Source organism: Malania oleifera, chromosome 7, assembly GCF_029873635.1.
Source record: "Malania oleifera isolate guangnan ecotype guangnan chromosome 7, ASM2987363v1, whole genome shotgun sequence".
In the NCBI taxonomy this organism is placed as follows: domain Eukaryota; kingdom Viridiplantae; phylum Streptophyta; class Magnoliopsida; order Santalales; family Ximeniaceae; genus Malania; species Malania oleifera.
In genome coordinates this window covers 110,219,467-110,284,694 of record NC_080423.1, presented here as the reverse complement: position 1 = coordinate 110,284,694, position 65,228 = coordinate 110,219,467, and the positions used below count along the sequence as shown (strand labels likewise).

Below are 65,228 nucleotides of genomic sequence, written 5' to 3'. Positions count from 1 at the left end.
GTTAATGTGTCAACCCAATACTTTTCTGCTTTCCTCTGTTTGGGAAGGCATATTTTTTAGCTTTAATTTGGGGCCTCAACTTTCAAAAGTTGAATTTGATGACAGTGCCAATTCAGTGCATTGGTTCATTATTCCAAGCTTCTTCAGTACTCAAACCAGACCTCTCACTTGCACTCATCCTCCCTTAATTTGTGTGTGTATATATATGTATATTAATTAGTTATTGAGTATAAAAATACTGAACAACAAAATGAAACTAGACGAACTTTTATGTTATTTTTTGCATCAATATTTTTATTGGAAAGAACATTATTTGATGATTGGACGACATTTGTGTTATTTTATCGAGTTTCCTCCATGTCATAAATTTTGTACATTGGCGGTCACTAGTCATGCTCTATGTTTGTTGAGATGACATTTGTCGTCTGATGATTAGGTGACATTCGTGTTAGGCAGAGTGTAAGTCACACTCATGACCTTTATTCAATACATGTTTTTTACTTTATGTCATAAATTTTATACATTGGCAATCACTAGTCATGCTCTATGCTTGTTGAGATGACCTCTGTCGTCTTATGATTAGGTGACATTCGTGTTGTCACACTCATGACCTTTATCCAATACACGTTTTTTCTTCATGTCATAAATTTTATACATTGGCGATCACTAGTCATGCTCTATGCTTGTTGAGATGACCTCTATCGTCTAATGATTAGGTGACATTCGTGTTAGGCTGAGTGTAAGTCACACTCATGATATTTATTCAATACGTGTTTTTCCTTCATGTCATAAATTTTGTACATTGGCGATCACTAGTCATGCTTTAATCTTGTATAGCTAACCTCTATCGTCTGAAAATTAGGTGACATTCGTGTCAAGAAGAGTGTAAGCCACACTCATGGCCTTTATTCGAACACATTGACTTCTTATGCACCATGTGACTGATTGTTCAACCTTCACGTTACATTTCTTTTTCATTTTTTTTTTTTTTGGGAGGGGGAGGGAGGATTGCACAAAGATTGAACAAATGGGTGCTAATATTTTAGCCAACTAGTAGAGTTTAGTTTATAGAGGAGCAAGGTCTAACATGAAAGACACGAGCCAATTAGTAAGGCAAATGATGCTTGTCAATATATATACACTCACACATAGATAGTACAATGCACTAGCAAGTCATCCTTCGCTTCCAAACAAGACTTCTTTTTTTTTTACTAAAAGAGGGCGGCACCTCTATTTATTTATTAATATACCCTCACTTTTGACGGAAGAATACCGTGGTTACAAGATAAAACAAAAGGGAGAGTACATAAAAATCCTCTAAAAAAAAACCAACCCCAACAACCAATCAAATTAGGACAACAAAACTAAATATAACTAACAAAGAAGATAAAAATATAAACACAACCAAAATCAAAATAAAATACATCAAACGAAACTTTAGAGTTGATCTAATGACGAATGGAAACGAGACCCTATCTATCCATCCAAACAAGACTTCTTCTTCATATAGGACTTCCCCTTCCTAATTCGTCAATATACATGTCCACATTGATAACAGGTTTGCAATATTGAGAGTTTATTTGTCTTTAAAGTTTCGTTAACAAGATAGAAGCAGTGCAACATGAATGATAAGAGTTGTATATGATGAAGTCAACCAAGGATAATTTTTCTAAAAAAAACTTATTATGGACACCTTACAAAACCATTTATGTATATCTAAGGGCTTGAATTTGGGATTCGAAAGTCACCATTACCTATTAAAACTTCACTCTTGATCTTCATGGACGACCACCCATCTTCAATATCGAAACTCACCAATAAACTTAGTATTTATAACCAAATGACGAACATATACAACATTACAATGTTAAAATTGCCCTAACATGTAATTTATAATAATATTAATTAGTATTCTTCGCCCACCTTGCCATAATATTAATTATCTCTTTCATACCATTTTGTTTGTCATCTCATGATCATGGACTTGGATTCTTTTCAACCTCAGAGTGGCATATATTCTTATGATGAGAAGATGAAGATATTGATTCTCTATGTCATGTTCTTTCCACTACCCTCCATGAATGGGTGTCAAATACAGTTGAACATAAAAAATTGAACATAGACAACAAGAAAAAAAAAATTTTTCTTTTTTTGGGGGACAAATAGATGCAATAACAAAAATTGAACACAATTTTTTTTAATCATTTTAAAAATATTATTTTAAATTATCGTTCAAAAAAGCAAAGCTTGCAATTTTATTCATTATATAAAAAAATATTTTTACAATACATAGGCCACTTACTTCATAACCATATGAAATGTCAAAGAACCAATTCATTGAAAAAATTAATTCGGTAGATGCAGGTTTTAGAAATAGTTTAAAATTATTTCTAATAACCTTTTACGAAAAGGTATATTGGGCTTGGAGAAAGCATAGTAATGTTAAACCTTATACTGAAATTTTAATTGTTTATTATTAATTAAAAGAATGAAAAAATAAGCATCAAAAATTAAATCTTTTGTCACAAGATCTCAGATATCATGATATTAAAGAATTGATTCATCTTAAAGTTTAAGTTGATATAGATTGTTAATGAATAATGTTTATTACGACGCTATTGGGCAAAGCTGATGCATTATAATATATAATTACTTATAGCATATTTTAATCATGTTCTAACATATTTGAAATATATTTTGATGAATTTTATTTTTTAATTATTAGAATAATATTTTTAGAAGAAAAAAAAAACTAATATATTAGTACATGGATTGGTTGGGTTTTGCAAGGGTTAGTGGGAGAAGAGACCCAATTAATTAATAAAAGTTGATTCATTAACAATTGGCTGACAATATTGAATTCCCACTAATGCTACAATCCAACAAGCTAGTAGATCATGCTTTAAAGCATCAAAATATTTAAAACAATATTCCCAAACTTTTTCCTTTTTTTTTTTAAATAAATAAATTTCATGAGAATATATTCTATTATTGGCTTTGAGAGCATGCAATATTTTAGTTGAAGACTTGTAAAATATTGCTATAAATAGCATTGTGGGTGATCCCTCCATTCATCACAACATATCACAAAATAAAATCGAATGCTTATGGATTGACACCGAGCTATGAAGAGTGGTCTTGCATATAGATAAGAGTCGAGTTGGTAGCCAAGGATGATTTGCTAAATATCATCTATATACGTTGTGCAGATGTTCTTAACTTGATACTTACGAGCGAATCATCCTTGGCTAACTTGGTTGGCTCTTATTATTTATGTTAGACCTATTATATCTCTTCCATAAATGAAGTTCAAAAATATCAAGTCTTCTGAATATTTCGATGAGGTAAGAAAACAGGTCATGTATGAAGAGAAATGTCTAGTATGTGCTTAATGCATCCATATTATGTTAATTTATAGGGAGGGTTTGCATTTCATGTTAAACTTTTTTTTTGGTAAATTAAATATTACTATCTACCTTAAATTAATGCCATTTAATGTTAACATTCGTTTCAAAATTAGCCTCAACTAATGATAAAGTGTCACGGTCCTATATTGAATGTGTACTAGAGAGATCTTAGATTTACAAGGATAGTTTGGATTTAAATTATGTGAGGTGTCTTTTATAGGACAAACTCATAAGACTAGTAGGTCAAAGCAGACAATTCTTCACCAGAGTTGGATCCAAGACCGTTACATTTATTATCAGAGTCATCCTGAAGGTACTATCTATTAGGGTTATCCTACATCGGGTGTGAAAGGGGCTGGTGGTTAGTTATTAAGTGTGAGGAAAGTCTCGCCCCATGAGCTAACTTTTGAGGTTGAGAAGACCCAAGACCACCCAATACAGGTATTAGAGCTTGGTTCACCAACATTCTCTCTAGTGTGTCGTACTAGGGGAGACCTCGATGGTTGCCTTGCTGAAAGAGACCTCAATATGTGAGGGAGAGATTGTTAGGGTTATCCCACATCGGTTGTGGAAGGGGCTGATGGTTAGTTATTAAGTGTGAGGGAAAGTCTCACCCCATGAGCTAACTTTTGGGGTTGAGAAGGCCCAAGACCACCCAACACTATCATGTGGATTGGTCGTACAAAAAGGTTTAAGCTACTCTGACGAGGGTGTCAAAAATTGGACAGGTGAACATGTCATAGTTTCATATCAAATGTGTATTAGGAAGATCTTAGGTTTATAAGAATAGTTTAGACTTCAATTATGTGAGATGTCTTTTATAAGACAAATTTGTGAGAACAGTAAACTAAAGCGGATAATACCTCACCGTAGTTACAATATGCAACTTACTTGAAAGAGAGAATTAATTCTCTGAGTAAACAATAATTTGAATAGTTAGACTTTTTCTCCTTTCTAATATGTAAAATATAGTTGGAGGTTAATTGGCCGTCCAATTTGATTTTTATAAAGGGAACGATCTTATATAGATTGAGTTTTATTTTTGGTCGTGAAAGGAAATGAGAAAAAAAAGTAAATATATAATAAATTAATAAATAAATATTTAATTTTATACTTCATTAATATTTAATTTTTTTTAATTTTAATTATATTTATTCAAAATTTTATTTTTGTTAATATTTAATATAAAGAAAAATTTTAATTGAAATATTTTTGAACCAAATGGAACATTAATTATTAACAATAAAAGGTTGTAACCAATTAAATTTCATACATTTGTCATGTTCTTTATGTCCACATGTTCATGAGTTATAATTTTAATTCGAAGTGCAGCTTTTGGATGATATTAATTTTAAAGTATCACTTTACTAACTTATTCAATAATTCAAAATTTTATTTTAATTTTGAACTCTTAGAGAGAAAATAATATTCAACTAAATTTTTAGTTATTTTGTTTATAAAATACAATTTCATTTTTCACTTACAACTTATAATGAAATTATTTTCAATTAAAAGAGTCTTTAGTCTTAGATTTTATTCAAAGAGAACTTGACTGTTTTTGTTAGCCGAAAAGGTAATTTTAATTTTGCTATTAATACTTGCTCACAAAGTTTAAGAAAAGTTCCGACTTCTTTTTAAAAAGTAACTTTATGATACTTTAAGAGAAATTAGGCTTAAAAACTTAATTTCGTACATATTAGGAAAAAGGAAAATGTTGAGGAGTACAGGCTCGAGTCATTATGGGCCCACGTGACTGAAGAGATTGAATATATATATATAGCAAGTAGGGCCCACAGTACTGCAACCGATCTCCTCTTGCCTATGGGGGTCGTGATGGTCGCCGACTCGTGATGTTCAACGTCACTCTTAGGAAAAAGAAAATTTTTTTATTATGTGGTAATTTATATTGTCAATCCTGAGTAATTTTGCCATGAAATTTTTTAAGCATTTAAGTCTCTTCGTCAATTTATGTTTGCATATATTTACAAGAAATTTATTAAGATTAATCGAAATAATATTTTAGTTAAAGTTTTGTTCACCAAATTAATCGATCATTATCAATTGAATAAGTTTTTTAATTCTTGGTATAAAAATTAAACTAGTTTAGTTTGATTGATATATAAAAATAGTTTAATTAAAAATTTTGATTAATTTAATTAACATAAAAAATATTTAATATTATCCACCAAATGCTTCCTCCTAATTTCTTGGACCACGAAGATTAAAAGTTTAATTTCCAATATTCTATTTCTAATCAAAATGACAAATTTAAAACCTAATACAAGTAATCAACGAATTAATTAAATAATTTTATTTAACTATTTATTTGGTGAAGTGGGATTCACTAGGAAATTAAAAGAGATTTTTTTTTTTAATTGGCTCATCAACAAATCCGTTGACCATACAATGCAATTATGCAAGAACTAAGAAGCATTGAAGTGTCAACATCGCAAGTTCATAAGTCTTAGCTTCTCACTGATTGAGAGCTAGTCAAACGAAAGAGAGTGATTGCCTATTATTTAAAATTACATATCTTAAAATCATTTAATCATTTGATTCAGGAATAGGAATAATTAATTGTTTAATAATTTTGACAAAAGTTAATTATTTGAGTCGTAAATTACATATATTATTTTTTACGTCATTTTAAAGTTTTTATTGTGTAGATTTTGATGCAAACAAATGAAAATAAAATAAAATAAATAGAACAAGCTTTTAAATAGTGCTTCAAGAATTAGAAGCCTAAGAAAAAGGATGTATTATTTTTTTTGAAGAAAATATTAGATACATTACTACGGGTACCCTTAATATACATACGAATAGAATATAATTAACCAATCAAATATTATTAAAAATAAAATTTTTTTAATTAAAAATTAGGAAAAAAATGATAAGTATTGATCGCACCTGATCTTCGCTTTAGTAGAATGTGTTAGTCAAATGCAACTAAGAAGAAAAATAAGCTTGGGAGACCCTCGATAGTCTCCTAGGGCTTTTTTCGACACTCTAAGTTAGGATTGAGAGAGCACGAAAAAATGATGAATTAGGTAGAAAGTACATGATCGGGGGATTGTGAGATTATGAGCTTGTAGCTTGTTACTCGTCTATGTCCCTCTTGAAGTCATTTTTATAATAACAAAGACACTTGCGGCATTCAATGCCACATACCCTTAATTTCATGGATGTTACGAGAGTTAACGTTCCATACTTAGGGCCTAAGAATCACAAGCCTTTATTGCCCCATTTAATTATCTTAAGTTATGCACTGATAGATTCCTAAATGGTTTCCTTATTGCAAATATTTTACGTATCGATAGTAATAATTTTTAAATTAAAATTTTATTTTTTATTTTCTTTCTCATTTGCTTGACAAGAAAATATGACATAGTGAATTCTTTTAAAATTTTCTTTTCTTTTCTTAATATTTTTCAAGTTTTAAAGGGAACCTTGATCATTTATAAGATTTATTTTCTTTTATTTTCCTTGTTTTTAGGCACTCGAAGGGACAATCAATGCTTAAACTATTTCCTAATTCGTTTTTTTAACAATATTAGTAGTGTGTCTTTGTATAGTGCATTAAATGCTTGAAAATTTAATTTTAGAAAATAGAAAAGGGAAAAATGAAGAAATTCAGCACTTTTACTATTTTTTTTTTTAAGTTATAAAGAAAGACTAGGTAAAAATTCTCATGTGATTTTACAAGGGTTTTTAAAATTATTATTTAAAATAAAGTGCTATCAGTTGTAAAACGTGCAAGAACGTGTTTCGAATGAAATTTCCGTCAAAAGCGAATAAAAAAATTTAAAAATTTCAATTATGAAGAATTTTTAAAAAATTAATTTTTAATAAATCAAAGGTTAAGACTTAGAAAGTCTTCATAAAATTGAATATGCATGTGTGAGTATTTAATCATTTAATCGCTGTCAAATGTGAATTGAATATGCTATTCAAAACAATTTCAAAACAAAACATATTGATTTTTGAACAAAAAAGTGAGACAATTTCATATGTATTTTTTGTCATACTATTTCAAAACCAAATCCTTAAAAATTGTTGTAATATGTGGTTTATATCATATGTGCACAGAGAAAGCAGGGTGAAGAAAATGAGAAAGTTGGCTTGAAGAAAATCGTCCTCGGTTTAATGAAATTGTTGACGGTTTTGTTTGACATCAGTTTTTTGAGTTTGAAACTTATCGTTCTATTGGTTGGGACAATTAATGGGTTGGGGGTGCGGGAGCACCGCGGTATATGGTACAAGGGTATTTGGGATATTTTTTAATACCTTTGTATAGTTAGAGTTAGTATAAATATATATATATATATATATATATATATATATATGATGTAACCTTACTTTCTATAATAATGAAATTTAGCTGTCGCTCGCTCTTGTAAATGTTGGCATGCTATCGAATTACATTAAATTCGTGTGTTTTTGTTGCTCGATCTCTTTGTTTTTCAGTATTATTCATCACAATTGTCGTACATTTTTGAACAAAAATTATAATTAAAGAAAATTTTAAATTAGAAGTAAATTAGTAAACTAATAAATTCTTTTTAGGTCATTTCTTTTCATGATTATAGAATATCGTGAAGCACATGATTGTGAATTGTAATTACTTATTTTACTTATTGCGAATTTTATTTTTTTTCAAAATTTAGTTAAATTTGCCTTTCTTAAATTTCAATCACCCTTGATAGAATTTTAGACTCCAAAACAAAGGTAAAAATATTCAAATCAATTTGAATTTTAACGACAAGATTAAGGTTAATTTGACTTTTTTAATGAACAAAAAGAAATTCTTGGAATTGAAATTACACAACCAAATCAATTTGGGTTTCTACAAAAATTGTGGTAGAAAAAAATTACAATTTAATTCAAATATTTTATATGATCAAGATAAATATGTTATTTTAATATATATTACAAAAAAATTAATTTGGTGATGCTATTATTATAAAAAAAAAATTAATGTCACACTAATTTTACATTTTAAAATTTTAAATTATTACTTTTAGAAAGGTTTTTTTAGAAAACTAAACCTTGGATTTTTTAAAATCTAAAAAAAGTAGATTCAAACCAATTTCAAAGTTTCCTCAAAACCTTAACAAAAAAAAACTTTGATTCTCTAAAATCTTGAAAATATATTCAAACCATTTTGAATCTTAACAACAAAATTAAGGTACAATTTGACTTATCTAACAAACAAAAAGAAATTTTGAAAATTAAATTAATGAAACAAACTTATTTGGGTTATTATAAAAATTATTGGCTCACTCTTTTTATTAATGAAAAAAATAAGGGAAATTAAAATATTTGGTAAAAATGTTATAATTTAATTAAACTACTTAAAATGATCAAAATAGATACATCTTCTTAATATATGCAATAAATAATTTGATAATATTTTTTTTTTATAAAATCTAATGATACCCAGAAAAGAGAATAACCCTTGGGTAGAAACTAACTTATAACTTTTTAAATTTTAAATTCTTAACTTCTAAAAAGCTTCCTAGAAAAACTAAAACTGCGTTTTTAAAATCTCAAAAATTATTTAACCAGGACAATCTTATCACTATACTAGTATTTAATACCCAAAAAAGAGAATAACCCTAAGGTAGAAACTAACTTGTAGCTTTTTAAATTTTAAATTCTTAACTTTTAAAAAGTTTCCTAAAAAAACAAAAATTGAGTTTTTTAAAATCTCAAAAATTATTTAACCAGAACAATCTTATCACTATACTAAAACACTAACCTCTCTTAAGATTTAACAAGTAGACGGTAAGAGTTCGCGAGTCAGCGGAGACTGTGGATGGTAATGGAGATGTGTCATAGGAGTTGGGTTGACCGAACATCCAACTGATGTATAGAAGTCGTGCCCTGCCCGCATCCGGACTTTACCCTGATCAGCGAGACCTGGGGACGAAAGACGTTGATCCGTAATTTTGGTGCCGCACCAGGGGGTCTGAAGGGCTCATTGGTGGTTGAAGTTCCTATGTAAATAAATAAATAAATAACTAAATAAATATATATATAGACAGAAACATCTCTCAAAGTTTTAAAAAAAGTTACAAATTTTCTTTAAGATTTCAAATATACCATAGATCTATTTTGAAATTTATCGAAAAAGACATAAACCTCCCCTAAGAAAACTTATATATATATAAATACAAATGCAGGTTTGCGTCTTTTTGACAAATGTCGGAAAGGTTTTTAAAATTCCTAAAAACTTAAGCAAGTGCCTAAAATTTCTTACACTTTAGGAGAGGTCAATTATCTTTTACCCTAATATTTATTTATTAATTATATCTCAAAAAAATAAGGATAAAAGATATTGACATTTCCTTAAGTTTAACGAAAAACAGACACCTTTTTTGAGATTTTAAAAATCTCAGATACTTCCTCTGAGATTTCAAGAATTTTAGAAATCTCTTTTGAGGTTTGACAAAAAAACACAAGCTTCCTCTTATATTTTGCTAAAAGACAAGTTTTTTTAAGAAAACGTTTGTATCTTTTTGTCAAATCTCATGAAAAATTTATGATATTTTTGAAATTTCGAGGGAGATTAATGAAAATTTTAAAACTTAAGAATTTCTTTTTTTTTTTTTATCAAATTTTAAGGGATGTCAGTATCTTTGGCCCAAAAAATTGTTAATCATATTTAATATTCAAATCATATTTTGTGATCTATGGGTTTGCTAGAAAAAGAAATATATTTTTTTTAGCTCGATTATACATTAATAAAAAATCCAACGGTGGTCTGTGAACAATCCACATTCCCGATATCGTCACGGGCAGCGCACTTTACATTCTCCCTTTTCACTGCGTTGGCTTGTTCGCAGCAAACAATGAAGAATGATGTGTCCGTGACATAAAGATGTGCAGTACTGACCTGTGATGTTAGCAGTATTTATTAATATTTTTAATTAATTATTATTGGACCAGAAGTCGAGGAGAGAAGGAGACGTAGCCCGCTTTGAAGTTTCCATGGACCAGGTGACCTATCTGGCTTATAAAAGTTCCTCATTATTATAATTATTATGGGCCCGGCCCACTTGTTAACATCGGCAGGCCCATTAAGCGGGCCTACTTCTCCGAATCACGCGCATCTCCAGCGCGTGCAAACCCAACCCTAGCCACAAAAATGGAAATTCAAGACTCGTGTGGTATTAAAAATAATTTTACATAATTAAAATAATAAAATTATAAATAATATATATTTTAAAACTATTTTAGCTTTATTGTTATTTTTTGTAATTTGTGTATATATTTTAAAATTATATTTAAATTTATATACTTATTTAATTTTAAAATACGTAAAATAAATAATTTAATAAAAAGTTATTTTTAAATATTAAAATTTTTAATTAAAATTTTAAAAAATAATTAAAATTTATAAAATTTATTTTTTAAGTTTTTGATAAATAGTTAAAAATAACAACACAAATAGAAAATTGTTAATATAAAAAAGTACATTTTTATCATCTGTTTCTTCGCGGGGAAGTCACGGGCCAAAAAAAAAACACAACCATAATTAGACTTCTTCCGACTCAGTGCTCACCTTCTTCTTCTTCTTCTTCTTCTCGCCATTTCCTCTGCAACTCTCTCTCCATCTCTATCCTTCGTTGAAACTGTGGTAGTCTACTGGGAGTAGCCGCCGTGGGTTTACCGGAAAACGACCAAATGTGTAGGTTCTAAACTGTCACCATCTCTCTCTCTCTCTCTCTCTCTGTAGAGCGTAGACTCTTAAGACCTAGTCTGTCTCTTCTACTTTTCTTCTTCGTCTCTTCTCCGTAGAAACTGTGATCGTCGGGGAGAGTAGCGGACATGAAAATACCTGAAAATCACTAAGTGGGTATGTTGGGTAGGCTTTAAAGTGTGAATCTCTCGCTCTCTGAGTACCCACCATGGAAAGACCAGAGGATGACCAAGTGGAGGTCGTGAAGAAGCTGATCTCGTCTCTCTCGGAAGAAATACCTTGCGTGCAGAACTTCAAGGGGAAATGGTCTGTTATCAAAGCAAAGCTCGCCGATCTCCAATCACAATGTTGCGATTTCTCCGATTTTCCGGGCTTCTTTTCTTGTGCTTTGTCCGCGGAGCTTCTCAATTCGCTCTCGCAAACGCTCACCGACGCCGTTTCGCTCGCTGGGAAGTGCCGGGACCCAACCTTGACGGAAGGGAAACTGAAGACACAGAGCGAAGTCGACGCGATCTCGGCGAAGCTCGATCGACATATTAGAGATGGGGAGGTCTTGATTAGGAGCGGCGTGCTTCAGGACGGCCTCTTTCCCGGCCCCGGTGAGTCGATGAGTTCGAAGCGCGAGGCCGTACGGGTTGAGTCGAGGAGTTTGATAACTCGGCTGCAGATAGGGAATCAGGAATCGAAGAAATCGGCAATGGACTCGCTGCTGAGGTTAATTCAGGAGGACGATAAGCACGTTATGATCGCCGTCGCTCAGGGTGTGGTGCCCGTCCTGGTTCGATTGCTCGATTCAAACCATCTTCTCGATTCGGAGATGAAGGAGAAGACGATTTCAGCGATTTCTAGGGTTTCGATGGTGGAAAGCAGCAAAAATGTTTTGTTAGCGGAGGGGGTTTTCCTCCTGAACCATCTTCTCCGAGTTCTCGAATCGGGAAGTGGAATTTCAAAGGAGAAAGCTTGTTTAACCCTCCAGTCTCTCACCTTCTCGAAGGAGAACGCGAGATTGGTCGGGTCCAGGGGCGGGATTTCATCTCTGTTAGAGATTTGCGAGTCCGGAACGCCTTCTTCGCAAGCCCTGGCTGCTGGTGTTCTGAGAAATCTTGCTAATTTTAAAGAATGCAAGGAGAATTTCATGGAGGAGAGTGCGATTCCAGTCCTTATTAGGGTTTCTTCTTCTGGCACTGTATTAGCCCAGGAAAATGCAATTGGGTGTTTGTGCAATTTGGTATCAGATGATGTGAACTTGAAACTTTTGGTTGCTAGGGAGGGAGGGATTGAGTGTTTGAAGACTTTCTGGGATGGGGCACTGGTGGTTCGGAGTCTCGAAGTGGCGGTGGAGATGGCGGAGACCTTGGCTTCGTGCCGGTCAGTGGCCGAAGCTCTTGTTTCTGATGGGTTTGTGAGCAGGCTTGTGGGGGTTTTGAATTGTGGGGTGTTGGGAGTGAGAATAGCCGCTGCTCATGCAGTTAATGAGCTCGGGTTTAGCCCGAAAATGAGGAAGGAGATGGGGGAATGCGGGTGTGTTTCTGCTCTGATTGGAATGTTGGAGGGTAAAGCCTTTGAAGAGAAGGAAGCTGCTGTGAAGGCATTGTCAAATCTGTTGTCATGTGCAGAAAATAAGAAGATTTTTAGGAAGGATGAAAGAGGGATGGTGAGTGTGGTTCAGCTTTTGGATCCAATGCAGAGTTTGGATAAGAAGTACCCTGTTTCTGTTTTAGCCTTGCTTGTGCATTCAAAGAAGTGCAGGAAACAGATGGTTGCTGCTGGAGCTTGTGGGTACTTGAAGAAACTCGTGGAGATGGATGTCGAAGGTGCCAGGAAGCTTTTGGAGAGCCTGGGCCGGAGTAAAGTATGGGGTGTTTTTTCTAGATCACAAAAATAATATGGAAAAGGAACTTGGGGATGATGATGATCCCTTCATCTGTATGTACCATAGTTGTGTTCCTGTTTTTATTCTTGGCTTCTTTTTAATGTTCATAGTTTTCATTTCAATTTGTCCTAGAAAAGTAAAAAGTTTCTAGCCTGATTGCTGATGAAATCTTCTTTGTAGAGATCAAATTCTGGTTTGGTGACCTAACTGGTTAGAGTTCATGTTTTTGTCCCCAAAATTTAATAAATTAATAATGATTGATTCCTTTTGTGTTCATTTCTCTTTTACTTCACTTCTCAAGTGTGTTGAGTTGATTTGATCTTCACTTCATCATTTTCTGTTTCTTTGAACAATTTTTACATATTGTTAATGCCAAATTCATAAATTTTGCTGGAACAAGATTCATGAGTATCATTTGTGTTGATTGTGAGCTTGCTTATTGCAGGGGCATGGAGACTAGTGACCTTTGTTAGTAGAGTTAAGATGCTAAAAAAAAGAACCAAAAATGAGATTAGGGACTTGAAAATCTGATTCCTTTTCTTACTGTTTCTCAATTTAGAGCAACTTAGACATCGAGAATTTTTAACTCCCGGTAATGTGTTCAACTTCTGCCCTGCTCTGCTAATCCAATCTAATCCACAGTCACTAATTGTCTTGACTTTTCCTCTTGGTTGTGGTTGAGAAAGTTCAAATGCCTCTACCATCATTTCCTGTTTAGACAAAAGACCCATACCTAAGTTCCGTAGCTTTGTTCTGCTATCCTGATCATGATTTTCCCACCCCCAGAGGGCACCTTCCCCTTTGGGCTGGTTGTGGATGAGGGGGGATTTGAACCCCCAACACCGTGGTACGTAGCCACATGCTTTGATCCTGTGTACCTGTGAGGTACACGCCCCCACCGTGTCTCCATGGGCCCCCCCCCCCCCCCCCCCCCCCCAACTCTTAGCATGTGTAGTGTTAGCCCCACTCTTAGCATGTGTAGTGTTAGAGAAGGGATATCATAAATGGGTTGCATAAAAATTTATGAGATGAACGTTTGCAGAACCAATCTGTTTAACCATCCATAAGTTTGTATAGTGTTGGTAAAAAACAGGTGACAGTTGTTATATGGACCCCAAATGTCATCTTTTACAACTGCCCTTAGTGACTAGTAGTTTATTACAAAAAAAAATGTCAAGGGATTTAGCCTGATTTTCCTCTCTGACCTCTCATTCGAGTCTACACATGTAAATATTATATCCCATGGCTCTTTGAACCAGTCTATATTCAACCTAAATCAAGTTACTCTTTTTGACCCTTAATTTCAGTTAGGTTGGTGGGTTATAGCCGTCTATTAGGTGATTATTCATGTTGTGGTGGATTTAATCCATGTGCATTTGTCTTCGGTCTACCATCTGCACTTGCCCATGTGCCCTTTGAGGAGGTAACTTAGCATGCACCTATTCTCCCTACCCCTCTCCCTACCTCCCTGCCATTTTTTTAATTAAAAAGAAAAAGAAAAATAAAGAAAACCTTACTTTGTGTTCTAAGAAAGGCATATTTGGTAAAAGAGAGCACAAATTCAATAAATAGTGCAAGAATGGTCCGTCTTCTACTGCCTTTGAAGCACGAGATTGATAATCTGTCTTCAAAGAAAATGACCATTTCTAAAGCTCAAAACATAATCTTTTTCAGGGAAACCCCTTTGGTGTTATAGTCCTTATGTTACTTTTCTGAAATTCAGAGGCAACCCAACTGCTTAAGAACAAGCAAAAGGGAAGATAAACAATGACTAAGAAAAAAGGCACAACATAAGGGGCAAATTTCTGTAACCCTAATGCTATCCCGAATAGGAAAAGAGGGTGTAAAAAAGGAAAAACCTCCATTAATCTTGATCTAGGTATTGAGTTTACTAAACTTTAAATTGTTGCGATTAGATTATTGAATTTCACAAAATGTGGCCATATCCCCTTTTCTAACACAGGCACAGGGTCTGTGGAAGACAAACTCGTTGTTGTTGGCAATCTCTTTGATGAAACTGCTGCCTCCCCGATCCTAGGCTTTCTCCTCGCCGTCATTCTCATTCACCATTTCAGCCAATTCCCCTTCGAAAAGACTCATTAATGGCTCTGCGAGGAAGAGAAACCATCTGAGAATCATTGCATCTTTAAGGGTAAAGGTTGCTTCGTACCATGAAAATACTAATGTATTGATACTTGACACCAAAATTCCAACAACCCAATAAACAAGTCCTGAATACAGTGAATTTCATGTATGGAATTAAATCAACTAATGGAAGTGATGACAGATCCAAAATCCTGTCATGTCCATTTTTTTGTGGGGGGGGTTTCGATCCTTTGATTTATCTTCTTGATCTGAAGTTAATTAACTGATTTATAGTCCAGGAAATACCCCAGAAATTCATTTTCAGCCTAGAAAATGCTCAAATAATCATCAATGGATATGCCACATTTAGATTATGACTACATAATCTAAAATTATCATTCTATTTTTGGTAAAATGTTTTATGCCGAGATTGATACCCTGAAAACATTCAAACAATACCCAAATAATATTTAAAAAAAAAAAAAAAACCAGATCAACACCTTTCACTTTTTTTTTCTTGTTCTTTCTTAAATTTGCTGAACAGGAATTACCCTACTGTGAATAGCCGCTAAACAAGCCTTCAAGTTCACATTTATCCTTTCTACCCCAAAAAAGAAAGTTCAATATATGTGCAAGACCAATTTATGTAGCAGATTTCGGTGTCCCAATCTAACAGGGATTATGTCAAGTTTGGTTCCAAAGTCTGAATATGGTGGGAATAGATTTGAATTGAATTTGTTATCTGTTTTCTGCATACTTTATTTTTTATTTTGCTCCATTCTATTCCATAAAACAAGTGTGGTATATTAGTACCTAGAAAGTTTTGAAAGGCAATTCTATGCTGTAAATATGCTACAGAGAAACAGAAGATGGATCCAATTGTTTGTCTGAATTTTCCTTTAGCAAGCAGTATATAACAATTTTGAGTTCTGACTCTTCATTCCCAGCCCATGGTAGCTGTAATGGTCTTGGGCTCAACTTTAGTGAAATATTGTCGATTTTGATCGACCGGCCTCAGGTGCTTGTATTATAAATGGCATCTCACCTAGTTGAAGCTCAAATTATCTTCAAAAGCTTAAGATTTTTCTAAGACACATCCGATATGAGACTAATATTTTTCCTAATCTAATTTTTGATGCCCTCATCAAAGTAGCACGGTCTTGGACTCAACTCAGATGAGGTATTATCTATTCTAGTCTACCGATTTCGTGAGTTTATCTTATAAAAGTCATTTCACATAATTGAAGCCCAAACTTTCTTTTGAGTTAGATTAACATAATAGGATACTTAAGTTCCATTCAATCAAGTCTTAAGCTTGAACATGAACTTCCGACTGTTAAATAGAGTCGAATGAAGTTGAAGCAAGACTAACCCAAGCAACATCCCAGTTGATTTACCCCAGTTACACTTTTACCTAAATTGAGAATTAATTTTTCTGGGAAGGACAGTCATAACTTATGATTTCTGATACCGACAAAACTAGCCAATTGCCACTCCTTTAGTACTGGCAACGTGCTCCAGTAACTTTTCTTTTTTTTGTGTTTTTTTTTTGGGATAAATCACCTCTAGAAATGGGCCTATTAGCTCCCATGCATCAGCCTATTCATTTAATATGAGTGTATGGGCTGCGTAGGCAGTAGCATTAGGCCCAGTTCTGAAATGAAGCCCTGCAAATTTAGGGCTCCCTCAGACTAGCCCAGAATGAATTTTCTTGGCTTTGGCCCACTACCCATTACTTTCCCAAAAAGAAATTATATAAAAAAAAAAAACTGTCATTTATGATCACCACCGGATTGCTTGTAACTCTGCGATTTACAATAAAAATAAAAACAACTCTGAAATTTGAAATTTGAAATTTGTAGACAAACAGGGTTTTGCTAGAAATGGCCATCACTTCACAATTCATCCCAGTTGAACCAATCAAGAGCGGTATAATATTCCTTTTTAACTCTGCAAAAACACAAGCAAAAATCAAATCAAATGATATTTTCTTTATTTTTCTCATTTGTTTGGCACTCCTAACCTTGAGCCATTTTCCTTTTTAGTTGTTCCCTAGTCCTAAAAGGTGTGTTTGTCTCATGAATTAAATTCAGACTCGGCCAGTATCGGGAAAGTACTATTAACATACGATCGACATAGCACAACTATATAGCAAAACTAGCTAGGAGAAGACTTCTTGGTCTCATTTTTGGAACATCTTAAAATAATTAGTACTTTTTATAAATACTTGTGTTTGATTAACACTCATAAGTACTCATTTTAAAAAAAAAAAAAAAACTATTTTCTCAAATTATTTTTAAAGAAAAATAAGTATTTTTTGAAAAAAAAAATTGTATTTTTTTTCTAAAAAAAGAATAATCACTTGAAAAAATACTTATAATAAGTAATTTCATACTACTGTTTAAATAAGTACTTTTTTCTATAAGTGATTTCAATGATCCCCCTCCCATGAATTTGAACAGTCCTGATTCTGTCCACCAACATAAAATATGATAATTATCACATAAAATTTTCAACACCCTTCAAATGTGGACATTTGGGATTTTCTCAGTTCATAGAATATCACTCTTATAGAGGCATTCAAAACCCAAAACAGAGCAATAATCCCCTGTTCTTTTCCTAAAGCCATACTTAGAGGAGATTGCTGCATTGGATAAGATTCCAAACCATACCTAAACCCTAAACCCTAAACCCAAGATTCCAAGCCATACTGAATGCTAAACCCTAAACCCTTTCCCTGGCTGCAGCAGACATTAATGAATTGAGTAAATCAGACTGGCCTTGGAAGAATAGCCGTCCAAGCATTAAGGAAGAAAAAACAAGATATTCAGAAATGGGGAGGCATCCAAAATCTGCAGCTCTAAAGAAGCAAGTAGAAGTTCTTCAAATGGAAATGCCTGCACCAGCTAGCTAGCTTCTTTAAGAATCATAAACATTCCGCAACACACACTGGCATTACATTATTGAGATAAAAAAAAAAGGTGATTTCGCATGCACCACTGCTCAAGCATAGGTGGGATCATTGAAGAAGGTGTTTCTGCGATTCTTATTTTGTATTTTTCTTCTCTGGATTCTTTATTGCTGTTAGAATGGATGGTGAAAAGAGTTAGTTTTCATTTTCATTTTTCTTAGGGCAAAAGATATAATTCATTAGAGTTTCAAAAATTCTAAAGACCTCTCTTGAAATTTGTCAAAAAGATACAAATTTATTCTTATATTTTTGAAAAAAGACAAGCCTTTTAAAAAAATATATATATATTTTTGACCAATCTTAGTAAAGGAGAGAAGAACTGTGTATATCCTTATTACACAATTCAAGCTCGATTAACTACATGAATCAAAAAATAATATTATGAGTTATTTTCCTCAATTGTCTCAAAATATTTAATCAATTTACAATTAGATGCACTTTTATTAATTAAAAAATAACAACAAAACACAAAAAATAAATTTAAAGAGAGAGAGAGAGAGAGAGAGAGAGAGAGAGAGAAGAAGAAGAAGAAGAAGAAGTGATGAGCATTGCAACAGATGCATGGGTGGATCAACTTTTTCCCAAAATGAAAAAGGGAGCAGAGACTTTCATATGAACATGCTTAGGGATGGGTCTTATTCGTGAAGACACTCCCAACTCTCTATAATGGCTTTAAATGTAGAAATCAGAAAAGGGGCTATATTGAAAAAAACCCCATGTGCTAGGATTGGAGTATCCAACTCAACCAGCCTACTTACTGCATCCATATTAATTTCTTCTCTTATGGCACTGCATCTCCATGCATCCTTCCCTCCATTCCAATTTCCTAACCTAGCCTTATATTTGGGGTTTAGTGCTTAAATTCAAATTTATGTTGTTTGGCTTTTGTGGAGCCTAGTTGCATTCAATCTGGATGATGATTCGATTTTTCTTTAATGAAAGATTTCTATCCTAAGGCTTATTGTGTTCATGGACTAAGCGGCCCAAGTCGTACTTCTGGGGGAAAATTTTTTGGGCCCATTTTGTAGCCCATTCGGAACCGATATGCAGCATATAAAATGATTATTTTTTGGGTGATTAAGGTAAGTGGTCACACTTTGCCAGAAAGCGAGAGAGAGGGAGAGAGAATATTGTACCGCCACACTCTCTGTATTTTTCTTCCTGATAATAGTGAAATCCTTGCAACTCCGTGGACGTAGGTAAAATTATCGAACCACGTAAATATTGTCCTGTGCGTGTGATTGATTTTTTTTTTTTACCTGTATTCTTTTTTTATTTTGTTTCTCACAGGTTTCGGGAATTTGTTGTTAATTCTCAACATATGTTAATTTAAATAATTGAAAGTGTAAAATCACATTGAAGTTTACCATTAAAAATTCATGCTCTCAAACATAATTCAATTTCTTTTCATGTATTTTTCTGATTATATTGTAGCAGGGTTAATACAATGTTAGAATGCTACTAGTGAAAAGAAAAAAAAATTTAGTAATTTTTTTTTTTTTTAAAGATGAGGAGAGAATAATATAAATGCATATATAAAAGGAAAATGTTGTTTGTGGTGTTATTTATATAATTGAAGTGAAACTAAGGAAGATTATTCGGGAAATGGGATTATCCACACACGATAATAAAATAATATAAAAATGAAACACGTTAATTTGGTTCAGAAGTGTCTACATCCGCAAATTTGTAAGAAAATCTCTATTGTACTGAAAATAAGTATTCTTAGTTTGAAACTCAATTACAAATAAAAATAACTCAAAATTAAATTTCTCTTTTAGAAAATTTAAAAAAAAAAAAAGCTCTAAATGTTCAAATACTATGATATATGAACAGTAGGTCTTAGTTGAAGGGAAAGTACTCTCCTGATGCATAGTTAGGTCTTTCATCATCACAATGATTTTGGTTTGACCAGCTAGTTAACTTTGTCTTCTATATTTTAATTAGATTATTCAAAAGTTAATAAGAATCATAAGAGGTTTTATTGCAAATCAATCTCTTAATGCACAACTAGACTTGCTTTCATCCTCGGAAAGATTTCACCAACTTAGGCCTCTTGTCCTTCATGCAAAAGTCTTCTCATATCTTACGAACTTCAAGTGGCCTCTTCTTCTCTTCAAATATAATTCTTCGGAGAGATTAAAGAGCACTATCCCAATACAAATAAGGTCTTGATCATTCAAGAAGTGTTTACTTGGATGATCAACTGGGGTCTCTTAACTTTCTCCGATGCTACTAACCTTAATTAGATCGCCCTATAAATATGAACCACTATCGTAATTTTACTATAAGTGAGTCTCTTTTATCTTCCAACATTTTCTTCTGCGACCTCAGGGGTTGTAGGAGAGTTTACTCTTCCCCTCTTTCCCCCTCCATTCTCTGAGTTTATTTTATAGGCATAGGCTCCTCTTCTATTTTTTGTTGCATAATATATGTATTTTGCCTATTAACATTTTGACACGTAATGAATAAAAAGATCTCATTTAAAATCGCAACACATCATTTTACTCACAATAATGTGCTGTTATTATGTGACAAATATTTGAACATAAAAAGTTTCTAGTGCTATTTTCGGACGCATAGCAATGGAGCGTGAACCTATATTAGAAAGTATAATACAAAAAATGATAGTCTAATTTATTTCTTGCCAAATCAATAAATCGAGATTTATTGTAAGACAAATTATGATAATAATCATTAGGTGGACCTCAAGCTAGTGTAATAAATCACAAAATATTTTATCTTTTATGCTTCTTTTTTTTTTGAGATCTTTGCTTGAACAAATTCAACATATAAATTATATATTAAATTTTATTTAAACCCAAGCAGCTCCAAATTCAAAAGACTTTAATGAAAATTTAAAATTTCAAAGAGGATCTTAGTAAAGTTCCTATGAAGGAGGTCCACTTCTCAAATTCCATTTTTATTTTTTGGAAAATAGGGCTATTAATCATGCTTAATGATGTCAAACATATATCTAATAGTCATTTAAATACTTTGTGAATTTAATTAAAAATAATCATAAGGAAGGCATTTAAGGGACAGTTGTCGCAACTAGATTTAAAACCAGCAATTGTAAGATGTCACGTTAATATTTGGACTCATTTATATATTTTGATTACATAGGAACTCCAACCACCAATGAGCCATTCGGACCCTCTGGTGCGGCACTAAACCTACAGATCAACATCCCCCGCCCTCAGGTCTCGCTGATCAAGGTAAAATCCAGAATGCGGACACAGCTTCTATGCATCAGTTGGACGTTCGGCCAATCCGAACCCTGGGACACATTTCCATTACCATCTACGTGTCCCTACTGGCTCATAGAGAACTCTTACCATCCACAGTCCCCTTTGACTCATAGAGCGAACTCTCACCATCCATAGTCCCCGCTGGTTCACAGAATAAACTCTCACCATCTACATGTACCGCTAACTTCGTGAGTATATCTACATGAAATTGAATTCCTGATGCTTCTTCTTACTTGTTGAAGTCTTTCCACCGCGCCATGACCATGGAGGCGACCCATTTATATCATTAATCATATCTTAGATAACCTAATTATGTCACAATTTAGGTTAACCTAACATTTGAGCCCAATCGAATTTTAGAACATATTATACAAATTTATTTTGAAATGCTATTAACTTAAAAATTTATCAGATTAAAATTGTTCAAGAATATATATATACAAGATGTAAGGTAACATGATTAGACTATTTAACTAATAATTTTTTATTTAATTGTGAATAAAATATTTTGCAATTGGTTGGTTTCAGTTCTTATGTGTAAGGATCGTTTCATACGAGTATTTTTTTTTTCCAAAGAGACTATATATAATATCGTACAAGTAATAAGAAATTACAAATATCAAGATTAATTACCAAAATTGTCTTTAACTACGCTCTCTCAAAGAAAAAGCCAAAATGGTCATCAAGAAAAAAGATAATTAATGGGATAAATGATCACTATTTCATTAAAAACAAAAAACAAGTTAGTCCTCTTTGGGACTTGAAAATATATATATATATATATATATATATATATATAAATTTTCATATTTGATTATCAGAAAAAGTTAAAAAGAAAATAATATAATAAAAAATTTTCTTTTACATATCGTTAAGATTTAATTTTTTTAAATTTATAATTATATTAGAACAAATGAAAAATAAGCGTTCTTTCTAAATTCTTAATACGAGTAAAATCTTACCTTACAATTCAGGTCTCAAGCTTACATTTATATAGATCAGTACAAAACACAGTATAAATTTGTGTTTAATTTCTTTCAAATTCATATAAATTTAAATTCAAAATCTAAAATTGGGCATGGTATATTTTATTTTTTTATTTTTTATTTTTGAAAAAGTTAAGGAAAAAAACTTTTCAAGTGTGAACAACCCTCAAGCAATATGTAATATTTTAGATGTGATGTGTGGTGTGTTTGTTTTGTAGCACTTTTGGAGATTTGGAAGCAGGAAGAGGCCAGAGGGCAGAGGACACCTCTCCAACTCATTTGCTCCCAACACCAAACTTCAAAAAGCTAAAGTGGGTTTTAACTAAAATTAATATTATATAACACACCAAAAATTAATATATTAAATAAATAAATTTAAAAATATTTTTTTATATTAATTTTTTCATGATAGTTCCTCATCATTATGGACCTTGCAATGGATTTTACTCGGTTTTAGTTTTATAATTGCATTAAACAAGTTGTAGAATCATAAGCATTAAAGTTTAATCATAATTATAGTACTTTAAAGTTTAATCAAAGACAATCATTAATGAGAGACGAGATCATCCAAGTCGTGACCTAGTTCTCTCGGTTGGTCGTCTATTATAGAGAACTTTTAAGGCTCTTTGGATTAAGGATTTTGTTTGAAAAAGGGAAGGAAAAAAAATTAAGAAGAAAATATATTTTTATTATATTTTTATATTAAATAATATTAAAAATAAAAACTTATTTTAATACGATGAAAAACTAAGAAAAATCAAATACACAAAATTTAAAAATCTTAAACGTTCAAAATCTCATACCTCAGATCATTACCATGTATTAATTTGTTTTGGTAATCCCAATTCTCATCAAGCTCACATCCTATTTTTAATACTTCAACTACAAAAACCCAAAATACTTGAAACACAAAACAGAAACAGCCCATCTGAGAAGAAACCCGTTTGCACGATTACATCAACACCAGCAATTCCTCATCGTCATCACCATCAACATCAACGTCATCAAGACAACTGTGTTCTATCTTTCTGATCATGATCAAGAGGAGCATCTAGTGAGTAATACTGAAAAGTCAAAGAGGGATGCTGTGGTAGTGTCTGGACATGTAGGCGGAGATGACGGAAAGCAAAAGCAGGGAAATGAAAGAGAGGTAGGAGAGGACGACGGAGATGGTGCTTCGCCGGCAGAACTTGCCGAACTGGTTGCAGATGGAAACCCAGCCGGTGTGCCGGTTCCCGTACTGCCCCACGTACCCTATCGCCGTCGCCGCCGCACACGCCGCCAGCACCAAACCCATCATCATCTTCAATACATAAATATCAAAAATAAAAATAATTAATTAATAGCTCTACAAATTAGTTAATCCCTGAATCTCAATAATGTTATATATGTATGAATTAAACAATTTTTTTTTTAAAAAAAATTAATGAATCACCAGATCATGAAGAAACAATAGAAAGTAGGTAGAAGGGTTAATTGAGCCCTGGCGAGCGAGGAAGAAGGCGAGGAACAGGGAGACCACACAGAAGGCACACGCAACAGCATTCGCCAACGCAAAGAACCTACGGAGAATATCGAGCAACCCAATTTAAAAAATGAAATTCGGATCAGAAAAACTTGAAATTTTGCCTGAAATTTCGTGGGTGTTATTATTATATCATCATGAAAAGTGTTTGTATGAATGAAATCTTACTTGAAAGCAGATGAGTAGCTGTACTTAGCATCGATCTCGATCCCAAATATCACAGTGCTCTGCTTGTTGGTCACCATGAGGCATGTGGCGGTCAATGCCGTGGCGAATGCTAAGATTCTCAGGAAAATTTGGGCTACCTGGAAAATTTTCTGGGTTTTCTGAAGTGGGTTTTGCGTGAATTTGTCGCCGGTGATCGCCATTGATGATTGAGCTATCAGATCTTCCGGTATGGAAGGTCTAGCTGTGGAGCAGAAAAGGGCAGAAACAGAGAAGAGAGAGAGAGAGAGAGAACAGCGCTGCTGTGGCTGTCTGAAAGAGAGGGAGGAGCTTAATTTTTTGGAGCTATTTGAAAGAGAGAGAGAGAGAGAGAGAGACTCTGTATACGTGTTTTGAGGGAGAGAAAGTGATGTGAACAGGGCTGTCGAAATCTGAATAAGAGGCTAGCCAGGAGAGTAGTGGTCAGTGGATCTGTTGCTAAATTCATGAGTAGTGTTTGGTTTGGTACCGTGTGGTGGGATTGGTATTAGGCTTAATGATCGGCTATTGCAAATTTGTGGTATTGTAGACCATAGACTTGGTTATTTTCCCTTTTAGCCTTTTTGAATTTTTTCCCCTCTTCATTTGGTAAGAAAAAAAGTTCATTTTTTATTTTGTTTTTGAGCAAGGAAATTTTGAAAAATATAAATACACTTGGCTAAAATTTTCTCCAAGGGTAAAGATTGTAAAAGACCGCCTTTACATTCACATCATTACGTGACTTAATAAAAAAAATAATACTTCTCCTTTGTTGATGCTAAAAATCGAGCTTTAGTATTCAATTTCATATGTCATTAGTGATCACTTATATCTTGAAAAAAGAAAATAAGAAATCTCAGTATCTTTAGGAACTATCAACAAATAAAAATTATCATAAATTTAATTGATCAAAGTTACTTATATTCAACTTACAGTTTCAATATTACACACGACCTATTAGTGGGCTTATGCTATATAGTCTTACAGCTTGACATTGTGTATATACTAAGAACTTAAAGCATATTTTATTATATGATCTGCAAATTTATACATAGGTCTGTGTCATCATGGGTCCACGTGGTAAGAGGACTATTTCATTTACTCTAAAGTTGTCATGTAGACCCATAAAAACACAGACCCTTGTCATCAAGTATTTTCCTATGTAATGTATACTCCTCCTTACTTTGCCTAATTTCCTATTTATATTTCGTAATATGACTTAAATGGCCTTATCAATTTGGGATTATTGTCTCTATGTGGGGCATAAGACCCTTCATCTTTTTTTCGTTTTATTTTTAAGTGGCTTAAGTCATTTGCCGATGGCTCCTTATTAAATGTTGACATACTTTATCCTTATCAATGTAATTAATTAATAATATGATTTATCATGATCGTTCCATCATTCATAATAAATACATGTCAAATATTGAAAATTGAGGAGTCCATTTATTTTTCTATAAAAAAATTTATAGTATTAATATGCTAAAATTGAAACATACTACTTTGAGTAGTAAAGTTTCTTTTATATGCAAAATTAAGTGTCATTGTAATGTAACAAATGATGCAAGTTGAAAACGATGCACTCTTTATATATTAGAAGTCAAAACTTTTTTAAAAAAATAAACCCATTTGATTTGTGGAGTAAGTTATATTTTTTAAATAATAATTTATGTATATTATATATTTTTATAACTTTTATTTTAATTAACTTGATAATAATTTAAAATACAATAAATTACTAATTTTAAGGTCAAGCCCTAAATGATTTGGCATCTAGTCAATGTTCTATAGAATTTCATATTGATAGTTATGAGGTTCAATGGTTTTAATATTTATGTTTGGTTATGAAGGAATATGAGAGAAAAAATAAAATAAAATATGTAACAAACAAATAAATAAATTTTCTATTCTTATTTTTAATTAAATTTAAATATTTTTTATTCTTAAAGTTATTTGAGATTTAAAAAAACATAAAATAAAAAAATTAATTAATGTAAATGGTAGCTACTAAAATTCAAACGGTAGCTAAACTACTTCTTGTTCGATTCTTTTGACTATTTTGGTAAAAAGAAAAAGTTTTGGTCTAGAAGACCCACATGGATATAGACTACACACGAAGAGAATTACTCATTTCCATTCTTAAAATTTTTGCCACTAATTAAATTATTTAAACATAAAACATTGTTAATGGTCAAATCGTTAAGATACTATTTATTAATTAATAATTACTTGAAGCAAATTATTAGACGTACAATGATGGGACAATCCTTCAAATTTCATTTGACAATACCAAATTAATTCAGATCCATGGTCTCTCTTGATAACCTTTATGCATAAATTATTATCTAAGACCTCCTATTACCAAGAAGTCCCATGACCATTTGGACCAAACCCTAGAAATCATAAGACTTCTTTATCGATTACTATCTATATCACTTGTGTTGACGCAAAATTTAACAAGTCCACCAGTGATTCCTAATGACGCTCAAGAGAAAGCATTTTTTTTCATAAGAACATATGTTTTGGATTAGAGAAATCTACCTCCACACAAAGATAAAAAAAAAAGTGTTTATAAGAGTCTAAAGATACAAAGACTGAAACCTTAACTTTTTTCGTAATAGAAGAGTCAACGTCAATGTGTCGCAATGTGATTAGTCTTATTTAATCCTGACAACATATATCTTATTTGTTCTTATTTAATTCTATCAAAACTTGTTTTTATTTATTTAAAATTTTCCCAAATTTTTAATATGGGTCACATATTTTTCTCATTGATCCACACAAGAAAATTTTGGTAAAGAACATAAAAGCCCAAACAAAAACGAAAAACAATATGTAAAGGACTTGACACGGCACGCAACTACGCATTGTACGTCGGCAAGCGTACAACACCCGAACTGCACAGCCCGTTTGAACGCAACGGTTATGGGTCTCAGATTGCTTCTCTATCAAAAACTTTTCCGTTATTTAATATATGCGTACACACTACCCTTCACTTTCTTTTCTTTTCTTTTCTTTTCTTTCGCTGATGATTTGTGTTGTGTCCTTCTATGATCTCCTTACAATGCCCTTCTTCTACTTTCTCACTTCACGTTTGGTTTTCTTTCTTTCCTTTTTTTTTTTTTTTGGCCTCTTTTGCCACTTCTTTGACAACTCGACCTTATTTTAACAAAACCCGGGCTCAAACATACCGTAGTTGCTAGGAAATATATATATATATATATATATATATATATTTTAGACTACTTTTACGAACTTAATCGACCTTTTATGATTTTTTAATTCTATGTTACAGAAGTAATTTAGTGAATATGTTGTACACATGTAATTGAATTTAATCAAGTCAAACTCAAGTTTTAAGAACCTACGACTGAGTTACACTCGAGAGAACTTGCAACTCAGTTATACTAGAATTCACCAGTCTAATCAAACAGCTTAAGGGTATCCAATTATTTTGTTATAACTTAATTGGAATGCACTCCCGACGTTTGATTCATATAGAATGTCTACCCTTAAAGATGTTTTTCTTATACTATTTTATATTATTAAAAATAACAAAATTGTTTGTACGAGTGATTTCTCCCCTAATTATTATATCCTTACCCAATGATTTTTATTTTATTATCATAAAATTACATAAAAATAGACATTATTACTTCTAAATCTAAAGCTTAAACTATGTATTCTTAAAGATACAATATTTTAATTTTAGAATCCCCAAGAAAAAAAAAATTCCTCTCTTTTTCAACAATTAAAGATGACTGCTTCACAAAAAAATTTAAAATGACCATTTTTTTAATACTTTAATTCTCACTTTATGTTTGGAGCGTGCACAGAATTCTCCTTAAATTTGAATTAATCCAAATTTAAATTGTAAAAGTCATGTTTCCGAACACTAAAAAATAATTTAAAATAATTATTTTTTTTAATACTTTAACTCTCGCCTTATGCTCAAACCTTAAATTTGAACTCGTGTGAATTTATTTTATTCATATTATATATATATATATATATATATATATATAATGTTGAATTTCATTTAAATTCAAAAAATCCAAATTTAAATTCTAAAATTCATGCTTCCAAACACTATCTCAACAAATGTTTACTTCTATTTTGAACATAATACTTGTTATCTCGATTTCAATACTCTAAAAACAACATAAAAGTATTTAATAATAATAATAATAATAATAATAATAATAATAATAAGAAGAAGAAGAAGAAGAAGAAGAAGTTTTTTATTTACCTAATGTATTTTTAAAAAAATTTAATTTCAAATGGGAACAAATTTTCCACTGCAATTGCTTATGATTGTTTTGAACAGGCTGCAAGTGTTTATACCTATTTTAGTAAAAATAATAGTCATGGTGTCATACATTTGAAATGAACAAGAGAAAAATAAGTCTACATATGATATCATTGTTATTAGAAATAGGATAGGATAGACACAAATTGTTGTAGTGTGACACGTGTTTGTCTTTGGAGCCCTCACATCATCTTTCCACTTACCAAGTTCAATTTTTTGCATTTTAGAAAGCAATTGGTTATATTCTACCCACCCTTTCTACAATGATAAAACATTAGGAGAAAAAAATTTAAGAAAAAAAAAAATCTAAGTCAATTTATAACTTATCTTCGTTCTATAATGGATATCTAACAATTGCTTAGAGGTTGAATTATTTAAGAGATTTCGATTTTAAATCTTGTAAAATGATCGAAAGATGCGTGTTGGAATTTGTGTATTTTCAAGATGAGGGTGAATTGGAATTTTAAAACTTCTTCATAAGTTAAATCAGATATCAGTAATACACAACCTAAGGTCTTTCTAAGCATATATCAATTGCACAGATAAAAATAATATGTGAAAATTAAATCATACTTAGCATTCACAATATATCAAATATAACATACATGTGTAGGAAATAAGGAAGCACAAGATATGATATCGGGGTTTGGCCAATACTGCCTGCGTCCCCGCCTCAAGCTCACAAGTAAGAAGATTCCACTGATACTCTCTTACCGAGTGGAGCGACACAGTTTACAACACCCTCTTTTTACTGGGCGTGAGAAACCCCAGGTCAAATTCATAGGACTGACCCCAACCTTTACAACTTGATCCTTACGGGTTAGATCAACACCCCCTCAGGTCTTGCCTGTAATATAATCAAATAATATAAAATTTGTGTACAATCAAGATGCTTCTTACGCTAAGCATATATGTACCACAATAAGCACAATACAACCAATGCACTCAAATATGATAAAAGTTAATGCTCAAGTGAGTATATCAAATATATCTTTCAATTAAATAAATTATATGATAATTTGAGAGTGAGACCTTTTGATTCAATATAGTATATTCAATAAATGAATAATTAAAGGTGCTTTAAAAATATCTCAAAATATTTTATCAAATATTAAGCACAATAGATATTAAGATTTAAGCCTGCAAAAATATTTTTATCAAAAACACAAAACAAGCTTTTGAATCTTGCAATAAGGATGCAAGTTCTCAAACTATGAATAGTTTTTCCCAAGATATATTTATGAATGAAAATACAATGGGAGAAACTTTAGCTAACTCTCAAAAATCAATATCAACCAATACAAGTATAAGAGAGTTTAAGCTTTAAAGAAATGTATACATGCCCACAATATATGAGTATTCACTCAATCCTCAAATTGCAATAACTTTACAAATGAAAATGAAGAACACAATGCACTCTTTCTAAAATAGGTAATCCATAGAGTATGAGAAAGAATTTTAACAATGAGTTTATGAAAATGTGGGAGTATGAAAGATTTTAGCACAATAAAATTTTCAGAGGATTTTAACTAATCACTTTGCTAATCTCTTTTAATTTGAACAAATGAGGGAGTATATATAGTTTTTCCAAAAAATATAACCGTTAGGGATTCAATGGGTATTTTTGAAAATTTTTAAAAATGTTTAATTAAAAATAATCCAGTTTAACCATGGTAAAAATCTTGCCAACCCGAGAGGTTCGGTCAACCATATTCAAGGCCGGACGACCGTATAACTATGTTCGGTTGACCGTGACACTTTTGAACTGCAGATATGGTCGACCGTCTCGAGACGATTTTGAACCCTTCGTAGGTTTGGTCGACCATGGCTAAGGTTTGGCTGATTGCTCATATGGTTTGGTCAACCGTGACCAATTTGAACAACACAAACGGTCGACCAAACAGTTGGAGTCTCAGACATGTGTTGCTTCGGTCGATCGAAGGCGGTGTGTTCAAAACAGAACGGTCAACCGAGAGAAGTTAACATATTGACTTCTAACTTGTTTGGTGGACTAAAGCTTTTACACTGCCTAGGGTTCGGTCGACCGAGGCTTAGTCTTTTCGGTTCTGTCGACCAGAGCTTGGTCAAAAGTTGACTCCACGACACAGTGGTTCGTTCGACCGAGGTGGTCGATCGAGGGCATTTCAAATTTACTATTTTGCCTTAAATTTGACCCAAAATGTAACATCCTAACCCTCCACGTGGGACCCAGGGTGCTACTTTAGTGACGTCTGTGTACCTGATACCATATTCATTATATAAAAGTAGTGGAAATAAATAATACATTCTCCAAAACATTACTAGAGTTCTAAACTACTTTTATACATAAAGATCTCGAAATATCCATATCACAATTCAATAGAAAAAAGAGAACTAACTCAATCCATACAACCATAATACATATCGGAGACTTCAAACATAACTGAAACACATTAGAGTTACTACAGACATTCACAAAAACTAGCTATCACTCTGCCCAAAACTTGCTAAGCTCAATCTCGAGATGGTCCTGAAAAGATGATTTATAAATTAGGTTGAGACACTTCTCAGTAAGGCAAATTAAGTTAATATCAGTGTGTGGCCAACATGAGTTTTAATGTATGCAAAATATAACTATTTGTAAATCAACAACAACTGAGAAAAACACATGCAGACTATATTTACACACACATAAACATTTATAAGCAAGAGTTTCCGAGGATAGGGGAGATTACACTCCCATTCATGTAATGCCTCTTTGCTCTGATACTGTTGGTAACATTGCCATTTTTAATTGGGTGAGGCTACAACTGATACTTACCAGGGCACTCACCTTACTGAGTAAGCTCTCAGACAGAGAGTTTTACTCCACCATAAACATTCATGCATTTTAATTCGCATACATGTATGTACTCACACCTTTACAGTTGAATAATATGTATTTGCTTCCTTAGTATAAACCAGTTCAATGAATAATAGCACCATTTATGTAAATTAACTTATATGCATTAAAGACACTCATTGGGACTAATGACATACTTAACCCCCATGACAAGTTGTGCGGTCCAAAGGTTGGACTATGCCCTAGGGGATCAACCCAGACAAAGTCAAAGTAATCATCTGTTAAATACGTCTACAGGCATCCACAACCCAATTACAGGTCCAATTGCCTTATCACTTCCCGGTCCGGACCCCAAGGAAGGTACAACCTTTACGTAGGCCAGTCGACTGAAACCACCCTACACCTCTTAGTACAATGTGGGTGCACATGGCCAAATAGTAATTCCCTAACAACTGTACCGTGCTTACAATACAATTAGTCCTCAGGGTTCTTAAATCATATCATGCAATTTAAGTAATAAAAACTATTGTATACACCCATTTCGTATAAAATGTGTCATTTAATAAAGCCTGGCCCCTGTCGTCAAATAAAACTCGGCCCTCAGCCGTTAAATATAACTTGGCTCACAGTTGTTATATATAACCCAGCTTACAATCATTAAATAAAACCCGGCCCTCGGTGGTCATATCAAATCTCAGTATTTTGCAAAGGCAGTTCCACTATTTTCATAAACAATTCAGTATTTTCACAACTAATGTAAATCCCCATTCTAGGATGTATTTTCATAACCATACTCAGATTCGGTTATACAATAAAACCATATAGATTATTCACCTGCCACACGATTTCAGTATTTGAATATAATCCAATAAACAACCAGGAAAAACATAATATATTTAGTTTGTATGATAAACCAAGTTTTCCACCATTCATTTTATTCAAAATACCATAAGATATAATCGTAGTTTATAAACCCCTTTTTGAACGGTCGATTTTCGAAATAACTTTGAAACTATAGGTATACATACATATAACACCTTTTAATCAGTTCAAATTCGATAAAAACCTGACTTAACTTAATCCCCTTACCTATTCCTGAAAAATAAATCGATTCTGTTCGATAACAGAAAACCCTAGATTTTTAATCCCGCCGCCGAAAATGAACTGACAAGCCGAGAGAGAAGGGAAGGATGATCGGAGACCGAGCACGGGCTCCGGGTGAGCCTACGGGAGAGAGAGAGAGAGAGAGAGAGAGAGAGAGAGAGAGAGAGAGAGAGAGAGATGTTTGTTATGTTTTAAAAACACCTTGCTTACTACTTGAGTAAGCTTACCCACAGGAAAACCATCGACGACTTTCCCTGCCCTCACAAAACCGTCGATGGTTTGGCAGTTGACCCTCCCCTGTTGACTGAAACAGGCGACGATTTTTCTTAAGCTCTATAAAACTGTCGACGGTTTGGGTCTTGCCAAACCAATTTCCTTTTTTTCCTTTCTTTTCCTTTATTTCTCTCTTCCTTATTTATTTTCTTTTATTTTTCGGGTTCGAGTTTCTACACAAAAAATCCAACGTCAGTCGACCCTGGTTAGGTTCCCTACGGTCAGTCTATGGCCTTTGAGCATTAAATTCTTATCATGCATGCGATGCAATTATTACAATCCAAAAACTGAAATGCATTTACAATAAAAATAAATATCTTCTTCTTATTTTGCTTGTGTGCATGGAAAACGCCGGATGATGTGAACTTTAAGTTCCCTCTAGGTTTCCATTTCACCTATATTTTATGTCCGTATAATCATGTAAACATGTTCACATACTAATTGCACACATAAGATACTTATGCTTTGTCAGTATCAAAATAGGGATCGAACTTAAAAAGTCAACAATGCATGACAAAAAAAAAAAAAAAGGAGTTTTAAAATTTATTATGTAAGAAACATCTCAACAATTAGAAATTGTAATGTTTATGTTAGATTTATGTTCATACTTCTTGATCAAATTAGAAAGAAAAATGAGACAGAGGTAGTTTGTTTTTTATTATGTAAGTTGTACAAACTCAAGTGCAATCAATCTTAAATGAATAAAAAAAGAAGAGAATTTTGAAATTTCAAAGTCATTGTTGAACAAAAAATAGAAAAAAAAAAAAAAAACAAGAGACCATTAATTTTTATAGATGAGAAAAGACATTCTATTATGAAGATTGTGAAAACTCAATAGCACAACTCAACAGGAAATGTTTTCTTGATATTATTTATTTTTTTGTACAAGTGTTCAAAGATGTCTATTTAAACAATTATTTTATATTACAAAAAATCTTAAAATATTCAAGTGATTGTCACAAAATTACGATTTTGGTATTGTTTTAAGATAGCATTTGAATAAATTTGTACACACTCTTCATCCATGAGTTATTTTCATCCATATGATGGGATAGTTATTGAAAAAATGAACAAACTTTACCTAAGTCATTTCAAAATCTATTGCAATAACTCTAGACCAATTATTGTTCATATGATCAATTAATCTCAAAGGAATCATCTCATTAAAAAATACAAGTATACAAATTTAGAACAAAAACACTGACTTTACTAAGGTTTCGCAAAAAGACAAAATTTTTTTTTGAGATTTTAAAAATCCTAAGGATCTCTCCTAAAATTTATCAAAAAGATACTAACGTCCTCTTATATTTTAAAAAAATAAGTCTTTTGAACAGAGATTTGTGTCTTTTTAGCAAATTTTAAAATAAAATCTATAATTTTTTTAAAATTCCAATGAAAGTCCCTACCTTTTTGCCAAATCTCAAGAAGGTCTATCTTTTACCAAACATGTGGATTTTTGAAATAATTCCTATAGACAACGTTCTAGCTAAAGATTGTTTTCTTTCTTTTATATGACACGTAAATATCATGAGTTGTTTTCTTTTATATGACATGTAAATATCATGAGCCATCGAATAGATAGTAATAAATATTATAATAATATATAAGCTACTAATGTTTAGCATACTTAATGTGAATAATTTCTAACAATGAAATACTTTGTGTTTTTTTATAAAATTTATTCATTTTATTTCAATTCTAGATTTTGCATTTGTAATTAACAGTTAAACTAAAAATCTATAATAACTTTTAAATATGAAGAATACAGTTTCAACTTGTACACACATTCTATAGATTTGCCAATCCCCCACTAGCCAATTTTAGCTAAGCAAGCTTGATAATCAAAAAAGTAAAATTGTCTTCTTCATTTTGTTGTTGAGTTATTCTTCTTAGTAATGCTATTTTGATTATCCTGTCATTAAAGTGGAACAAAACAACCGTTATAAGTAATCCAATTCTTCGTGTCTTTAGCCGCCTAAATAAGTATATTTTGACAAATATTTGTAGCATTTGAAATAAGGACAAAGCACACCGACCACACTTTAAGTTTCAAAAATTTCACCGACCCGTTTCAACATTTAATTTTTAAAACTATTACCCTATCCCTAACTTGTCATGGCCAAAAACGAGACAAGACGTGCATCATTTTGTCAAGCCTTACAAGGGTTTGCAAAATTTTCAAAAGGTTTTGTTGCCCTTGAAATAGTTTTATAGAGTCCCCCTCTTTGAAGTGTAACAAAACAAGGTTACCCCAAATTCCAACATTCTAGCCTAATACTGACTTGTCCCAGAGTCTTTCCATGCTACTTTTGGTTCACAAGAACTTAAAATTTTATGCAACATCCTCATATGAACATGAACAATGACTTTAAACACATCTCGTGGGCCACCTCTTGACCAGACTCGACAGTGACCAAAACTATCCCCAACACAGACAAATAAACTTTACCTTGCCCTTGATGGGGTAAAGGTAAAATAACTTCTACCACTGATAGATTGAAATATTCATAAATCACCCTTTTCTCGATCAATGAATGAGAATGATCTGCATATTTTTTCTGTTCATGACTCACATGTTTAAACCACTGAATTTTATTCCATCACTTGATTTTGTAAAGTATGTTCATGTACACCCCCCTCCTCCTTTAGTCAGGTTGGGGTTGGCATATGATCAACTAAGCCATGATGATTATGAGATAAAATCTTCTAATTATCCACAATGGAGATCTTTACATGTGAAATGGGGTTAATGTCCCCTCAGTCTGTAAGATGACCTAAAAAATACATGTACACTATGTACAAACACATACAGATTCCTGGTGAAAGGGATGGTCTGCGACATTTCAGCTGCTGATGTCGAAATATTTTGGGTCGGATGGATAATGGTATTCTACATGTAACTGCATTTCAAAAACACTTATTTTAGACAATATAGGGGTCATAGGATGAGAAGAATCATTTAGATTATAGTAACTGTAAGCAAATAAAACACAACATTATGGTTTGGTGCTGCATCATAGTGTTCAAAGTAGCGCGAAGCTGGCTGGAAGAAAATATTATGGCTTGCTTATCCCCCAAAAGAAGACATTGAAATCCCATCATATCTTCACAAGAGCAAGTCTTTCAGAAGACAAGTGTTAAAACATCGAAAGCATAAATACCAAGCCCACTCTTGGAGACAAAAAAGGGGAGATGAATGCACTAAACTTCAATCGAATTTACTAGAGGAGCTTAAATCATAGAAAATACAGAGAGAGCTCCCTCAAAATTCCTCCAAGGTGTTGAGTTGTGGGCCTTGCAGCTCATATTCAAATGCAGCCAAGGGAACGTTTAACATCAAGCCTTGAGTGCTCCATACAAAAACTAGCTGGGTGATGAATGGATCAACTGCGCCATTGGAGGGTTCAGGAGGGATGGCACAATATAACGTTTTGAGTCAGGAAGTAATGCCCATATATCATTATATGACGCTATTTAGGAATTACACATGGGTCTATTCATAGTTCTAGATGGGGGTTGAAGTCCTAAGGGCCATTCTCATTCTGCAGCGTAGTGGACATTTCACAACTTAGGCACATTATTGAACCCTTTAAATTGTTGTGTTCTCTCTTCTCTATTCTATTTGTTGTTTTTCTGTGTGCGCGGTTGTATAAGAAATTTATAGAAATGATCAGTTTCTGCTCAAGAGGTGTTTGGGATACCTAAAGCACACTGCTAAAAAAATAAAAGCAGGAGAGAGCTTGGATGGAACTAATAATGTGGACAAGCGGGGATTACTAGAAATTCATAGTGAAAGAAGATCATGCATGGAAAAAAATTAGCAATATTAAGTCAATACACATGTCACTGCCACTACATTTGACAAGTATTATGATACATACCTTGCCCTCATCAGTATCCGAATGCCGTTGGGGAAACACAACTCTCAAATCATTGTACAAGAAGAAGCGTCGCTCCCCTACAATGTCCATAGAGTTTCTTTCTGGTGCAGATAGAGGATCAGACTTGCACCTTTGGATTGACCTAGAAAATTTCTTGGGAAAAGGGCATAAAAATCGAAGATGAAGAGCATAACGCAGACCGCCGGAACCAGCAGTATTCTCATTGACCTTAGAAGAACTATGTACAAATTTGCTTTCTACATGATGAGTATTCAATGGGCAGTTGATTTCCCCACCATTCTTGGTGTATCCCTTACTGTCAAACCCACTAGAGTGTGAGGCTGTTTCCATTGCTACTATACTTTGGTCTGTAGGTTGTAAGGAATGTACAAAGTCCACACCACTTGCACAGGTGAAGTCCCTGCTATGGTGTAGAGAATGACTTGTATTTGAGACTAGAGATGATTTGATGTCACATTTCATGTCAGAACCTCTATCTCCTCCATTCCCATGTATTGAAGTTGGTTCGGAAGAGGCAAGAGTGACCTTTTGGCGCAGAAACGTCTACGCTTATTCCAATAAGATGCAGAACAAAAGTAATCACAATTATTATCATGAAAAGAAATGCATTAAAGAACACAATAAATACATGTCAAAAAATAGCAATTAAACAATGAGTAGAGAGTGAGGATTTTGGCATAATCAAATAAAGCATGTTAAAGTTATGCACACAAAGGGGTGTAAATTGGGCTCAGCTGAGCTGGAAATTTGGGTAGGCTGAGCTAGGGCTAAACTATTTGTGGTGCATGCACTCACGTATAATGTGCTTCAGAATCACATGGCTGTAATCGTTCTCTGGATCCATACATTACATGGTATAAATTTATCTTTCACCTTCATGTGACCATAATAAGCTCAGCTGATAGGATAGTTGATCTAAACCACAAGGTCTCAGGTCTAGAAAATTATCTCAATTATTCTGAAGAAGCAATTTGAGGAATATTTTGATTAGGGCCAGATGGACTTGAAGGTTGAGGTGGAGATGAAGCTCATGAAAACTTCAGCAGGGGTTTAAGAGCTTACAATTAACGATGAGCGGGCACAGCTCAGCCTCAGACGCCTTATCACCTCTCTCAGTTTCAGGTTGAACTTCCAAACTTTGTTTAGCTTAACTTAGCTTTTCCAATTTTTATACATTCTTTTGTGAGAGCACATCCACCAACAATTTCTTGGAGTTTCAACCTCATTGCTCTTATTATTGACAGGATCAAAGCATCCCGTGTTTCTATCAGTTTCCATTTAGATTGCACCCATCTATGAATGCAACTCATTAACCATAATAAAAGACAAGTTTAAGCTGAATTATGCCCATGCTTAAAACCCTATTCCAAAAATTATGATGGCAACATATTTCATACCAAACTAAACAGAATAACAGAAAAGATGAGTAAATCTTTCCTGGAATTAGTTGCACTTCCACTCCAGATGAAATAATTCACAGAAGATACAATCTAACCTGTAGTGTCTTTCTAACCCCATGGAATTTCGATAAAGCTTCAAGAGCAATAAAAATTCACATTAGTCAATTTCTCTTATGGAACATTGCAGGTCACCTCACTAGTTTTAGGTTTTAAAAGATATCAGCTTTCCATCTATATTCTCAAAACTGAAACTTCAATTGGAAAAAGGAATCAAATCAGGATTAATAAAGAAGTAATTGAGGCTCTCCTGAGTCTCCTCAAAACGCCTAAAAACACCCGAAGGCATAGCCTTGGATGCAAAAAATGATTAAAGAGGCAAATGCGCAATATGGTAAGGCTTATGCATTTGCATGGGTGCACTTTTTGCACTTTTTTGATTGAGGTCCTTGTGAGGTTATGTGAATTCCTCGAGGCGTTGAGCAGTTAAGGGGTATGCCTTTCGGGAATTATATTTTTTTTAATAAGTACATATATAGGTCACACATTGATGATAATAATGGTAAATTCCATATTTTCTTTTCAAAACTCAAGTCGATAAACTTTTTATAATATTTTGGAATTGGAAATTTTCAAAGATATTGTTAGAGTTCCACATACCTTTGTACCGGTCGGCATGTCACTTAAATCATAGTTACAAAAGAAGGTGTGAATGGGTGTCTTTTCTGGATTGCTCAGAACCTGCCAGGAAAATTCAGTTTGTCAGAAACAGAACCAACTCTTGGCACAAGAGCCCACAAGATATCATTTTTGCATTAAAACTAAGAACTTAGATGCCCCCAAACACGCGCGCACACAAACACATGCATGCATAAGTTTATGTAGACACCTTCAATGCAAGTCATAGAACTACACAAATCTTCTAATGATAAACAAAACTGTTATGAAAACTAACCTGCTAGAAGTGCACATACACATACAGCAAACAGAAAAACATAGAGAAAAGGAAGAAACGAACACAACAAATTTATCTGGTTCAACTGTGTGTTTACATCCACAGAGGCCTAACAAAACGTCCACCATTCTCAAATGAATAATGGCCTTCAGGTTTCAACCCTTGGCTCCCCCATACATAAAATCTAAGGACACTGCGCCTTTGAGGACCTTTGACCCTCTTGCACTCCAGGCAAAACATTCCCATTGCTTAAAGACTTTGAGTAGAGCAACTCTGAATATAAACCACTTCTCAACAATAACAAATCTTGAGAGCAACTACACATGCACCACAAAAAAGGATGCATAAGCTCATATCTTGTAAATTGTCATTTAGAATAGTGTCTAACACTATATGGCATCATTTTGACACAAACGTGGCCATGGGCTTTACTTGATGAGTTCAATCCTACCTTGGCTTTTACTTTTCCACATCAACAGCCATCTCGGGCACCAATTCCAGCCTTACAATCATTTCATTTCGAAGTCATCATGTCGGAAAACTCTATACCAGCAGAAGCATTTGTTACAACAAAATAATCTTTGATTCTTTCATTGAACCAGCAAATAGCATCCTTTAGAAGTTTCAGAAGGTGATTTTAAGCAGATCACAGATGCAAATCCCCAAATATTACGCATTAAGCATGAGATTTACGGTACCTTTCAAAGATTGAGGAATCAAATTCATTCAGTATAACTACATTTACACAGTACCAAATCTCCCCTTCTAGAAAGAGAAAATCACTGGTAAATTAGTAATAAGAAAAACCAGAGCATACTATCAATTAATTATCCCACATTCCCACCAAATCCTTCGCGTTTTATTCGATCATTTATTTTCTACATAAGCTATATCTGTCGCAGAATCAAGTGTAGATTTACCTTGATACCTTCTGATAAAATTATTTTAAAAATAAAATAACAGTCAGTATTACATATATTGCCCTATGTGCAAATAATAACAATACTTAGTGTTCAAAATTTTAGCCGATAAATGCTGAGAGCCAGTGAGATCAAGTACCAGTTGTATCCGGCCTTTCATAGGTATACGAAGACGGCTTTTCTCTGCCCGTGAATCATCAATGCTAAGGCTTCTCTTCATTTTTGGGCCTTTAAACCTGTTTGATGCGAAATGACCTGCAATATCTATTGAAGAATAGTATAGCAAGTAGCTATCTCCATCCATACTAGTTACAGAAAATGGAAGTTTTTGAGATTGTGGAGAGAAACTTCCTCCAGTGATGCTAAGAACAGCTAGGAAACCATCAATTTTCTGCATAAAAAATTAGAATCAGAACAAATTGATTAATTATAAAGTCCAGTGTCTATGTTATGAATTCCACACATGAATAACACCGTCTATCACAATATTTGAAAGCTCACCTTACTGAATTTCCCAGCTGATAAACGACCTGACAGGAGGGACTCCTCAAATGAACCAACCAATGATCTTCTAACAGGCAGTACACTCGGAGTTTTAACAAACTTGACACAATGAGGAGTATGCGTAGTATTCCGACCCCAATGTTGAGTCACACAAGTTTCACATTCAGGGGTAAACAGGTCGCACTTGTTCTGTAAAATATCAAAATCCTTAAATGATGCGCTGTATCGCCCAAAGTCCTCTTTCTTCTGAGAACAAGAAACTCCCAGGACAGTTCCATCTAGTGACTGTTCCATATCCTTCAAAGTCAAGCAGTTGTCATCTAGCTCTCTCCCAATATCCCTACTTACTCTTGCATTTGTCATTCTTTCAGGGAATTTTGGACCTAGAGGAGACAAAGACAACAGAGGCGAAACCATCTTTTTAGGAGTCATGTTTATTTCCCCTGTTTGGGGCCTTAGCTCAGTCATTTCTCCAGAGTAGTCATGTCCACATGAAGATAAAAAAAGACTTTGCAAACGGGTCTTGTTCTTGACCAGAGGTCCATCGGTGAAAAGGATGGAGTCCATCCCACAACAATCATCCAGTGAACTACTCCAGTCTGTAAAACTAGAAGCAGACCATCGAGTGTTCAAACCATTTGTATTCCCGATATTAGCTTTCTTGTTCTCTTGTGAAACATGAACATTAAAATTATCACTAACAACATGGGAATCACCATGATTTTTGCTCCCATTAATATCAAGAGCATCACCACTAAATTGATCTGGAAGAAGCATGCTACTTAAAGGAGATAATAACCGTTTCCTAGCCAGAGGCCCAGCTGTCTCAGTTGCATTGCCAGTGGTATTAACCACACCACCAGATGAATGAACCTGATCTAATTCATTTCCCTCAAATACATTACCAGGACAATTCAATGCCCTAGATTCAAAACCCACAATCCTTGAAATAGGGCTATGAATATGCCGCCCACTTCTACAACTCAACCATCCATTTCTATCAGTAGGACCAAGCTTCAACCTATGCTTGTTGGATGTGCCATCTTTTTGCATACGCAGACCATCTGGATCCTTTTGAAAATCCAAGATGGTTTTATTTTGGAAATCTCCTAAAGAAGAGCATGGGAAATCCCCTGACACTCGATTTCCTAAGTTTCCCCCATGCATCCCATTTACATCACAGCTGCTCACGCCAACAAATCGAGGCGGTGTTTGCACAAACGTGCTCAGTGATGCTGCTACTTCTTCTGCAATGCTAGTGGACACTTGAGGCAACCCCATCTACCCTGCTTTGTTATATTGTCCTCCTAAATCTTCAAGAGTGTCCCTTTAAGCTACCCTATCCAATCTTCTCTATTCTGTTCTTTGTGCTCTCTTCAATGTGTTCCTGCAAAAGAATCAAATCTAGTCTTATATTCCGAATGAAGGATCAAATCTAGTATTGTGTTCCCAATGAGCAAATGAAATTCAAATTGCCAAATGCCAACCGAGCAGTTCTATCCAAGAAGATTAAAACCTTGCACTTAATTCAGCAACAATTTGAAGATGTAAGATGCATTTCCAACTAAACCAAGTCCATTCTACAACTATGATCTCCCAGCCTATTGCTATTCCCATAAATCCATTTCAACCACAACACCCTCATAAGATTGTGTAGAGAAAATTATGCACAAAACACAGAATCCAACTTTCAAACAAATTGTGTAATTCGAGGTTAGTCCACAAATCAAAGCATAATGTCAGCATATTGCTCAGAAGCAACTCAGGTCTAGGAGTATATGAAGATAAAGACAGAGAACATGAAAAGAGCATAAGATGCTCATAGCAGATTATCTTTGCTCTTTGCCCCTACCTTCTTTCTTCCCCTCCACCCTAATGAGAGAAGAACCATATTCCTCATCTTAAGTCTAATTTTGTAGTTTTGTCAGAAACAGACACAAACTTAGATCATTTAATGATCAAATGGTAGTGCTTATTACAACTGTCGGCAACTTATATTAAGCACTAGCTCCACCTAAAAATGAAGATCATCATTGAGGATCACTAGAGGAATATATATGTATGTACATACCATGTTCTAAGCTTTATAAGACTAAAATGAAGTCAGCAGAGCCTATAAACCGTAACAAAATCCCTCCAAAAAAATTCCAAGATAAAATGTAACAACAATGTAAGCTTCAGAACCCCATATTTTCAAATCGATGAGACACAAAATTTGAAATTAGAACTTCCAGAGTGAATTCCTAGGCAAAATAAACCACATAGAAAAACTAAATGAAAGCTACTAGCTACTAGCAAACACAAATTCAGAGAAGACCCAATCTTCCCTTTCCATAGACCTATCAACTGCATCAAAGTACCTTCATCTACCAGTTCCGACTAGGATTTTCACAATGCCTCGTTTGATGAGACAGAAAATGCAGGAAAATAGCGGAATTTCAAACCCTCGAATCTCATATTATTCGTTATTCGGAACCCAGATACCCAAATATTCCACCCAACTCAACCCAACATCACACCATCTAAATCAGTTAAAGTTAGAGTTATACGGTCCACTGAAAATCAAACACAAAATTCGAAGATTTTATTTTCCTATATTTTCCTCCAGTTTCTCAGCTCCCAAACTAGAGAACACCCACACAATATTGGAAGAAAAAAAAAAACCATAATCGTGATAGGAAAGAAAAAAAAAAAACGACAACGACGATGATGATCAAAAAATTTTATTCTGATGATCAGAGGACGCACCCGCAAAGCTTTATGATCATTTAGTAAAATCATCCATAAACCATGCTCGAAAAACTTGCAAGCACAGATTAAACCCATAGATCGTGGCCATCAAAACAATTTTTTGGGTCAAACAATCACAACATCAAAACCCATATCCCCTTCCTCTCTATCATTCTAAGATTTTCTTCTTCCTACTTCTCCTGCGTGACTCTTCTGCAGTTTCAGAGGTGCTTGGCATTCCCCTATACCCCTCTCTCCTCTCTCCCCCCCTCTCTCTCTCCTTCTCTCTTTGTACGCCTCCCAAATAATTCTGCGTCATCCCCTTAACCAGAAATTTCTGGCTGTATGTATGTACTTAGAAAACCAAACCGCATACAGAAAACCACACATGCTCTCTCTCTCTCTCTCTCTGCTCTGTGTCTGCGGCTCTCTTTTTCCTACTTTTCCCTGTCTGTCTACGTTCACGCCTAAATACAAAGATTGCCCCAACCTTTCCCCAAAATGACCACCAAACCTCCACCTATATAATGTGTGGAATTTTTTTAGTATTAAATTAGGGTTTATGTGAAATTTTAAACACAATTCAATATAAACAAATTATTACAATCAAGCAATCAAATTCATCACTCACATGATATTAAATCATTCATTGAAAATAAAAGTTAGTCGGTTTATATAAAATTCTATTATAAGCAGATTGTATTTATTGGATATCTATAAGTTCAATTAAGATTTGTTTACTCAAAAATGCATACATTGAATTTGAAATATTTTAATTATATATATATATATATATATTTCAAGATTTTCATAATTATTAATTTTTAAATTTAAATTCTCAATGAAAGGAAAATTTCTTTCTTTTTATATAGTTTGTATAAAATTATGAAAATAGCTATTCATTCATGAATTAAAAATTTTTCTATATTACGGTATGGGGTTAGATTTTATTATAAAATAAGTTGAAGATCAATTTTAGTTTTTCTTAAATTAATTCTCCACAAGATTTTAATTTTTGTTAGTGTAATTGATCCCATTCTTTTATGACTCAAATTTAATAGTCAATGATCCTTAATTGTATAATTTAATTAGTATGATTTTTTTGCAAATTTAAAATCTTATAAATTCATTGTTACCTTTTGAAAATGAAAGGTCCATATATAAAGAAAGTTTGTTGGAATTAAAAACTAAATCAATTAAGGTATTATTTGGAAGTTAGATGTTAGGGTTTGGATTTTGATTTACGTGTATTCAGAATAAATTTAAAATAATTTTATATTATATTTTTTTTCAAATCATGTGAAAATTTTAATACAATTTGTGAGTTCCAAACATTACTTAACTGTAACTAATATGGAACAATTTTCTTAAATAAGAAACATCTTATGTCATAAATAGAAAAAAAAAATAAAGGGGTGGATGTTCAAATTCTGTTAAAGCTGAGAAGATTTAGTCTTCATTTAGAATGTCTAAAAAATAAATAGTTATTATAAAAGTAATCATATTAAATTATTATGTCTAAGTAATATTCAATTTATACTTAAATAAGTATATATTTAAAAATAAATATTTTAATTTTTTTAAAAAAATAAATAATTAAAAATATTTATTTTAAAAATTATTTATAATAATTAATCATGAATTATTTTTAAATAAATACTTTTTCGGATAAATATATACTTTCCAAAGCACCTCTTTTGGTTGGGCTGAGTTAAAGTTGGACCTTCAGAAAGGGGAAGTTGGCCCAGTCCATAGGGTGTAGGGGCTTCAATTAGCAACTCTAATGGGCCATGGAAAGTGAGCTTTGTCTGTCATTTGGGTGTGTGGACTAATTGTAGGGAGGAAATTGGGCTCGGCTTCCCTTGGCAATTGGGCCTTCATCCCTCTAATACAGCCCAACACTGGAAAGCCTGTGGTTCTAATGTATGTTAATTAAGGATAACGAAATTGAATAATTTATTAGAAAAATAATAACTTTTTAAACTTTTAAAGTTCTAAATATGTACCTCTTAAAACTCGTCAAAAAAAGTTAAAAAGTTAAAAAGTTAAGTTTTAAAAGTTGAAAATATTATCTATCATACAAATGCAATCTAACTTTTACTTTTGAAAAGATATAAAAAATGAAGATCAAACTCACTTGACATGACTTTACTAAAGTATGGTCGTTTTCATAATTCGGTTAAAATTGAATTGATCGAGTAAATTCGGTCAGTTCAGTTCGATTATAAAATTTTTTGGTTTGATTTGGTTTTTGATTTTCGGTTCGATATTTGGGTTCGATTAATTTGGTTAACCTAATAGTACAAATTAATATTAAATAATTATATATTAAAATATTTTATATATTATATATATATAGTAAACTTTTATTTATTTTAATATATTATATATTAAAAGTTTACATATATTACTTATATATTTTATATATATTAAAATACTAAATCAGCTGACTGATTTAACCAAAATTTAATTCAATTGGTTTTAAAAAAATCAAAATTTTTAATAATCTTATATTCGCTTATGATGATATAAATTGTTTACAAATTTTTAACTATTTATTTTATAATTTTTTTTATAAAAAAATTAGATATGATTATTTTTAAATTAAAAATTTTAAACTGTAATTAATAACTTTTAAAAGGTAAATTCAAAGAAGATCAACCAATCACTTAATTAATAAAGTTAGACAGAATAATATTTAGTTAAATAAGCTGTTCAAACCACTAAATAAAATAAAAATATATTTATTTAAAGAATTTAATGTTAATTAAATATAAATAATTAAATATCTATTCTTAAACCAGCTCATTAAAGAACTTTAAACTTAGTTTGGGTTTATAAAAAAAAAATTAATAAAAAATTTTAAACAAATATTTAATGTAATTTAATTTAATAAAATTAAATTTCTCTCTCTCTAAAAAGCGAGCCTAAGCACCAGACTGTGAGTAAAAAACTCACCTTCAGCTCAATCGATTCGATTCCTTTTCCCTCCTAGGGTTCGTCTTCTCTCTATCTCGCTCTCTCTCTCTGCGATCGAAGATGGTGGACTTCGCCCGCGTGCAGAAGGAACTGCAAGAATGCAACAGGGACGTCGACGTTTCCGGCATAAGCGTGAAGCCCAAGGCCGACAATCTCACGCGCCTCGTCGGCACGATTCCAGGCCCCGTCGGCACTCCCTACGAAGGCGGCACTTTCACCATCGATATCGCCTTGCCTGGTATAGGAGGGAAAAAATTAATGTTCTTGTTTAATTTTGAATTACTGGTGAACCACGTAGATATTCCCTGAATTTTTCGATTGGGGTTCAGTGAATTGTTTTTTGTTAATTTGGGGTTGGATATTGTGGCTTAAGGATTTTAAATGGCTATCTATCTGCTGTTTAATTGAGATCTACTAAAATGTAGCTTTAGGGCGTGTGCATCCCCTTTCCGGAAATGTGTTTATATCACTGATTGCTTTAGTTGCCTGTCTGCTGTTTATCTGGGATGAAAATTCTCACTCGGGGTTCAATGCCTTGCCCTTAATGAAATTCAGATTACAAAGATTGTAGCTTTAGGGTTTGGAATGACTATCTATATTTTTTAATTGGGGTCTATTTCGGGGCATATTGTTTAGGGTTTAGCGCTTGGAGTATTTATTTTTCTAGGCAACACTGAGTTCTTTGTGGATATGTGTTCAGATGTTACTGATTATTTATTATTTTTTCAGTTGCTATGCTTTTCATGGTCCTATAGAGCCATCGTGATCCGCCTCTTCCCATGACCTTGCATATGCTGGAGCTATGTGCACCAAGCTGCCCTTTATGCCTTTCATTACATTGTTTCCTATGTTGCTTATTCATTGTCCTATTGCTGCTTGTTTAGGATGAAATAGGAGGTCACAGAATTTCTATTTGCTTCCATTGTTAATGTTGGCATTCTTTTTACAGATGGATATCCTTTCGAGCCTCCTAAAATGCAATTTGCCACAAAAGTTTGGTAAGGACAAATTATGTGCGGAATTTTTTTAATGTACCTGTACTTCTTTTTGACTTGTTCATCACATCTAGTAGGATGTTTATGTTCAATTTTGTTGTACATGTACCCATGATGGCTGCAAGCTTGATTAATGGTTTTCAAAGCTTTCATTGTGATCCAAAGTATGTATTATTTTGCACTTTGATGCGCATATATCAGCTAAAAAGAAGGTGGTGAAAAGTGTTGTTCCTCTGAACTCTTTACATGGTTTCATATAAAATGTATACTTATGACAAACTAGAAATGGATTAAGGCATTTTTAAGAAGGGAAATTGAACAATTTCCAAAATAGTCATTGCCCACTATTGATATTCATGGTTTCAATTAGCACACCTGATGCGCCCCTCCATTTTGCCCTACCTGCTTTGATTCTGTGTACTATATGCTCAATTGCTCATCAATTTCTCCCTCCGCTTGCATAGTAAATTCAAGAAGCCAAAATCTATTCATGGGTTCAATTAGAATGTAACAAATTTCATGCCCTTTTAAGAAGAAAATATTACTATCTTAACAAAATAAACGCCAGAGGGACAGATAACAGATCGTCAATCTTGAATGAGATGGAGGCTATCCCCAAACCATAATTGGATCCTGACCAGCTGAAGCCATTTTTGTGAAGAAATCAGTCCAAATGTTTGCGTCCCTTATGACTTGCCCCAATCTTCAATCCCAACTATGTTGAAGAAGCTGACCATGAAACTGATCTGAGCATTCTTAATCAAACTATGCCTCCTAAGAATCAATCTCAATGATTGCGTGAGTCCTTTGTCCAAGCCAGATGAAATCTGTGTCTAAACATCTCTGCTCGTATTAGAAGTCCAGCCAACAGGCCCAACACTCACCAAGAAATCCATTATCCACTGGTTATTGTCCCTTCTAGTATGCAACAATCAATGCCTATATAGGCGTTAATGTTTTTCTCGTTTGCTTTTGTATAACATCTTGGGATGCCCATGTATGCAAATTACTGGCAAAGAAAACAATGTCCGATACTTAGTGATTCAGATTGGGTATGCCAGTTTCACTTTCCTTTTCAGTCATGTGCCTTGCTGATAGGATCGTTGTACAGATCACTTGGAGAACAAATCTGTGAGGTTCTGCATGGTTTGCTTGTAATGTTTGGGTATTGATACAAGTTTTGGTTTTTCTGGATCCTGTTTGTCTAGATTTTCTTAACAGTATGCGAAAAATGTATAACAAGGCTGATAGATTGTAAACAGTTGAGAATTTTATATTATACATATTTTTCTTTAGCTCCACATGCTTAATTTTTTAATTTGATCTCTTTTTTTTCCCCCCTCTTATAAGCAGCGCTTCTTTATAAAGAAAATGTGTTTCATATTACTTTAACTTGTTATTCTGGCTGTATCTCTTACAAAATCTTAATTTCTATTTTGATTGCTTAGCGAATTTTACTTGTAGAAAAGGTTCATCACTTCTTGTAGGAATAGTTGATGATCATATCCTTTTTCTTAAAATTTGAGATTAGTGTGAAAAAGCATCTATTATTTATTTTTGATTTTTTTTTTTCAAAAATTAGCAGTTGGAATACCTTTTCTTTTTGTCTTTAGTCAACTGTTTGTTAAATGAAACTATTTCCAACTTGCCTCAAGTTAGTGAGTAAGAAGCATAAGAAATCATGGTTGTGAACTGGGAGCATTACGTAATGCTAGAAGTTCTTGCAACTGAGGTTGAAGCAAGTGAACTTTTATTTATTACAAAAATCATATCATTTTCTTCAACTTAAATAAGTGCTCAATTCCTAATTTCTACTTACTGTACGTAAGGCAAAATCAGAATTAAATTAAGTATTTTTTCTTATTGGTTGAATTCAGTTTTCACAGCATGGCATATAAAAGTGATACCGTTGAAATTTCAAATTACAAGCAACTTTTTGCTACTAAGCTTCAAGTCCCACCATGCGGGGTTGGCTGCATGAATCTTTTCTTTCCATACTACATGATCTAGAGCAACATCGTCAGAAAGTTGGGAGTGTTTGTCAAACCTTATCTTACAACCTCAGCCTAAGTTACGTAATCTTACCACCTCAGCCTAAGTTACCTAATCTTACAACCTCAGCCTGAGTTATTTTGCTTCCACCCTGACACCTTTGGTGTCAACTAAACCAATCTTCCGTATGATGGAAGGTACAAGTTTCTATTATAAATACTCAATTGACCCCCGGAAAAGTTGCTCCAAACTTTTAGTTGGCTTCATGTCTTTTAATCTTCACCAAATTTCTCCCAAATTTGTTGGCTTTGACAGATTAAGGCAGGAAACTGCATTTTGGAAACCTTAAGAGGGACATTTTCCTTAAAACCATAAGAATGAAAGATGCACAGGAACTAAAAGTAAAGTGTGTGGTAACTGGTTATCCCTTACACTTAGCTTGCTTGCAGTACTTTTTGTTTGCAGTATGCTGTTGATGTTTTTCAAAATTACCAGAAGAAAGTCAATGTGCTGCATTTACTGGATGAACTCCTGTAGTTCAGTAATGGGTTAGATATATAAAATTCAAGCCATGACAATCCTGTTCTTATCTTCCGCAAAATCTTGGAAGTTTTAATTGGGTCTTTAAGGCTTAGTCCCCCCCCCCCCCCAACTTGTGGCTGATAAAAAGGAGTTTTTAAGGAATCGATGAAAGGGTGCTGAATTAGTTTGGTGTGGTGTGAGAATTGGTTTAGCGGCCCCTGTCCTCCATTCACCATTGGAACTGTTTTAAAACTTGTAAGATGCTTAACTATTAAAAATGACCAATATTTTTAAGGGACGTAATTGATGTGTAGATAATTTTGTAATATTTGAAAAAAAAAAAAAAAAACCACGGATACACAGGGAAATAGAATGATCTTTTAGAAAAAAAGCTAGCTTTTAGCTTTGATAGTTTCAAATTAGCAACTTTTAGAAGTTCCTTAAAGAAGCCAAAAGCTATCTCTTGGAAGCTAAAAGGCTATTTACCAAATGTGTCATACTCAACTTTTACTTCTAGAAGGATAAGTTCATCCAAAAAACTGGGGCCAAATTCACTGCAAGGCATGGTTATTTCATTGTATTGGTAAGACTAAAAGATGTATTTTCTTGCCTACATTGGCCTTTACTGTTTGTATATTATTATATTGATGAATTTGGAGGCAAAGTGAAGAAAAAGGTTTTTACTGGAATCTTTTTGTCAATGACGTGGCTTTTATGCACCCTTCTAATGGATGGTTAGTAAATCTGGATTTTACATTGATCTGCTGTGTGTAGGCTGTTACAAAGTTATTACTTTTGACTTTTGAGTTTCTTGATGTATGATAATATGCATGGGTACTTATTTGAAGTTTTATATGTCTAATTATTGTATACTTGTGTATTCATTGCCTTTTGAAGGCACCCTAATATCAGCAGTCAAAGTGGAGCTATCTGCCTGGACATTCTGAAGGACCAATGGAGTCCAGCACTTACTCTCAAAACAGCCCTTCTTTCTATACAAGCATTACTCTCTTCCCCTGAACCAGATGATCCACAAGATGCTGTGGTAGCACAACAGGTTCAGTTTACTGCTAGATTCTCCCCAATCACTACATTGCTTGTAGTTGAATATTTTTCATATGGTTGTAAAATATCCTCTCCCTATTTCATGGCAGCATTCTGGTGTCGTCAGTTTTTGTAGTTTGTTGCCATTTCTTATTCATTCATTTTTTCCATCGATTTCGAAAATTTTCAATTAGCTTCTGCATGTGGGTATTGCAGTACCGTAGGGAGTATCAGACCTTCGTTGGCACAGCTCGGTACTGGACGGAAACCTTTGCCAAGGCATCATCTCTTGGTGATGAAGAAAAGGTGCCAATGGCTTTTTATATAATTTTTCTAGCTGAGTTTTTGTGATGCATAATTTAAGCTTCACCTATGGATGTATGGAAAGCTTTTGTTTTTTGTTTTCTTTTGTTTTTCCTGCCAAGTAATTGTATGGAAAGCTCCGGTTGGAATTTTTACTGCAGGTGCAAAGACTTGTGGAAATGGGCTTCTCCGAAAGTTTAGTGAGGAACACACTGAAAGATGTTGGTGGTGATGAAAACATGGCTCTTGAAAAGCTGTTATCTGCTTAATTTTGGGAGCGTTTGTGCCCTCATGGAGACTTCCAATTATACAGACAAGATTAATTTGCATATAAGCTTTTAATATCTGGTCTAGCTTTCTTTAGCAATTGTATCTTTGTCCAGACTGCTGCTTCAACCCTCAAGGGCAAGTCTTCTAATGTCATTCTTCAATCTCAATGGCATGTAATTGACAAACAAATCTTGCTCTTTTGGTATGGAAAGTCCCTGACAAATTTCAACAGGAAATTGCATAGAAAGTTTGCTGTTTGGCTAGATTTTTCCCCATCATTTTCCTGGTTTTGTGGTAATAAGGTGTGTGTGGATGAAACCTTTTTTTATTTTTCTTATTTTTCTATTTTTCTACTGTTGAGTGCGGAGTGCAATCTTTTAGGCAAGGCCGGTGGAATATGTTGCAGTTCCTTTATTTTTCTTGACCATGTGTTGCGTGCTTGAATATGTTTAATGATATGACTTGTTAAATTCTACCAACCCAAAGCTTTCTGGCATATTTTTCAGGAGAATGGTCACTGGAGAATTTCATCTTTGGAGTCTATCTTCAGTACTATTTTTCTCCTTGCTTGACTTTGCTCCTCTGTTTCCAGAATATTTCCAAATTTAGAACAACGCGTACTTTCACTTGACTTGAAAATGATCTTTACTTTCTTAAATTTGAAGAGTAAGAGCTGTTGCAGATCTTTGATTGGCTGTAAAAGAAATGACTTTTCTTTAGTTTTGAGTGCTGCCAAACTTCCCTGTGCTTCATTAGTTGAAAAAGCAATATAGATGAATGCTGCATTCTCACTAATTGTTCTCTCACATATCTTTATTCTCATTTTAGTTGTTCGCTGGATATTCTGCGAAAACACCAAAATCTTATGTATGAAACGACAAAAGCGTCACAGATCGGGTTTGTGCAAAGGAGTTTTGAGTAGGAAATTAGAACATTAGTAGCTTTTTTTGTAATTATATTTTGATTTTCCACCCTGGACAAGTTGGATGAAAACCATTCTTTTCTGAATTAGGCTAGCGATTTACAGGTTTGCCTTTGAATAAAACAAGTAAGCATTAATCATTTGAATCTCCAACAACTATTCCAAGAATGACACATCCGATTCGACCCATGGACAACTATGAAAGCTTGAAACAACTTACAATCAATCTTCTTAATCCTGTAACTAAACTTTCGCTCGCATTGTATCATTGATCTACATACCAAAGACGATAACATTTGAGATTATGCAGAGAATTCAGGAGCAGGAGCAGGAACAGGAGCAGGAGCATGGGGTTGACAGATGATGAAGATGGCCATTGCTATAACCAGGGCCAGGGCCACGGCCACCACCAGCCCTATCTGACCTCCATCGTCATCTGAGTCTGAGCAGCACAACTTTCCCATTTTCTCTTCTTTAACTTCTTTGGCAGTTCAGTCTCTCCAATTGTAGAAGACGAGAAAAACTATAAGAAGAAGAAGAGGCTTTAATGATTTGAGGGTTGAGACAGCAGCACAGCGAAGTGAAAATTGACACTTCAACTATGAGTGGATTCTTGGGTTTTGGGTTTATGGCTGTTCTTGATTTTGCTTTCTTCTTGTGGGTCTATGGCCAAGTCGTTCTGTCTAGATCATCACGAGGACAGGAGTTAAGATGCCCTCAAAATTTTCTATGTAATAATTTTCATGGAAATTCAAGATAAATTATTCAAAAAATTAGGTGGGTAAATACATTCTTATGTTTTGTGGGTATGTTAGATTGGAAGAGAATCTCGTACTCAAGTAAAATTTTCAAGACGAACAAATTTTGAGCATTTACTAAGAAGTCGGAATTCACATTTTCAAAAATTCTCCGAATCAAGTAATTGGTGGGACAAAAAAAAAAGTCTTCTGTTTGCTCAATTCTAGGATCCAACTAGCTCATTTGTACGATGCAAAATAAAAAATAAATAAATATAGCTCGTAGTCATGGCTCGGGATCTACAAACGCAATGTTATTTGATCTTAGTAATTACTGACGTGATAATAAACTTATATAATTTAATCATAAAATTCAGATATTTCTTAATCAAAAAGTGGGGGAAAAAAAAAAGGGATTAGCTAGAGAGTTTAATGAGTCAAAATTTGCAAACAAAATAAAAACAAAACATGAAAAGTCCACATTGGTTTAATTTAGAAAATGGTAGGTAGTAAGTACTCCATACTTCTATTTGTACTTGTGTTCCACGTGCATGCACTTTGGTTGAATTATGTTTCCAATTAATGAAATAAATATAATTTCACTTCATAGAGCAATGCATTGGTCCAAGTCCTATGGCAATTCTTAATGCTTTTTTTTCTATTTTTTTTTTAAATAATAGAAATTACAATGAATCTATTGGGGAAGACAAATCTAGAAGGTTCGTCCTACCCCATGCCTAGCCCTAAAATGTGGGACAAGTTTGAACTTCAATTGTAAAGTTTAGTATTTTTAAAAATTGAACCAAATTGATCGGTAAAAAATTTTTAACTCCGACCGACTTTAAATCTGGTTAAATTTCAAACCAATAGTTTTTAGAAGTCGATAAAACTAGTAAAATTTGGATTGTGGGCTAAGTTTTAAATCATTTTTGTTCAAAAAAATATTTTTTAAAATCAATATTTTTATTTTTATTTAAAATGTGTATAATATATACGTTGTACGAATTTTTTTATCGTTAAAAATAATATAGAAAACTTTATTCATTATATTTTACATAAATATTAAAAAATAAAATATATGATGTTTTTTTTATGTACAATACAAACCAAACTTATTGGACCGACATGTACTGATAGTTCACCAAATATCATTTTGAAAATCGTTGATTGTGCAATACACCTAATTAAAGATCACATATTTTTATCACCAGTCACATTTTATAATTCTACTGGACACATATTATTATACATGATGAAGATAGTAATGGAGTGATGTTGAAGCGAAAATGCTCTAATTTTATTACTATTCAATTAATCTTTTTTCCTCTCTCTCTCTCTCTCTCTCTCTCTCTCGTCGACTTACCCTTTAAAAGCATTGATGTGGTAGCCCAAAAATTTATTCTGATACCAACTGCGGTGACCCGAATTTTATACAGTGGAAGACCTCAAATTCATTTTTCCAGAATATTAAATAACTTCATTAAAACAATATCTCCAATGTCAAATTTAATACATCCTTAGAAATTCTAAAATATACAAGAATAACAAATTTAATATTTAATCTAAATTACGCTTTCAAACCCCACTCACGTTTCCGCTACGCTATTCTGATTTCGGTTATGCTCCTCAAGGTATCTGAAATATTTGATAAGAATTGGGGTGAGACACATCTCAGTAAGTAAGAACTAAATTATTATCAGTGTGTGACTGATATAAGTTTCACAATGAAAAAATATATTTAATAACTTTAATAAAAATTGCATTTGTAAAATGTAAGTCACATATATAAATTAATATTCATGCTTTTCTCCAAAACATTATTCGGGCCTATTAAATGACCATAATCACATAAACATACAAATATGTACAAAAGAATAACTTCTGACCAACACATGTCATGTTTAACCCTCATGATCGGGTTGTACGGTCCGAAGACTGGACTTAGCATTGGTTAATCGCCAAAGTTAAGTCAAAAATTTATGTCAATAAGATCAGTTTGTCTATTGCATTCTAATCTGGAAACAAGTAGATACAACCCTACTCAGGCCAAACTGACTATCCACCGCCAACACTTTCACAACAGTGTGGCTGCACTAATATTCCTCTGTAGTTACAGTACCGAGCATTCACCACATCCGGCTCATCAAGGTTCTTAAAACATATAATTGTAATTTATGCAATACAACAGTGTAATACTCTCATCATTATTCCTAATAAAACACGTAATATATATAACACAATAAAATTAACAATAAAACACATAATAAATATTACTTCATAAAAAATTCCAACATGCTTAATTATGCAATAAAATAAATTAAACTCATGTCACACAATTTGCGTGTTAATTATAATTTAATAAATTACTGGAGAAAATATATAATAATATACTCGAGTATATTTTATTAAAAATGCAGGTATGATCACCTTCACATATTTAATTTAACTCGAACACATTTATATAAAATACGACATGATCAAATCTACGTACTTCAGTTTTACTCACATAAATATTAAAATAAAATCAATATCATCAAATTCATATACTTAAATTTAATCGAATATAATTAAAATAAAAATATGATCAAATTCCCACAGTTTAATTTGACCCAGACATATATTCCAATATATTCCTAAAAACTTGATTTGATCAAATCTCTGCAGTTTAATTTAATTCCAAAATATATTCCCTAAAACTCAATTTGATCAAACCCCTGCAGTTTAATTTAATTCCAAAATATATTCTCAAAAACCCGATTTGATCAAATCCCCGCAGTTTAATATATAATTAAAATAAAATAATCAATTTAAATCAGACATATTTTAAAATGAAACCTGACATAATCTAGTCCGTTTACCATAACCCTTGAAGTGTACCTACGGTATTCAGATGATGAAATTTCTCCGGTTAAATCCTTGGAGAGTGGAGATGGCACCTTGGAATGATGTCTATTTTTCAATTTGACTGAAAATGCAAGAAAAAATAAGAGAGAGAAAGAGAGATTGAGCGCGAGAGAGGACGGTGAGAGAGAGAGAGAGAGAGAGGAGATTTCCTATCCTGAGCCTTCTTTTATATATATAATTATATTATATTATATTATATTATATTAATAAGTATTAATTAATTAATTAATTTTTAATTTTAATTTCTTTTTACAATTATATATATATTATTTTTGGAGTCGTTACAATTGACCTAATAATAGTATAGTCTATTGTCGGTAAGGGTCTCTATTGGAATTATTTTAATTTTAAATGTTTTGTTTTTATTTCTATACAATAAACAAATAAAGTGTGAAAACACATTTGTTTAAATTAGTAGTTTTTTTTATCTATTATCAAATTTCAATTATTTTTTTTTTAAATTGAAAATTAAAATGTATGATTTTCATTTGTTTTAATAACCTATTACCAAAATGCTTCAATAGATAGAATTAACTTTAAATAGTTGTTTATTTACATAATTTTTTGAAAATTAAAATAAAATGTCAATAGGATTTTAAGATATAATTAATAAAAAGATAATTAAACTTCTAAAATAATTATAATAATTTGTTTTTATTATACTATTTTATTATGTAGTTTTATATTTTTTGTTTAGTTATTTTTTATTGTTATTTTTAATTTATATTAGTTTTATAAATATGAGCCAAATAGATTTTCTTTTCTTTTTTTAGTTTTTGACTTTTGTTTCATAGTTTTTCATTTTTATATCTTCTAATAATGATACTAAATGACCCTAAATTTTCTTGTAATCACTCACTCACACATTTAACTTGTTAGCTTTACCGTGATCCCAAGAAGAGAGGTGAATTGGTACTTTTAAAATTTAAACCTTAGGTAAATCTTCTAACAGCAGTACATTCACAACCCTATGGTCAATCTAGTGCATGTAATGTAAATACGTACCAAAAATTAAATAGAGCAATTTAATTAGCAACACATGCACTAGAAAGCAGTAAAGGAAGGGTAATACGCAAAAATGTTATTGATGTTCAGCCAATTACCTACGTCCCCACATTGGTTAACAAGTACAAGGATTACCACGATACTTGCTCACTTAAACGGGTGGAGCGGCATCTAAACAAATCAAGTCAATTAGCACAGGCTGACCTCAAACTTTACAATCAATCCTTATTGGGCTAGATTACCGTCCCCTCAGGCCACGCCTAGAAACACTCAAATTTTACAACAATGATATTGGTATAGTGATTATTCTTTCATGTAAAACAGATATGTACCCAGTTACGTGCAATCACATATACCATCAAATGATGTAATAAGTAAGTTCAATGTGGTTTAATATATCAACTCTCAAATATATATGCAATCGATGCAATCAGTACGTGAGAGTGCAAACCAGTATGATCTTTGTATCACAAGATGTTCAATCTAAATGCTCAAACGAAGATGTCAGTCAAACTTCATATATTTCAACTAGCAAATTTTCTCAATCATATAAAGTTCAAGCAACGTATAAATTTGGTTTACAAAAAGAGATTCAATCTTTGTGTTCAACAGATGATGTAGCTCAAAGAATATTGTAGTAAAGATTTTCACCTCATAAACAAATATCTCTTCAAATATTTTTCAAGATAAAACACAATAGATATTTGAAAATTATTTTGAAAAGATTTTGCAACCAAAATAATATACAAGTTTCTCAAGATAATGTAATGGATATGTAATCTCAGAAGATCAAAAGAAGTCGAGAGACTTATTAACAAAGTCCCCTAAGAATACTTAAGATTTTGCTTTCAAACGTATCAATCAATCACACACCTTGGGAAAGCAAACCTTTTGAGCAATCAATACTCAAATCAAACTTACAAAGTAATAAGAGAAGGTAAGAATGAGTGTTTAAAGCTTAGAAATGAGTAGTATGAATTTTGAAATTGAGAGAGAATTTTTAATCAAATTTTCTAATCAAGTTACTAATCATTCCAAATGAAGGAGTATATATAGACTTCTCCTGAATTATAACCATTAAGGACACAAGTGAAATTATTAGAAAAGATTTAATATTATTTAATTAAATTAACCCCAATTAACAAAGTTAACCGCGGTAAAAAATTTAGAGCAACCCGAGAGCACCGATCCACCAGGACAAGTTCGGTTGACCGAAGTTCTTGAGGCTTGGTCGACCGGGACTAAAATGAACTGCTCGTTCGGTCGACTGGACTTATAATTCCAAAGGCGTTTTTTTAATTTTGCAAGATTCGGTCGACCGGGACCATTTTGAACTGAGCCAGTCGGTCGACCAGACCGCTGAGTTCTGGCACATGGGAACTCAATCAACTAGGGCGCTGCAATGTTTTTTCTTTTCGGTCGACTAAGAAGTCAATATAGTTGACTCATGGGGACTGCGATCGACCGGGGTCAAATGAACTGTCAGAGTTCGGTCAACCGGGCTGTGGTCAACTTGTTGACCCGATCCTTGGTCAATTGACTGGGGGCAAATTGTACATGGAATGCTGGTTGACCGAGTGTGCACATTTAGTGCACTTCAGTCCTATTCCATCCAACAATCACCCCTATTCAAATGACTAACACATATAAGTGAATGAGCGAGTGTCCTAGGGTCCTTTCTAGGTCATTTTTGGTTTAAACTTACTTATTAGATCATGCAGGTGATGTGTATGCGATTATTACAAACCAAACCCTACTTACTATTACACACCCTTTCAATAATAATGAAATAAAATACAACATATAAATTGGGTCTTCATCTTCAATGTAACGACCTACTCCTTTTTCACATTTTTTTTTTATATATAAATAAATTATCATCACATCATACATTCCAACTCAGCAGGTCACAATCCATCTGGGCCCGTGGGCACCAGGGATATAACAAAACATACAGCAGAAGCCTACGCAGCAGAAAGTATAAAATCATATACATCTTATCATAATGTGCATAACACATACCAGAGTCACTACAATTTCTATCTCACAGTATATACATCTCAAAAATGAAATCTAGGGACAATCCCCACAAAACCTAACTATCCCTACCAAAAACTTACCCTTCCAAAGAGGGCAAACAACTGATCTAGATCAGCGGGGCTTTTCCTGCTCTCCTATCAGGGGCTCCTGAAAAATGTATAAGATTTAGGGGTGAGACACCTCTCAGTAAGGGAAATAAACTAATACCAGTGTGTGGTAACATGAGTATTCTGTGTTCTACATATACCATACATAACATATTCAATACTGTTTATCAAATATGGGAAAACATATGCATATCAACACATAGCAGAATATACTGCATTTTCATAAACATATCTCATCTCATACACTAATAATAACATAAAACAATCCTGGTAGGTTAGCTGGCTGTTGTCATGTATTACCCCCACATGACTGGGTTGTGTGGCCCGAAGGTGGGACCTGACAATGGTTGGCCGACCACTGCCAAGTCAAACAGTGGTCTGTAGGTCCGATGGGTCTACCCAGACTGGTCCGTACACCAGGGGCGATAACAGCACACTTCTTGAAAATAACCACATCGACCATCCAATCTCACACCACTCCGTACAACGGCGTTAACACAGATATCATGATCACGAGGACCATGGACACATAGCAACGATACCGTGCAAGTGCTAGCCTAGACCAAGCCAACCAGGTTCTGATATCATATACATATACTAAAACCGTGATACATAAATATCTCATATCATTTATTTTCACATCAATCATATCATTTCACATATATACGTGTATTATGAAAATCATCGGCCCGTACGCCGGTATTACACATTTTATCATAACTCGGCCCGTACGGCGGCAAATCACATAGCACAGCCCGTACGCTGGCAAACCACATAGCACGGCTCGTACACCGGCAAATCACATAGCATAGCCTGTACGCTGGCAAATCACATAGCACGGCCCGTACGCCGGCAAATCTCATCCACATAGCACGGCCCATACGCCGACAAATCACATATACATATAAAAATATCTCGGCCCGTACGCCGGTTTTCCATCATAGAAATCCATATCGTCCCCATTCCAAAAAAAAACAGTATTTCACAACATTTTTATACTCATGCCACACTAAACAAATTTTCTACGTATTCAACATATCATCATTTAAATAGTATTTTTCCAAATATAAATCATATATATAAATATATTTATTTTTCCTAAAACCAGATGCTACATATATATACATACATTTTCTCAAAACAAAACTAGCTTAATTTATCCCCTTACTTGATTCCTGAAAAGCCCCTAAGTAAATCTTCCCCGTACCCACAAGGTTCTCAACTCAACACCCTGACAATGAAAACTCGCAGAATTAAAGTTTAGTATTTTCGTACGTATAACATTTTCTATAACTACCACTAAGTCAAATTCGACTTAAAAAGTCTTACCTCAACTTAGGGATGATTCCCAACGTTCCTAATCAACACCTTGGAATTGAAAATTTCAGTATTAAAGTTTAGTATTTTTACGCGTATATCACTTTCTTCAACTGCCAAAAATCTAAATATTGAATATAAAGCCTTACCTTGGATTTGGGATGAAATCCAACTTCGTTTCCCTGACGATCCACTCCGGCAGACTTGTAGAGAACTTCGCCAGGAGCGTCGTGGTGGTTTCGGTTTGTCGATTCGGCGTAAAACTAGCCCGGAATCGAAGAGAGAGAGAGTCGTAGGAGAGAGGGAGAAAAGAGAGAGAGAGAGAAAGAATGAACTCACACCCACCAAAAAAATCTAATTCAATTTGGATTTTACTTTCAAAACTTCTTAAAGAAGCTTGTGTTATTTTATATATAGATATATATACACACACACACACACACATATATATATATATATACATGCTTTAATATTTATATATATATATATATATATTTGTTCCTTATCATACTATTCATTTTACTTGTTAATTTAATTATTTTATTTATTTTATTATTTTATTATTATTATATTTTTTTTAAATTAAATTTTATTATTATTATTATTTTTCCCGGTTACTACATTCAATCTCTCTTTGTGCAATCATTATGATCTGTCAATTTGAATACCTGCACATAACCTCAAGTATGCATTAGATGCAATAGATATTTGTCATTATCAAAACCAGGCATTACCTATAAGGTCAACATAACTTTTAAAAATTTATAGAGACATATTAATATAAAAATTAGAAGTAAAATAATGTTGATTAAGGAGTAGGATAATAGGTTTTGGTAAAATAGTTTTTTAAATGTGAGCTGGATGGTTGGAAAATTTTATCAAAAAAGTTTATAAAAATTAATTAGTGCAAAAACATGCTTAATTAGACCAGCCACCCTCATCCAAAGATTGAAAATTCAAAATACGTCGTTCTAGAAAAATAGGACACATTCAATTGCGAAAAGTATTTTTATTTTTGATTTGTGAAGTAAAAAATTTTACTAGAAAAACTATATTTCAAATTTTCAACACATGTATTAAATAAAAAAAATTCTTTTTTTTTACAAAATTTTCATATAAATGTTGAAAAAAATTAAAACAAGGTATTTTTCAATTCTTACAAGAATAAAATAAAAAATAGAAATTATTTTCACTTCTTTCTATTAAAAAAATTGAAACAAGATATTTTTCAATTCTTAAAAAAATAAAAGTTCTTTTCAATTCTTTCTTTGAAAAAAAAAATAAAAATTGATAGCATAGTTGTGGGTAAAAAGAGAAAATTTGGGGGGGAAAAAAAAAAGGAAAATTGAGAGAGACAGAAAGAGGAGGAATTAAAGTCATTGAGTGAATTAAATATTAGCAGCTAATGGAAGTTAGTAAAAGCAACTCTAAACATTCAAAGGTCAAAGTAGCGTGTGATTTGAGCTTTGAGCCTTTGACACAAACACATTGACTACTTAATTTTACTTTTTCATATTGCTTTCTTTTCCAAAAAATAAAAATAAATAATCATTTGTTATCTCGAGTCTAGACTAAACGCGTAATCGTAAGAGTAATAATAATAAACATAACTTACATAGTAAACTTAAAGCTCTCTTAAGTTAAATGACCAAAATTCGAGTCTTAGGAATTACAGTTTTTCATTTGAAATAATATCTTAATATTTAAATGGAGAAAGGTCGAGAAATAGGTTTATTATCCCAGTGAATTAGTCGAATGTCTAAAGGGTTTCGGATATTATCATTTCAAAAAATAATAATAATAAAAAGATATTGAATTTCTTAAATCCGAAGCATTCTATAAGACACCTTGTACTCGAGCTTCAATCATACTTCATGGCATCCATACTTTGTTCGTAACTTTACCGTATGATTTCTTTTTAAGTCTAAACTTGTTTTCTGCTCGTGTCTAAAAAAAAAAAAAAATGACTTTTGTCGTACTAAAGGTAGTACAATTTTTTCTTTTTCTTTTATTACATGATTGTGCAAAGTCACAATTGTGTCAAAAATTTGAAGGATTAATTTTCATGTTTAGCTTTTACTAGATTTTTTAAATATAAAAGACAATACAAAACACCATTTTTTTTAGGTAAGACCATCATTAAGATTGCATATGATATAAAGGCATTTATAAGGTTTTAGTTGTTGTCCCTAATATTAAATTGTAGTATCGTACTTTAATTGCAATATATCTGTGTTAATAGTAATTACAAGTTAATTATTGATTGTACTTAATAAAATATGGTCCTTCGTACCTTGTTATCTTTTATTAGATTTTTTATATAGAAATCGTATGCTAATTAATAGGACAAAAAGACAGCGACCTCCTCTGAAATTTGACAAAAATACACTAACTTATCCTATGGTTTCAAAAATTTTAAGGACCTCTCAAATGATTTTAAGAATTTCAAAAATCTCTTTTGAAGTTTGACAAAAAGACAGAAACCTCTTCTTGTATTTTGTTAAAGAAAAATAAGTCTTTAGAGGGAAGGTTTGTGTCTTTTCGACAGATGTTAGAGAAGGTTTGTGATATTTTTGAACTTTTACGGGAGGTTAGTCGAATTTTCAAGATTTTAAGAAAGATTCTTATTTTTTTGCCAAAACCTAGAAGAGGTGAGTGTCTTTTTCTATTCATCGATTATTTATTTTATTCAAAACAAATATCAGTATGCATACACACAATAATTATTTTATTTACAATGCACGTGTACCGACTAGTATATATTAGCTAAGATATATATTTAAGATATAATTCTGAAACAAATAAAAATGAAATTATCAAATGTTTTTCTTCTTTCACTAATTAAGGATATTTACTCTAAATTTCAAAGGAAAAATTTTAAAATTTGAATTTAAATTTATGTAATTTTTTTAAAAAAAATAATCTAATTTTATATTACATTTTATTCAAATTTACATAAATTCAAATTCAAATCCTAATATTCATTGTTTTAAACACTGAATAATTTTTTTTATTTAAATCTAATACAAATTCAAATTCAAATCCAAACATAGGATAAATATATAATTTTTTTTGAAAAAAAAATTATATATTTATCCTATGTTTGGATTTGAATTTGAATTTGTATTAGATTTAAATAAAATATAATATAAAATTATATCAAAATTTGTTCAAATCTACTTAAATTTAAATTTAAGATTCGAAATCTATGCTCCTAAACAATTATTATATAAATATATTAAAATGATTTAAAATGACATCTTGTGATGTATGGTGATGACAAAAGTTTCTCTTTTTAGTTTTAAATTTTTTGTACCTTCCTTAAGTTCTGCTCTCTCTCTAGCTTTGCACCTTTTTGTATAGCTTTATGCTAAAGTGTTCATATGTCTAAATAATGCAATGCCTTGAAAAGTAAGAAACATATGAATAAATTATAAAATGTCAGCTTTACATGACAAAGAATGTGACTTTACTTTTTCCTAATCATCAAGCTTACCCATAAAAAAAATTTAAAAATAAAAATAAATGAAAGAAACCAAAATGTGACAGCTGACCTAAATTTTACCCTTCGTTCAAAATTTGCACCAAATCTAGGAATGATAACTTTTTTTATATTTATTTTAGCTTCAAAATCAATAATGCTTGCCAAAAAAAATTATTATAGCCAAGAATTGATCATGTTGACTTGATAGACCACAACCCCGACCACCTGCTAAGAATTAGGTAAAAGAGGCTGAGAGGACTCAGGGTATTGAGCAGCTCTTTTATATGCTATGGAACTTTTTGATCAAACATATTCAATTTGCTGAGCAACCTTTTTTTTTTTATCTATTAACTAGTTCTTTTATTTTTATTTCGTAGGAACTCCAGCTACCAACGAACCCTTCGGACCTCTTGGTGCGACACCAAACCTACGGATCAGCGTCCTCCGCCCTTAGGTCTCGTTGATCAGGGTAAAATTCATATGCGGACACGGCTTCTATGCATCAGTTGGACATTCAGCCAACCCGACTCCCGGGACACATCTCCATTACTATCCATGGTTCCTACTGGCTCACAAAGAACTCTCACCATCCACGATCTCCGCTGGCTCACAAAGTAAACTCTCACCATCCACGGTCCCCACTGGCTCACAGAGTAAACTTTCACCATCCACAAGTACCGCTTGCTCCGGGAGTGTACCTACCTGGAATTGAACCTCCGATGCTCCTTCTTATTTGTTGATGCCTTTCCATCACGCCATGCCGTGGGGACAACTAATTCTTTTATTTGTTGAACAATTCTTCAATCAAACAAATTCTATTTGCTGAGCAGTTTTTTGACCGAGCAGATTCTATCTGTTGAGTAGTTCTTTTATCTACTAATTAAGCAAGTCTTTGATGGAGCAGATTTTATCTAATGAGCAGTTTTTTTTATCTACTAAATAGTTCTTTGATTGAACAAATTCTATCTGCTAAGCAATTTTTTTATTTGTTGAGCAATTATTTGATTGAACAGATTCTTGTTGGCATAAGCTGTGAGAAAATGATTTAGGAAAGATAGCTGGAGATGTAAATGCCCATTAATGCTGTGATATTTGTATTACCAAAATGGGATTAGAAATTCTCTATTTAAATGTATATTTTTCAAAGTAAAAGAAGTGAGGAAAATAGAAATTATTCTCTGTAGAATTAACTACAGATTTAATATGGTATAAGAGCCTTGTTCGCCGCTCGTGCACGAACGCACGACCAGCTCTCGCCATCGTAGCCTCCGCATCATTAATCTGGCAAGGAGGTGCAGGCGCCATTGCCGAGCGGCAACAACGATCCTTTGAAGAAAGGTTGCACGAATCCGAGTCCCCTATAGCCGGAAAATCCAGATCTACGACAAGACGATGACGCTGATGCCAATTGGAGTTCTGAATCTCTGTTGTTTGCTTCATTCTATCTTGATATATAAAATCCAAAAAAAAAAAAAAAAATCTACCAAGTTTGAATCTTTGCAAACTCGAGATTCCTATTTTTCCTTTGAATATACAATATTTTTGGCATCAAATACGCTGATTCGTGTGAAACATTTATCATCAATCACTGATTGTTGATCGCCAAAAGCCCCTGCAACTCTCTCCTGAGGTTCTTCTCTGCTTGTGTTGACTTTTTGAGTCTGTCTCCTGTTTTAATTATGACAAATCACAGTATCTCATCTGTGTAC

At 32.9% G+C, this 65,228-nt stretch overlaps 4 protein-coding genes across 5 annotated transcripts; 2 read left to right on the top strand and 2 right to left on the bottom strand.

Moving 5' to 3' along the window:
- Positions 1–10,890: 10,890 nt before the first annotated feature.
- Positions 10,891–13,246, top strand: LOC131160221 (uncharacterized). Its single transcript, XM_058115655.1, has one exon. The coding sequence runs from the start codon at positions 11,318–11,320 to the stop codon at positions 12,992–12,994; it is 1,677 nt and encodes a 558-aa protein (XP_057971638.1). The 5' UTR covers positions 10,891–11,317; the 3' UTR covers positions 12,995–13,246.
- A 9,800-nt stretch (positions 13,247–23,046) lies between these two features.
- Positions 23,047–24,502, bottom strand: LOC131160735 (CASP-like protein 1F1). Its single transcript, XM_058116612.1, has 3 exons — positions 23,969–24,502; positions 23,711–23,837; positions 23,047–23,578 (listed from the first exon to the last, which is right to left on the bottom strand). The coding sequence occupies exons 1-3, from the start codon at positions 24,166–24,168 to the stop codon at positions 23,348–23,350; spliced, it is 558 nt and encodes a 185-aa protein (XP_057972595.1). The 5' UTR covers positions 24,169–24,502; the 3' UTR covers positions 23,047–23,347.
- Positions 24,503–35,064: 10,562 nt separating this feature from the next.
- On the bottom strand, positions 35,065–43,337 carry LOC131160734 (uncharacterized). 2 transcript variants are annotated; one of them, XM_058116611.1, is made up of 6 exons: positions 42,917–43,337; positions 40,166–41,555; positions 39,804–40,055; positions 38,450–38,530; positions 36,372–36,935; positions 35,065–35,390 (listed from the first exon to the last, which is right to left on the bottom strand). In XM_058116611.1, exons 2-6 carry the CDS (start codon positions 41,447–41,449, stop codon positions 35,334–35,336), a joined length of 2,238 nt encoding a protein of 745 aa, XP_057972594.1. In that variant the 5' UTR covers positions 41,450–41,555; positions 42,917–43,337; the 3' UTR covers positions 35,065–35,333. The 2 variants fall into 2 exon arrangements, with proteins under 2 accessions (XP_057972594.1, XP_057972592.1); XM_058116609.1 differs by lacking the exon at positions 35,065–35,390 and having other exon boundaries at positions 36,284–36,935.
- A 2,425-nt stretch (positions 43,338–45,762) lies between these two features.
- LOC131160733 (ubiquitin-conjugating enzyme E2 27) lies at positions 45,763–51,239 on the top strand. The gene is made up of 5 exons (XM_058116608.1): positions 45,763–46,115; positions 46,827–46,875; positions 50,284–50,443; positions 50,647–50,736; positions 50,895–51,239. Exons 1-5 carry the CDS (start codon positions 45,938–45,940, stop codon positions 51,000–51,002), a joined length of 585 nt encoding a protein of 194 aa, XP_057972591.1. The 5' UTR covers positions 45,763–45,937; the 3' UTR covers positions 51,003–51,239.
- The last annotated feature ends 13,989 nt before the right edge of the window (positions 51,240–65,228 follow it).

Excerpts from the sequence above, each read along its gene's own strand:
- LOC131160735 (XM_058116612.1), bottom strand. The coding sequence starts at position 24,168 with ATGGCGATCACCGGCGACAAATTCACGCAAAACCCACTTCAGAAAACC. Across the intron at positions 23,838-23,968 it reads AGCTACTCATCTGCTTTCAA|GTTCTTTGCGTTGGCGAATG; the intron begins GTAAGATTTCAT and ends TATTCTCCGTAG. Across the intron at positions 23,579-23,710 it reads TATTGTTTCTTCATGATCTG|ATGATGATGGGTTTGGTGCT; the intron begins GTGATTCATTAA and ends TATGTATTGAAG.
- LOC131160733 (XM_058116608.1), top strand. The coding sequence starts at position 45,938 with ATGGTGGACTTCGCCCGCGTGCAGAAGGAACTGCAAGAATGCAACAGG. Across the intron at positions 50,444-50,646 it reads ATGCTGTGGTAGCACAACAG|TACCGTAGGGAGTATCAGAC; the intron begins GTTCAGTTTACT and ends TGGGTATTGCAG. Across the intron at positions 50,737-50,894 it reads CTCTTGGTGATGAAGAAAAG|GTGCAAAGACTTGTGGAAAT; the intron begins GTGCCAATGGCT and ends TTTTTACTGCAG.
- LOC131160221 (XM_058115655.1), top strand. The coding sequence starts at position 11,318 with ATGGAAAGACCAGAGGATGACCAAGTGGAGGTCGTGAAGAAGCTGATC.
- LOC131160734 (XM_058116609.1), bottom strand. The coding sequence starts at position 41,449 with ATGGGGTTGCCTCAAGTGTCCACTAGCATTGCAGAAGAAGTAGCAGCA. Across the intron at positions 40,056-40,165 it reads CAGCTGGGAAATTCAGTAAG|AAAATTGATGGTTTCCTAGC; the intron begins GTGAGCTTTCAA and ends TTTTTTATGCAG. Across the intron at positions 36,936-38,449 it reads ACATGCCGACCGGTACAAAG|ACGTTTCTGCGCCAAAAGGT; the intron begins GTATGTGGAACT and ends GAATAAGCGTAG.